Source organism: Sus scrofa, chromosome 1 (assembly GCF_000003025.6).
Source record: "Sus scrofa isolate TJ Tabasco breed Duroc chromosome 1, Sscrofa11.1, whole genome shotgun sequence".
Lineage (NCBI taxonomy): Eukaryota > Metazoa > Chordata > Mammalia > Artiodactyla > Suidae > Sus > Sus scrofa.
The window spans coordinates 61,780,189-61,852,277 of NC_010443.5; positions in this window are offsets into that span (position 1 = coordinate 61,780,189).

Consider the following 72,089-nt stretch of genomic DNA (forward strand, 5'->3'; position numbering starts at 1 on the left):
CTGTTCAGGAGGGGACTATGTAGACAGGTGTACATGCTATGGCATTTATTATCCCGTAAAGGTAAAAGATGTAGAATTTATATGTGGATTAATGTCTCATCATATTATTGATAAATTTATGAAGTGTGAATCCTAGTCTCAATAAAATCTTATTATAAATTGATCAAATTAATATCTATATTAGAGATCAAGGAAATGAGATGATTTTAATAAGTGCCCATTGTAGTGTATGTCTAAACATTATATTTTACAATTTTTTTGGCTAATTTGAATCATCAGAACAAAAATAAGTTAGACCTTTTTCAAAATAGTGAGTACATAATGTTATCAAAGAAAAGAAGGATTTTTTTGCAGCTTCTCATAGAATTTTAGCTTCTCTATCACTAGCCTAGAAAGTCATCAAAATATTTTTGAGATTTAATTTACTCATTTAGCTTCACTAATTATGTATATAGCTTATTTTTATTTTCATTTTGAATTATATGGGGATCTCTACAGCTGTTAGAGAAACATATCTATTTATAATCAGAACAATATTCAGAAATGAGGAATCATTTATTAACTACCTTCTATAACAGAGGTTGGCCAATTATGGTCCATTGGCTCAATCCAGACTGCAGCCTAAAGTCTGATTTTATAACAAAGTTTTACTGGGATACAGCCATGCTCATTTGTCTACATTTTGTCTGTGATTGCTTTCTCACAGTGGCAGAACTGAATCATTACAACAGAGACCATCTGGTCTGCAAAATCTAAAATATTCATCTATCTATTCCATTACAAGAAAGGTTTGCTGACCTCTGCTCTAAACCCATCTAAAGTACTATCAAGTAATAAAATATACCTCCCTATGAACTATTCTAAAACACTCTCTATGTATAAGAAAAAAATCTTAGATATAATAATATGGGTAATTGCAACATTTTTTTAGTGTGAAGCCCTATTCTAAGTCCCTACGCAAATTTGTGGTCCTTGAGGATTATAAAATTATTACCTATTTTGTTTTGTTCAGATCATGATTTTTTCTTTTCCCCTTATGCGTCTGCTGGAAAGAAAACTAAGTTTCAACTACTGTCACATTAAACAAGAGGAGAAGCATTTTTAAGTACAAAAGAATATGATTCAATAGGACCACTATAGATGTCACTCAGGAGAAGATGTATTTTTTTAGTGTTTCATTTGACAGAATAAGCCCAGTGATTGTAGTTTCAAATGGAATTTACTAGCTGAAACTTTGGCACTGAGATAACAGAAGTCCTTGACTCCAAAAGCTGCCTTGTTTTGGTTTGATGTATAATTTGTGCCAAGCTAGAAGGTGTACGGCAGAAAACAAATCTGTGTCTGGAAACTAAAATCTAGACTAACAGGAACCCCTTCTGGAGCCATATACTAATATTAGACCTTAGCACATGTCAGACATAGCATGGAATTAGTCCTAAATAATAGTTATTATAGTTGTACTACTTCCTCATGCCTTTGATTTCCTTATGTTTAAAAAGATAAGTCCAAACTAGGGCAGTTATTGGTAGTTCTGTTTATTAGAATTTTCCAGAAAGCTTTAAAATAACAATGATGTCCTGAACCCACTTGAAAATAGTTAAATAAGAAAATCTGAGTAGGTTTAATATGAGCTAGAGCTTATCAGGCTAAAGTATAGATAATGTCCACTTTTTCAGAAGTGATCCCACTATGTGATAACACTGCTTCTCTACTTTCTAGCTGGGATGCTGAGGGCAAACAATGGCAGGAGTTAGGTCATATGAAAAGTCTCAGACAGGGTCCACTGTCCTTTATCTTCGGTGTCAACATAAATAGGCAAGAAAGTAACACACACATTATGGTTACATCAGAACATTAGGACAGAGACTATATGGGCAATTTCACAGACATGTTTTTTTCAGCAGAGTGAGTGTGAATGGGTATTTTTTTTTTCTCAACATTTAAAATGATTTTACTTTCAAAAATCCAGATATTCAATTTCTCTTAACAAATCTACTAACACCAGATCTTAATTTCCACATGACAAGAGTTGTCAAGATCTGAATAGGGCTGCTTATTTTCAGAAGGGACATAAACTTTCCAAATCAACATAATTTCCATTATTGTTTTTCACCCTCATGACATTGCAGTGGCAGGTCAGTTGCCATTTATTATTGTACTCATTTTCCTGCTTTTATTATAGTTTATCAATAGTATCTGTACCTATGTCTCTGTCAAAAGAGGAAAGACAGAAGACAGACTGATAGACTGCAGATTTTAAGAAAAATTAGAATAAACATTTCTTACTTTTGTACATTACTTGCAAGTGTATGAGAAGCATTTGAATTTGTGACCCAGTCTAGGACAAAAAATGTATTCTTGTCCTTTATCTCATGCTGAGACATTTTCTAATATTTCTTTGCTCTGAGATTAATGGTGTTCCCTAATGAAAAATTAAGAGCAGTAATGCCCTCCAAATACTTAGGATGGCAAACTCCAAGTTTTCTAAAGACCATGTGTTGCACACACTTATTTGTGTGGTAAGCGTTTGAGAGAAGCCTTAGAAACCACTATGTCTTTACTAAATCATCTTACTCAACATTTATTTACTGTTTATTTACTATTGCGTTGCCCTTTTAATGATGTGGAAAATGAGGATCCAAAGAAAAGTAATTAGCTCAAGGTCATGCAGTTATTAACAGAGCTACTTTAGAGTAATTCTGTGGGTCATGCCACTTCACATTCTCTTAAACTCTGTTGTCCCTATAATTTGAGAGGCTAAGTTGTTTCATTAGGTTCAGATAGATAGAACAGTCTCAAAATTGATGTGCTCTATACGTTATATATTGTGATATATAATTTATATCAGTATGTTCAAATCAGTATGTTAAAATACTCCTTACTATAAATTTAAGCACCCATGTGTTTACTATTTTCCAAGTCAACAATTTTCTGGTTAACTTGAGGCCAGGATCACTTCAGAAGACTTGGGACTCATAGCCTGCCTTTGAACCTCAATGATAGTTTTCCTTTCCTTTTGAGACACTTAACTTATGGCATCACATTATCTTCATAATTACTTTGTCTCCTTTCACACTATTTTTTTTTTTTTTTTTTTTTTTTTTTTTGTGAGTGAGGCTTTACTGCTGATCAGGCAGGGCTGGGTGGGGACCACGCTGGGGAAGCAGGGCCTACACGCCGGGTCAGGGCTGGTCTTCAGGGCAGGGCTGGGCAGCTCAGGACTGAGCCCCACAGGCAAGGGCCAGGCTCCACACGTCAGGCCTGAGCCCTCCAGGTCAGGCTGCTCACAGCAGGAGCAAGCACAGAAAGGAAGGCGGGTCTGGTTGGCCTCAGAGCAGAAAGGATACCTTCAGCCGCTGACTTCACAGCAGAAGGGCGGGAGGCTGCAGAGCGCTCAAGATCCTGGTGAATGCTGCCTGGGAAAGGCTTAGGGGCCACGTGAGGCCTGATGGGAACAAGGAGGACAAGCAAGACGTCTGGTCGTGGGCTGCAGGGAGGGCCAGCTGTCCTCCAGGGTCTGCTCCTCACTCCATCTCCTGCTTCCAGGGCACTACTTGTTGCCCCACGTGGCCACCTTTGTATACACGGGGTGTGGCAGGAAGCGGCTGGACCTCATGTAGGCTGAGATCCTCTCCAGGCCCTGAGGGTGGGAAGAAGCTCAGACGTCAGGGTCAGCGGCCCCCCGGGACTCAAGAGGCTCCACTCCAGACTCCGAGTTGGAGACTTTCACACTATTTTAAGAGTAAGTTTCATGAGGATATATTTTTATTACTTTCATGCCTGCTGTGCTTTCATCATGTCTTAAAGAGTACTGAGTTTAATCAAATATTGGATCTGTTTAACAATAGTAGTTAAAGGAAGCATGTGGGTTCTCTGAAGGTTACTTAACAGAGTGAAAAGCCTTGTATATGAGCTGCTGTTGAGAGGACTCTCATTTATAAAGGCAGGAATTAAGTCTCCCCACCACGATTTGTTTGTTTGTTTGGACTATGCAAATCTTCCAGGGAGAAGATTCTAACCAATATTTGAGCTCAGTAGCAGAATGAGAAGAAAGTTCTGGTTATTGACATAGTTACCAATGGAGCTTACCATGTTTGCTTTACAAGCAAGCAATTAGCCACTGTGAATTTTAAAATTCAGTTATATATCATTTTTTGAGAGGTTTCAAAACACACTCCTCAGTCTGCAGTACAGTCTTTATATTTTCAGCATATTAGTTGGTTTTAGTCTTCAAACAGCAAGAAAACAAATGAATGCTTCCAGTTCAAGTCTTAAACGCCATACATAATAGCAAAAGAGCTAGTACATTTATCTCTTCATGAGGGATTTATCTTGCTCTGCACTTATAGAAACACCATCTAAATGCTGCTCAAAAGTTCCTTAGGAAAATCCTCCTTTGATGGAGGTCAGGTTGGAGAAGATACTATCTGAATTATCATCTCATCCCTAGATCATAACCAGACTTGAAATTTGGGCTGCAGAATACATATACAGCACAGCATTGTGCTATGATTTCTAGCAAGTTTTTTTGAACACCTGTAATCGGTCCATAAGAATCTTTTCCAGAGGCTCAGAATTAAGAACATCTCATAAAGGGAAATGGCTGATAGATAGTGTCACTCTTATTTGACTCACTTCTAAAAATTTGGAATTGTAGCCGATAGGAGTTTACCTTCTAGAGAGCATGCATTCAGGGTTTGCTTTTGTAGTCTCACTTTAGATCCCTCAGGCTCTCAGCGTGTTGGCAATCCCCTGTAAGATGGTATCAGTGGGGGACAAAATGAAGCAAAGAGGATTGTATCTGACAGAGCTCCTTAAATAAGTTGTTCAATTGATGGAAGAAGTAGAAAGCCTTCCCAGGCTGATTAATTTGAATGACCTAAACTAGTTGATGTGGACTTTTAAATGATTAACATTTGGTCAGAGAGTTAGAACAGATATTACTTTAGCTGGAGACCCAGAATATTGTCTGTTAAGGATCTTAGTGAAAAATGAAAAACTAGAGGTCACTGGTTGGAAGCTGCTTTAGAAAGTAGCCTTCAAAGAGCTATAAGGAAAATAACTAAAGTATTTGCCTGTGTCTCTATCCATGATTTGTTTTCAAGCAAGTAAAAGATTTTTCTTACTCACTCTAAAAGCTTGTACAGTAGAAAAAAAAAAACTGTACTGGGGAAATAACTATTTAAAAAATAATAATAAAAAAAGGTTATTTGTTAAAGTGCTCTCTCAACCACACTTTAGAAGGCATGTAAACTTATTTTTAATAACAGAAACTAATTTTTAAAAGCCTAAATCCAGTTAGACTTAGGTTTATATTGCAGATATGCACTTTAGTTTGTCCTTCCTAAATCTTGAATTTCTGATGCTAAGATTCTTAGATATTTGTAGTATCCTCACATAAAATAATTAATAAATTATAATACCCTGACATTTATTTTAATAAGGGGTGCCTTCTAAATCCTACTAATTTCTATAATGTGAATACTTTTAAAAATTGATTTTTATTAAATATATGCATTGTAATGATATCTCTATAAAATGGAGATATGTAGGGGAAACTACATAGTTCTTCACATCAAAAGAATGTTTTTAAATGTACTATCTTTATAATTTTTAAAAATTAAGACATAATGTTAAAGCAATAAACTATACAATTTAAATGTAAAAAAAAAATCTGGCCCACTGACTCTTTTTGTAAATAAAGTTTAATTTGAACACACACACACAAAAATAAATAAATCCTACCATATGTGCCATGGAGATTTCTAAGTTTTTTACATTATTTAAAATTTTGGATTCTGATGGCTAACATATTTCTCTCTTGACTCTACTGATACTATCTCTGTATCATTCCTTATAACTTTCCTTGGTTACCTGGTAATGCTTTGTCGGCTCTGTATTAAACATGGGGTCTTTATACTCCAAACTAATAACACTGCTCTAAGAAAACCCCACATTTCTATATATTCAATAATTATAGCTCTAATTCCAATGCTGAATGGTACAAAGAGAGTAATATATCCTCATATAATTTTAAAACAAAATTACAGTATTTTTTGAGAAAATAGTTTTAATGTTTTAAGAATTGGGATATCTATTTTTTTTCTTTTTTGCTAATGTTTGAATTGAAGTTTTAAAAATGTAAGATAAGTTAATGGTTATATAGGATTTATACATGTGTCAAACTCCATTTATTCCAATACACATTACTTGGGTATTACTAAAAAGAGATTCTTCATATTCCCTTAAAGTCTCTAATCAGTTTATTTTTCATGAGGAAAATTATTGTAGATAATCTGGTGGGCATGCCTTAATCAGCTGGAAGGCCTTGAAAGCAGGTCTGTGGCTTTTCCAAGAAAAAAGAAGTACTTATTCATGTGAATATCTTTGCTCTGTGATAGTGGAGAACTGTACTATTCATGATCTTTCCTCCTGACTTCCTGCTCTATTAATTTTGGATTTGCTTAGCCAGCCCCCATAATCATATAAGGCAATTCCTTACCATAAGTCTGTCACTATAAATATAAATAATAAATATATAAACAATAAATATGTGTATGTGCATATGTGTGCAGAGCAGTACTATTATCAGATTAGCTGAAAAAAGTTCTTAGCAAAATTTTATTAACATTAAACAATACAAAGTGGCTTTACATGGGAACAACAAGTCAAGGTCAATATCTATAAATAACCTTATTCTATATTTTTCAATTAATTTATTAATTTACACATCAAGTTTCTAATAATTCTAAGATCAACTCTTTATTCAGAATGCACATTTTTTTTTAGATTCAATAAGATTATAACTGAATGGAAAATTTAACTAACTGTTTATATATTCCTTTTGCCATAGAAAAATGGGGAAGTCCTAATGTATTCTACTGAAATGAGAGCAGCACCATTTATAGTAAGGGTAATCTATAAATATTAGTTTATGTTTCTGACTGAACCACAATTAATAACATTAAACCTCTAGGAGTTCCCATTATGGCGCAGCGGAAACAAATCCAACTAGGAACCATGAGGTTGTAGGTTCGATCCCTGGTCTCACACAGTGGGTTAAGGATCCAGCATTGCTATGGCTGTGGTGTAGGCCGGCAGCTGTAGCTCCGGTTGGATCCCTAGCCTGGGAATCTCCATATGCCACAGGTGTGCCGCTCCCCCCAAAAAATAAATAAAATAATAATAATAATAAATCTCTAAACATATAGCTTCCATATTGATATCATTCAGCAACCATCTTTAGGAAAAACATAAACTATTATGGTTAAAATTTTTTAAGGGATAAAAATCCTTACAAGGATCCTTGTACCTATAAGTATCTCAGCTATGGGGAATGACATGTTTTATGTAATTCATAATCTTGCTGATGGTATGGCATAACTACTGTTAATACTGTTTAACCTAAAGTAATTTACCAAGAAACATACTATTTCACTGATCAGAATAACTGCATTTTCTCTCCTATAACTTAAGAAATACTTTTACTGTAGAGATTCCAGATACCTGAAAAGTATCCTTATAAGATACATACAGCAATTTTTTATTGTTAAGGTCTTTCTTATTTTGCATATTTATATAGGGGTATAATTGCCAAACAATGTGCACATTAGAAAAAGGATAGAGTCTGTCATTGTGAATGATATTGTGCCTATTTTGAAATTTAAAAATCTACTTCTTAGTAATATCTAAAATGGTGATAATCATTTAACAACTGATGTGCCCATCGAAGTGCAGATTATCACAAGAGGAATCAAAGAATATGTTTTCCAACTGCAATGTGGCATACAAAATATTTTTATTACTATAACAATCATTGCAAATAAAAGTGTTGTGGCAATACAAGTTCAGCAAAAGGACCTTAATTTGTTGCCTGCTCTGTTGCTAGATAATAAAATTGCTCAGATTATTTACTTGCAGCACAATGTGGCACATGCTTGGTAGCTAAGACCTTTAACTGCATTGGAATAAATGCTTCATAACAAGTTAAAAACAGGTCAAATACTTATGGTTCCATAAAAGTAAGGAAGTGAAGGAAGTGTTTACACACACACACACGAGCACATGCACACACACACAAACAGCAATAAAAGTATAGGGAAATATGTAAACGATAAAGGAACCAAGAATCACCCTGAAAGAGCTCCCAATGGTCAAAGCTGGGAAACAAAGAGTATTTTATTATAACCCAAAAAATCAAGTAAGTACTCATGATTCCATACTGATATAAATATATTTAAATAAAAAAACAAGGGTGAAGTGACACATCTTTCTTACAGAAGAATTACAAATTATAAGTGCACACGGAATGAAGGGAATAGAATATACCATTAGAATTTCAAAGCACAGCAATAATTGCTGTAGACAAAAGTAACAGGGTAAGGTAAAGGTGTATATGTGAAGGGATGATAGAAACTTTACAGAAAGAAGCTTAGCAGATACTACCTTAACCAAATATTCACAGGCAACATAATCAGTAAGTGATGTTAATGGCATGTACCCTGTGGTATGCTATATGAAGAAGAACACTTTGCCTTTGTGAAAAATTTTGGGCAAATTCATAACCCTGGTTTAAGCATATGAAAACATTAGCTAGATCCCAATTGAAGGAGATTCTACAACCTGATTGTTCCTTTTAAATAGTGTCAAAGCCATGAAAAACAGAGACTCAGGAACTGTCAAAAATTGGAAGAGAACAAGGAATCATGACAACTAAAACAAATGTGGTATCTTGGTTTAGAATGGGGACTATAAAAATATATTAGTAGAAAACTTTGTGAAATCCAAACAAAGTCTGCAGTTCAGGTAATAATGTTGTATCAATATGCTGGATGTTAACATTAGGAGGAAAAAAAGAAAAATGGCCAAGGTTGGACAAGGAGAACCATGAGATTTAGTTTCATGGATTAGCTGGTTGAGAGATTTGCTCTACAAATATTAGTTATGTCGTTTCTTTGTTCATAATTATTGCTCTTGTCAACTTTATCAGTATTTAAAATGTTGATACACATTTAATATCCTATACATTTACACATTAGACAATCCTCTATCTAAAGAATATTGAAGCAACTCTAATCAAGACAATGGAATTGTGTGAGGCTAGCCCCCAACACCAAGTAATACAAACTGTAAACATAGCAATTTGGCTGTTTTTGCATCAGTCTTTTCATTAACAAGGACTGTGAAAGGACTTTCTACATGCAGCAGCTTGCCTAAGAGGTATCAATATTAGGTATTCTAGCTCAATAAAATTGGTTCTAACTGGCTAAAGTTTAATAACACCTATGAACTCGGAATGACTCAAATCTTAAGCTGATAATGATCATACGTCTGGAGTAACACTGATATGCCAGACTCACTGGACCTAACTAAAGACTCTTTACTGAGAGTTGACTTTTTTATAACCAATCACACATGAATGTACACATCTGTTTTGCCTTATCTATAGTACCTACATATTGGCATAATCACAATGTACTTTACCTTTTGAGCACAGGAAGAAGCCACTACTTTACACTACTACTTTTTCACTACTATGTCCTCTTGTCTAAGAAGCAAAAATTCAGAGCACATTTGGTTAATTATAATAGTATGAGTTGATAAATGTATTATTCTTCTTTAACAATATAGATTATAAGGTACAGTTATAAATAAATATATCCCAAATAATAATATTATAAACATTGATTTAGGAATTTGAGTGATTATTTTTCCTTTTCCCCCCAATCTACAGTTTCCTTTTCAAAAGTATTTCTAGTATTTTTTTTCTTTAAGATCTATTCTATTCTATTCTATTCTATTCTGCTTTTTAGGGCCACAGCTATGGCATATGGAAGTTCCAAGGCTAGGGGTTGAATCAGAGCTACAACTGTCAGTCTATGCCACAGCCACAGTATTGCCAGATCCATGTTGCATCTATAACCTACACCACAGCTCATGGCAATGCCAGATCCTTAATCCTCTAAGCAGGGACAGGGATCAAACCCATATCTTCATGGATACGAGTAAGGTTGTTTATGTTGAGCTACAATAGGAACTCCTAAGTTTTTATTTAAAAAAATGCTTTTAAATGGTTAAAATTTAATATCTTTTTTACTCCTTAATTAGCTTCATGACTTGTTCACAGTTTATACTGAGGTCCTTACAAATGATAGGAATTTGCCTCTTTTCTCATGCATGTTTATATTCATTTTCAAAGTCATATATACTAAGATTTTAGTGAAACGATGAATATGGTAGCATCTGTTCAAACTACCTGATGGGATATTATTTTTCTGTTGCCAACAAATTAATATAAACTATCAAATTAAAGATGAAACATGAAAGGAGAAATAGACAATTCAACAACTGTTAGAGATTTTTATTTTCTCTCTCTCAATGACTTAGAGAACTAGAAAAGAAAATCAGTAAAATTATAGGAGTCTGGAACAATACTATCAACCAAGTTGCCTCAAGTGAAATTTCAGAATACTTCACCTAATAGTAAAATATACATTCTTTTAAAAGCATATAAATTATTCTCCATGATGGACCATATGCCAAGATATAAAACAAGACTAAATATGGTTTAAGTGACTGAAAAAAATCAATAAAAAAACAAGATAATATCAATAAACCAAATTTTTTTTGAAAAGAGGAACAAAATTCATAAACAGATTATTCAAGAAAAAATAAGAAGGTACAAATTAAAACAGAAATGGAAGTATTATGACATTGCTATAGACAATGAACCAATTAAAATAATTAGGGACTAATACAAACAATGTTAAAATAACAAATTAGAACACCTTGTTCATTTTGTTCATGTTGTTTATTTAGAACACTAAATAAAATGGGCAGATATCTAGAAAGGTAAAATTACTATAACTGGCCAAAAAGAAAGAGAAACACATCAACAGATTGATAATAAGTAAAGAAATTGGATGAGCAATTAAAATGTTCCCACACACAAAAAAGCCCAGGCCCTGAGGTTTCATTAGTGATTTTTATTAAGTATTTTAAAAAGAAACACCAAATCTTGATAACTCTTATTGCAAAATATAGGAGGGAATACTTCTAAATTCATTGTATAAAATCAGTTTGATACTGATAATAAAGTCAGACAAATAGACAAGAGAATGATATCTCTAATAAAAAATACATAAAAATACTTAACTATATATTAGCAAACTGAATCTATAAATATTTAACATTGATTATACACTATTCACTAGTGAAATGTATAAAATAGGCATACAATTTGAATAGACATTTCATAATATAAGATGTATGGATGCCTAAAATAACATGAAAGATGCTCAATATCATTAACAATTATAAAAATGTAAGTTAAAATTACAATGAAATACCACTACACATCCTTTAGTATGATTATGTCATATAGCTGTCAGTACCAGGTGTTGTCAATGAGGTAGAGAAAGCAATACTTTTACACATTGCTGGTGGGAATGTTAAGTGGTACAGCCATTTTGTAAAATAAGATTCTTTTTTAAAGAATAAATATGTATTTATTATATGATACAGAAATCCACTCCTGCCTCAGATAAATGTATCTAAGAAAGCTGGAATTACATAACCACACAAAGACTTGTTTCTCTTCATAGGAACATTATTGAAAAGAGCTATAATCACAAACTATTAGAAAGAAAAATAACTGATGAATGATTAAACAGTTATGGTATATAGTGAAATACTTTTCAGAAATAAAAAGGAATAATATAACCTAGAACATTCATATAAAATCTAAAAATTTCTATATACTAACAATGAAAGATCAGAAAGAGAAATTAGGGAAACAATCCCATTTACCATCACATCCAAAAGAATAAAATACCTAGGAATAAACCTACCTAAAGAGACAAAAGACCTGTACTCTGAAAATTATAAGACACTCATGAAGGAAATTAAAGAGGATAGAAAGAGATGGAAAGACATACCATGCTCTTGGATTGGAAGAGTCAATATTATCAAAATAACCATACTGCCCAAGGCAATCTACAGATTCAATGCAATCCCTATCAAATTACCAAGGACATTTTTCACAGAACTTGACCAAAATATTTTAAAGTTTGCTTAGGAGCACAAAAGACCCAGAATAGCCAGAGACATGCTTAAAAAGAAACATGGAGCTGGAGGAATCAGGCTCCCTGACTTCAGATTATACTATAAAGCAACAGTCATCAAAACAATATGGTACTGGAACAAAGACAGAAATATAGATCACTGTAACAGGATAGAAAGTCCAGAATTAAACTCACACCCCTACAGTCAACTAATCTATGACAAAGGAGGCAAGAATATACAATGGAAAAAAGACAGCCCCTTCAATAAGTGGTGCTGGGAAAACTGGACAGCCACATGTAAAAGAATGAAATTAGAACACTCCCTAACACCATACACAAAAATAAACTCCAAATGGATTAAAGACCTAGATATAAGACCAGACACTATCAAACTCCTAGAGGAAAACATAGGCCAAACACTCTCTGACAGAAACGACAGCAACATCTTCTCAGATCCACCTATCAGAGTATTGACAACAAAAAGAAAAATAAACAAAGGGGACCTAATCAAACTTTATAGTTTCTGCACAGCAAAGGAAACCCCAAACAAAATGAAAGGACAACCCACAGAATGGGAGAAAATCTTTGCAAGTGAATAGACTGACAAGGGATTCATCTCCAAAATTGATAAACACCTTCTGCAGCTCCATACCAAAAAAACAAACACCCCCATCAAAAAATGGGTAGAAGATCTAAACAGAAAATTTTCCAAAGAATACATAAGGATGGCTCAAAAACACATGAAAAGATGTTCAACATCACTCATTATTAGAGAAATGCAAATCAAAACCACTATGATGTACCACCTCACACTGGCTATAATGGCCATCATCAAAAAGTCTACAAACAATAAGTCCTGGAGAGGGTGTGGAGAAAAAGGAACCCTAGCACACTGTTGGTGGGATTGTAAATTGGTGTAACCACAGTGGAAAACAGCATGGGGATTCCTTGAAAAACTAAAAATAGAACTACCATTTGACCCAGCAATCCCACCCCTGGGCATCTATCCAGAGAAAACCATGACTCGCAAAGACACATGTACTCCGATGTTCACTGCACCGCTATTTGCAATAGCCAAGACATGGAAACAACCTAAATGTCCATTGACAGAGGAGTGGATCAAGAAGATGTGGTACATATCCACAATGGACTATGACTCAGCCATTAAAAGGAACGAAATACCGGCATTTGTAGCAACAGGATGGACCTAGACATTACCATGCTAAGTGAAGTCAATCAGACAATGAGACAGCAACATCAAATGCTATCACTTATACATGGAATCTGAAAAAATGACAGAAATAACTTTTTTGCAGAACAGATACTGACTCACTGACTTTGAAAAATTTACGGTTTCCAATGGAGACAGGTTGCGGGGGGATGCACTGAGGGTTTGGGATAGAAATGCTATAAAATCTGGTTGTGATGATTGTTGTACACCTGTAAATGCTATAAAATTCATTAAGCAATAAGATAAAAAGGAATAATATACCCTAGAACATTCATATAATTAAAAAATATGCTAACTGAAAAAAGGTGGAGGAATAAAAGTATGTAATTTATGTAAGAAACTTCCAGACAAAGCAAAAACATTTGACATTAAGCAGAACTAGAGATAGGACCAGATTCTGGGACTGGAGATAGGAATAGCAATTGACTGCCACTGAGTTTGAGGGAACTATGGGGATTGATAAAAATGTGTGGAATTCTCTCCTGATGATTACTGCATTACTCCTTTTCACTGAACAGTACTGTGAAAATAGGTGAATTTTATGTTAGTATATCATGCTTCAATAAAGCTATTAAAATGCACAAAATTTAGAAAAAACATGTCATCAAAAATTATACACAAGGCAAACATTTAATATTTAGCATAATTCATCATTTGAACAAAATAAATTAGAAGCACAATAAGCAGGTTTATTCATAATTTCCCAAACTTGAAAACAACCAAAAAACCCTTTAGTATGTGAAGGAATACATTCTGGTACATCCAGAAAATGGAATATTATCAGTGCTTTAAGGAAAAAAAAAATAAAAGAGCTACCAAGCCATGAAAAGAAATGAGGAAACTTGGAAGTGGACAAAGGCAACCTAAAGAAGCTACATGTCAAAACTATGGGGAGAATAAAAAGAACAGTGATTTCTTGGAGCTTGGGAGTGGGATGAATAGGTAGAGTTGGGAGGAATTTTAGGGCAGCAAAAATATTTTACATAATAAACTATAAAATAAACACATTATATTCATTACATGCTTTTCTAAACCACAGAGAATACAATAGTAAGAGCAGACTGTAATACAGATTTTTAACTTTGGGTGATAATTATGTGTTAAAAAGTTAATCAATTTTTATGAATGTACTACTTTGTTGGGGAACATTCAAAATGGGGAAGGCTGTGGGGGAGGGAGGGAACTGTCTATACTTTATGACCAAATTTGCTGTGAATCCAAATCTGTTCCAAACAATAGTTATTAAAAAACACAATGTGACACTAGTACACATATATTACAGTGTCTATAGTTTAAAAGTCTGACTATTTGAAATATTGATGCATATATGGAGGAACTGGAATTCTAATATGCTATTGGCAGGAATGTTCAAGTGTACAAGTACTCTGAAAAATAATTTGACAGTTTCTTATGAACAACAACAAAAAAAGAGTTCCCTTTGTGACTCAGTGCTTAAGGAATCCGACTAGGAACCATGAGGATATGGGCTTGATACCTGGCCTCTCTCAGTAGGTTAATGATCTGGCATTGATGTGAGCTGTGGTGTAGGCTAGAGATGTGGCTCAGATCCTGTGTTCCTGTGGCTGTAGCTCTGATTTGACCCCTAGCCTAGGAACTTCCATATGCCATAAGTGTGGCCCTAAAAAGAAAAAAAAATTGACAGTTTCTTAAAAAATTGAACAAAAGCTTACCATTTGACCCAAATACTCCAATCCTAGATATTTAAGAGAAGTGAAAGCACATGCCCATACAAGGACTTGTACACAGCAGTCATAGTAGCCTTAATTTTCATGGCCAAAAATTAGGACCAACTTAAATGTTCATCATCAGATCTATGTAAATACAAATTGTGTTATACCTATTCAATGGAACACACTTCAGCAATAGAAAAGAATATTATTAGACATAATAGCATGGATGATGGTTAATGAAAAAAGCAAAAAAAAAAAGTATATACTGTACAATTCCTTTTATATAAAATTCTAGAAAAAGTAAACTATGACAAGAGTGTCATAAAAAATGCCATAAAGTGTGATCCATGGTTGCCTGGGATGGGGCTGGTCATAAAGGCGTCAGAAAGAGGTATTACAAAACACAAAGCGATGGGAGAGGGGTATTATGAAAAACACACTCCTAGAGGTTTGGAAATACTAACTATATTGCTTCTGACAATGGCATTATAATTTATACATACATGAAAACTTTTGAAATTGTATACTACAAATAAGTGTAGTTTATTGGTAAAAATCATACTTAAAGTTTAAAAAGCACTGAAATGATCAATTTTTATATAATTCAAGAAATTAATCCTTATTGTTTTTATTGTAAATAGCTATGTGATACTGATCTTCTAATGAAGTTTAGAAACTATTTTCCAACATCCAGGTCAGCAAATCAAGTACCTGAGAAGATAGTTGTGTGATTTCAGGTAAAATTATATATCAAGGCAAAATGACAGATTCTGCTATTTCTGTTCCAAACATTTTCAGGAACACCATCAAGCTGAAAAGCAAAAGCTCTCAATTATAGATGGCTGCTTCAGGGATTTTTACTCACATACGTATGCTGAATTCATTGTTTTATTCCATTTTTCCCAAAATTAGGCTTCAATAAAAACTTTTTTGCTACTTTTGTCAGTGATATGTGCTATTTACAGATCAGTTGGTTTCTATGGGCCTTAAAATATGTAGAGGACATTATGTTCAGAGAAAAATGGTATGGGTAATGCTTCCATTCTAGAGAGATATTCTGATAAAGCACAGCTTAAGGTTTGTGAGCTCTTTCGACCTTCTTAATAATAATAGCTAACATTTAGTGAACACTTAATATGTGCAATTTATTATCTTATTAAATCTTTCCTCCAACCTCCTGAAGTCTGTACTATAAATATCCTCACTTTACTGGGGCGGACACAGAAGTTTAAAGAGGTTAAGCAGCCTACTCAGGGAAGTAAGTAAGGCACACAACTCCCAACTCAAGTATGTTTAAGTGCAGAACCAAGCTCTATCTTGCTATACTCTTGTTGCCTTCTTAAGTGCAGGAAAACAAGCATTAAACATAGAGGTGAAAAGTAGTGAATTATTATTATTTTATAATTATAGATGTTTTATGTGAAGTTCTGGTCACATGGCTAATTTTATTCAATCACTTAGAATCCCTGTATACCTATAAGCAAGATGTGATTGTACAGGTTTATATTCTCTGATTCCATGTGATTTTGAAGATAAAAAAGCCATAGTCTAGGTCACTACAACCTACAGGATAACTTACCCCTGCTTCACTACCTTTTCAGTTCTATGACAAAGGAGTACATTTATAATTTGAGGATAAAAAATAAAATAGCTGTGGACAGAATCAGATGCCATTTTGTAAGGCAATTATTAGTATTATCTTCAGGGGGCACTACCTCTAAGTGAAAAGGGAAGCTTTCTTCATAAGAACTTGCTGTTTTATCTGCATGCATTTCCCTAACTTTTCTTCTTTTCTGTTCCTTTCTCTGTAATTATTTTTTCTTTTTTCTGTGACTCTACTTCTATGTTTCTCCTCCTCTGAGTCAACTAAGGCACCAATCTTTAAAACAGCTCTACTCCAAGCATTTTCCGGCCAGGAAAAATAAACTGAATCGCCTTGACTTTTTCTCTCAACTTCCCAGTTACTACCTAAATAATCAGCACCAGTACTAAGTGGGCCCCTGTCCACAACTCTTTTTTTTCTTTTTTTTTTTTCTTTTTTTTTTTTTTTTTTTGCAGGTCACACCCATGGCATATGGAAGTTTCCAGGCTAGGGGTCGAATTGGAGCTACAGCTGCTGGACTACATCACAGCCACAGCAATGCTAGAGCAGTGCCTGAGACCTACACCACAGCTCAAAGCAAAGCTGGGTCTTTAACATACTAAGTCAGGGCAGGGATAGAATCTGTATCCTCATGGATACTAGTAGGGTTGGTTTCCACTGAGCCACAATGGGAACTCCTGTCCACAATTCCTGATATATCCCACAGGTTTCCTCATAATGCTGGCCATCTCCACATCTGGTCTGACCACGGTAAACTGCACTTGGCTTCACCTTCTGTCCCAGCATTACCTCACAGATAGGACTCCTGGTCTATCTCCTGTTATCATTTCATTTTGCACAATATGAAGTTTTATTGTTAACCATGTATTTTTATCTTCCCTGCCTTTTAATTACTTCCCTTCTCTGTTTCTTCACCCTCTACCATATTTCTTGTTTTCTTACATTCCCACTTCACTTGATTCTAATATTTCATTAAAATTTAAAACTATGTATTTTTATTCAAATTTATTATATATTCCCTATTCTTTAAAATTATATGAATCAATTTTTTGTTCAAATCTGTTTTATATCCCTAATTATTTAAAGTTAGATGTTTATGAATTTGTGTGTTGTTTTTCTCTAACAGTAACAAACAACCTCTTATAGATTTATTTATGCAAATAGAAGATTTTTTTAATTTGTGTTGGTCATTGGTCATGAGTTGTAGAACTCTCTACCTCATACTATATATTGGAGTCAAAGTTTCTACATTTAATTTGTTAGAACTTATAATTCTTCCTGTAAAAAAATGCAATATTCTCATTCTAAACATATTGTGATTCTGAATTTTCATAGAGAATACATTTTTATAAGTACATCAAATATGTGAAAATATGTATTTAAAAAAAATTAGCCTGGAGTAGTATTTCTCAACCTGGGTGAATATGCGTTTGTATCTGTCTGTATGTGTGCTTTATTATTTTTCTTCCAGAAACCCACCACAGCATGTAGTAATAGTCATTAATATTATGCTAATCATGGAAAAGACTATATAGCCTGTGTCACAGATTATGTGATGATGTAATTCTAAAAGTGTATGTTTCATGAGTAATTATTTCTGGAGAATTTTCTTCTTTTTAGCTTCAGGGCCATCCTGATCTACACAAAATCCAAGATTTACCCCTCTAATAAGGATCTAAATCAATATAAACTACTTACTTTTAGATCAAATGAAATAAAAGGCTGACAGCTTTTAAAATCATCCTCTCCTCAGGGGTTATCAGTTGGTGTTGCCTTGGAGAAAGGTATGTGTAACCTCAATTCTATACTTCCAGGTTATATGGCTTTAAGCAAGACATTTACCTTCTGTTAACATTTATTTTTCTCATATTTAAAATGAGAGTGGTGACAACTGTGTTATAAAAGAACAATTCTCAGACTTTGTTGTGCAGAAAAAAAATCCAGTAAAAGCTTCTAAAGACAAAAATAAAAAACAAAGTAAAAAAGGAACATTCTCCTGGCCACTTCTTAAGTTCTCAAACATTTTGACTCAGCAGTCCTCACTGAAACACTGTGAGTGACTCTGAGATGTAACTTGGACTGTGATGAACACTTAACACACTTGTGAGGAGTTAATAAATAAAATGGTCTGACACATAATAGATATTTTCACAGGAATTACGCCACCAGGTTATAGCTATATAATTCATGGAAATATACTAAAATAATGAGTCAAGGGAATCTTGAAGGTCCAATTCACAATATTTGTTATGGGGGATTAGAAGAAAAAGTATATCTCACCATTTTAGAGATGCAGTTACATGGAACAGATGGAATTATTAAGTAATAATAAAAATAATCTTAACTTTCTTCCTTAGTGAGCTAACAGATCTTAATCACAGAAATCATGTGAGGATATAAAACATAGAAAAGAGTAGTTGGTTGATATTTTAGTTCAGTTGATATTTTCTGTTAAAAGTGTTAGACCCTGAGATATAACCAATTGAAAAAATAATAATTATAAACACTTAACAACGTTCATCATAGTTTTGCTATGACAAAACGTTGGGACTTCATACTTGGCTGTAAAGGTAACACAACTTCAGGAAGAGGATTAATCGAATCTTAGAAAGTATGATAACTGTTACACATTATGACATACCAGAGTCTCTAAATTTTCATTTATAATATGTGATGTGGTTTTACTTATAATAGCACATAACTGTTTAGCAAAACAAAATGATCCAGTTATTGGTATTTAAACATGAGAAATTGTTCTATTTTGCTGCCATACATTTTACCTAAAAAAAAGCTCTGGGTTGAATTAAGTATTTCTAGAACAAAATCTTCTACAAGTCTATCAATAAATGTTTTCCTTCTACAACTTTAACATTCTTTCTTGTTCTCAATATTAAAAAATATGGTGCAAGAAACAGAAATTACCAAAGCAAGAGAAAAGATCTATCTCCATGTACCTCTATAAATTTCTGTCTATAAATTTTTCCTTTTAGGGATAGTGGAACTTTTCAAACGGCCGCAATTCTGTTAGTACTGGATAGATGCTGATGTAAAAACTGGGGAGCAAGAGCTACAGTAACAAATTTCCAAAGGCAATCTATGATATGATTCCCATCATATGACACTAAAATCATTAGTGATAGCAAATAAACTCAATAATATTACTGATGCCAAGGCACAAACTACTCATATTTTCCATTTCAGTTCTCAAAGGAGGCTACTTTAAGCTTCAATAAGTAGTGATAAGCAGGCATCAAAATGGGATGCCTCTTCTGTCATTGAGTACATAACTGCATCTTCGTATAGTGAAGGATTTGTAAGGGAAAACTTTATTAGGTCGCTTTTACCTAAACCACTAAACCAGTTTACCTAAGTTCTCAGTGACAACTGTTATATTTAAATACCTAAACAAGGAAAAAAAAATGGTATCTGCCCTGTTACCCCAGTAATAATTGAGATCTTCTGATAGAGTTTTTTCACCTTTAGGAATGTTATGACTTTGAGGCAGAGTAGGAATTAGTAACAGAAAAGATTTATGTTTTGTAGCTAAAACAGAATATGAAAATATTCAGTCTTGATGTGCTTGCTAAGGTCTCTAAAGGAAAAATATAGTGGGGAAAATCACTGAAGTCCTTTCATATTATTATTGATCTCTGATGCTTTTTATTTATTTATTTATTTATTTTTTGTCATTTTAGGGCTGCATCCATGGCATATGGAGGTTCCCAGGCTAGGGGTCAAACTTGAGCTATAGCTCCTGGCCTACACCACAGTGATGGCAATGTGGGATCTGAGCCACGTCTGTGACCTACACAACAGCTCACAGCAAAGCTGGATCCTTAACCAGGAATTGAATCTGCATCCTCATGGACACTAGTCCGATTCATAGCCACTGAACCACAAGGAGAATTCCTGATCTCTGATGCTTTTTGATGAAGACTCTTAGTTCTGGTTTTAACTAAAAATGAATCATGTTGAACTAGGGGCAGTGTATTAGAGAATAGAGTCTTCTAAGAGTGCATTTTAAAATATCTGTTTAATAAGCACAAATGAAAAAGTCAAAATAGAAAACCTTATGAAATAACGAACAGGTGATCTTATTCAAGTAAGGAGGTAGAAGTCTGGAGATGGATGTGGTGCACCACATCATGAATGGATGGAAGACTGGGCAGTAACTGGAAAATGAGAGCATAAATGAACGAAGGCTAAATATCATAGTTGGGTGCAATGTGGGAAATCTTATGTATTTGAAGGACAAAAGTCAAATTTTGAAAGGAATACCTAAGGTAACATTTAAAACTGAACTACTATAGATAATTTTATAAATTTTTCACTAGTATCCCTCTAAAATTTTCAGAGGTATTGCTTATAGATTCTGTGGGGAGGAGGGGATTTTCTAATACAAATGTTCTAATTTGGCAAGAGCAAAAAGATTTCTTTGGGAATAGTCTAGGAATGACATGAAAAGGCTTTTTTATATTCTCTTTTAGTACTTGGATCTGAGAACAGAGACTGTGGTTGATATTCTTTGATAGCACTGCAGTCTGTAATTGATAACTCTCACAGATTGTTTTGCATGTTTAGCGATGGGATGGGTCAGGGGATGGCAAACATTTTAAAGCCTTGGAGAGTCCAAATGAAAGTAAATGCCTTCCTCTCTTAAAGACTGTTGTATGGAAATTCAATATTTTATATCAATAAAGATAAATAAGAATGCAACATGGTCAAGATTTATGAGTTTTAATTTAAGGTAAAAGCCCCTGTTGCAGTATATAATAATGTGAGAGAATTATATCTGATTCAAATAATAATATATATGTATATGCACATAAATCTATTATTATCTAAATAAGAGTACATTATTTTGCAGACACCCTTGGCCATGGTTGGGCATGCATCTTTCCTGTTGTAATCTCAATTTTTTTAGGATAAAGATATGTTATATAAAAAGGAGAAAGAGCAATTTTTTATGCATGTAGTCCCATATCAGGTTGTATATAATTTATGACATTCATTCAGCGAAGTTTTTTTTTTTTTTTTTTTTTTTTTTTTGATGTGTTGTCAAGGGAAGCTGTTAAGATTAAAAAAAAAAAAGGCTTTATTTACCAGGAAGATTTTATCTCACCAGAAATGTGGATGGATTCTAAAGGTTAAATATAAAAAGTATCTTAGACTACACACCATTACCAATATATATAGTCTGGAAAAATTAGAAAGAGCCCTAGAAGTCATGTTGAAATATTCCTATCAGAAATTATTTGCTAAAGGACAAAATTGGTTGCTCTTTCTGTTTGAACTATTGTCACTTGGCCAGTGGTTTTCAAGCAATAGTGTGTATAGGGGACATCTAGAAAAACTTTAAATTGTAGTTGCTCAACTTTTACCAAAAAGTTGATAATTTAATTATCCTAGAGTAAGAAGGCAGGTGGTAGTCAGATGCAAAGGGAAATACTAGTCTAGATTTCTGAAGTGATTCCAAACATGCCATTTCTCATCCAAATTAAAGAACTTGATTCAATCTCTGGGCTTTAAGCAATAGTCCTCAGAGAGAAGAAGGAGCTAACTGATTCTTAAATCGAAACTAAAAGACAGTAACAGTTTGAAATTGAAGTGCTAAAAAAAGGCTTTTATTATTATTATTATTACTATTATTATTATTATTTTAATAGTTATTTCCCTCCAAATTTTTTTCTACTGTAGAGCTTGGTGACCTGGTTACACATATATGTACTCATTCTATTTTCTCACATTATCATGCTCCATCATAAGTGACTAGACATAGTTCCCAGTACTACATAGCAGGATGTCACTGTTAATCCATTCCAAAGGCAATAGTCTGCATCAATTAACCCAAGCTCCCAATCCACCTAACTCCCTCCCTTCCCCACTTGGCAACCACAAGTCTATTCTCCAAGTCCATGATTTTCTTTTCTGTGGAAAGTTTCATTTGGGCCTTCTATTAGATTCCATATATAAGAGACATCATATGGTATTTGTCTTTCTCTTTTTGACTTACTTCACTCAGTATGAGAGTCTCTAGTTCCATCCATGTTACTGCAAATGGCATTATTTCATTCCTTTTTATGCCTAAGTAGTATTCCATTGTGCATATATACGACATCTTCTTAATCCATTCGTCTGTTGATGGACATTTGGGTGGTTCCCATGTCTTGACTATTGTGAATAGAACTGCAATGAACATGCCGGTGCATGTGTCTTTTTCAAGGAAAGTTTTGTCCAGATATATGCCCAGGAGTGGTATTGCTGGGTCATATGATAGTTCTATGTATAGCATTCTAAGGTACCTTCATACTGTTCTCCATAGTGGTTGTACCAGCTTACATTCCCACCAACAGTGTAGGAGAGTTCCCTTTCCTCCACACCTCTTCTAGCTCTTGTTATTTGTGGGCTTATTAAGGATGGCCATTCTGACTGGTGTGAGGTGGTATCTCATGGTAGTTTTGATTTGAATTTCTCTAATAATCAGGGATGTTGAGCATTTTTTCATGTGCTTGTCGGCCATCTGTACATCTTCCTTGGAAAAATGTCTATTCAGGTCCTTTGCCCATTTTTCATTTGGGTTGTTAGCTTTTTTGCTGTTGAGTTGTGTACGTTGCTTGTATATTCTAGAGATTAAGCTCTTGTCAGTTGCACCATTTGAAACTATTTTCTCCCATTCTGTAGGTTGTCTTTTTGTTTTCTTTTTGGTTTCCTTTGCTGTGCCAAAGCTTGTCAGTTTGATTAGGTCCAATTGGTTTATTTTTGCTTTTATTTCTGTTGCTTTGGAAGACTGACCTGAGAAAATATTTGTAAGGTTGATGTCAGGGAATGTTCTGCCTATGTTCTCTTCCAGGAGTTTGATAGCGTCTTGTCTTATATTTAGGTCTTGAAGCCATTTCAGTTTAGTTTTGTGCATGGTGTGAGGGTTGTGTTCCAGTTTCAATGATTTGCTGTTCAGGTTTCCCAGCAATCCTTGCTGAAAAGATTTTTTCCCATTCTATGTTCTTGCCTCCTTTGTCAAAGATTGATTGACTATAGGTGTCTCGGTTTATTTCTGGGTTCTCTATTCTGTTCCATTGGTGCGTATGTCTGTTTTGGTACCAGTACCACACTGTCTTGATGAATGTGGCTTTGTAATATTGCCTGAAGTATGGGAGAGTTTTGCCTCGTGCTTGGTTTTTGTTCCTCAGGATTTCTGTGGCAATTCTGGGTCTTTTGTGGTTCCATATAAATTTTTGAATTGTTTGTTCTAGCTCTGTGAAAAATGTCATGGGTAATTTGATAGGGATTGCATTGAATCTGTATATTGTTTTGGGTAATATAGCCATTTTTACAATATTATTTTTTCCAACACGGGAGCATGGAATATCTCTCCATTTCTTTACATCTTCTTTAATTTCCTTGATTAATGTTTTACAGTTCTCAGCCTGTAAATCCTATACCTCCTTGGTCAGGTGTATTCCCAGGTATTTGATTTTGGGGGTGCAATTTTAAAAAGATATTGTATTTTTGTATTCCTTTTCTAATATTTCACTGTTAGTATACAGAAATGTGACTGATTCCTGAATGTTAATCTTATATCCTGCTACTTTGCTGAATTTGTTGATCAGTTCAAGTAGTTTTTGGGTTGAGTCCTTAGGGTTTTCTATATATGGTTTCACATCTTCTAAATACAATTTTACTCTTTTCTTCTTATTTGGATGCCTTTCATTTATTTTATATGTCTGATTGCTGTGGCTAGGACCTCAAAGACATTCTATGATGCCACCATCACCCTAATTCCAAAGCCAGACAAAGACACCACCAAAAAAGAAAACTATAGGCCAGTATCTTTGATGAATATACACACAAAAATTCTCAACAAAATATTTAGCCAACTGTATCCAACAACATATAAAAAGGATCATACACCACGACCAAGTGGGATTCATCCCAGGTGCACAAGGATGGTTCAATGTATGCAAATCAATCAATGTCATACACCACATTAACAAAAGAAAAGTCAAAAACCACATGATCATCTCAGTAGATGCAGAAAAGCATTTGACAAAGTCCGACATCCATTCATGATAAAAACTCTTACCAAAATGGGTATAGAAGGAACATATCTTAACATAATCAAAGCCATTTATGAAAAACCCACAGCAAATATAATACTCAATGGAGAAAAGCTGAAAGCTTTTCCACTAAAATCAGGAACAAGACAAGGATGTCCACTCTCACCACTGTTATTCAACATAGTAAAGAAAGAATTTTTAAAAGACACTTAACCACATAGAATATTGAATTTTAAATGCTTCTTTGAAGTAAGATATAACTAAGATCATGCTTTGGAGCTGGAAGAATAAAGCACATTGATTTTTTTCCCCTCCTCCCTGTTCATTATCTACATGGGAGCATTAAATATCTCACATTCTAAAATCTATTTGTTTTCCAGTTTTTTTGCTAGCTGCCCCATTTATGAAATTACAGAGTGGGCAAAAAAGAAGCAACCTTTTTTCCCAAAAATATAAATTTTCATGGCTTCCTATGTTACATCAAATACCAGGATGTTTCTGTCCCAAAGATTTTCACCACATGGTACAATGTAAAATTTTTAATCCTTAGTCAGACTATTCTTAGTGCTCTTTAACACCACCTTCATTGTGTCATCTGATCTCAATATGTAACAATTATTATCTTTTCACAGGAGAAGCAATGGGTTGTATAGAAAAGAGCATATGATATAAAAAAAAAGTGAAGGAGTTCCCGTCGTGGTGCAGTGGTTAACGAATCCGACTAGGAACCATGAGGTTGCGGGTTCGGTCCCTGCCCTTGCTCAGTGGGTTAACGATCCGGCGTTGCCGTGAGCTGTGGTGTAGGTTGCAGACGCGGCTTGGATCCCACGTTGCTGTGGCTCTGGCGTAGGCCGGTGGCTACAGCTCCGATTCGACCCCTAGCCTGGGAACCTCCATATGCCGCGGGAGCAGCCCAAGAAATAGCAACAACAACAACAACAACAACAACAAAAAGACAAAAGACAAAAGACAAAAAAAAAAAAAAAAGTCAAGTGTTTAGTCCCATCCATGTGTGTTTTCCTTCATGCGTTTGATAAATATGGTCAACAGCTTTGAGCTGTATATTTCTCACTTATGAAATGTAACTAAAATATACTCCCCACCTACTGGTGGATTATGACGAGCTCCAAAACAACATGATATATAAAATAAGTAGAATATATATATGTGTGTGTGTATGTGTGTGTATATATATTTTGGAGTTTATAAAATATTTTAATGCAAATTATGAAAAAAGTTAAATGTATTTATTAAACTGTAAAATATTAATTACTTTAAATTCCAGTAATTTTTAAGAATTATTAATATCCCTTCCATGATTATTTTCCATAAAAAGGAACTATCAAATTGTCACTCTTCTCTAAATGCTAAGTTAAATGAAATTTTTCATCTCTATCCTATGCCCCCATAGTATTGAATTGTTCCAGAGGACATATTTATAAGATGCTTCCTAGGCCAATAGCACCAATTAAAATTATTGTTTATGGCTTCATTCTTTATGTGTTTCACTTATATTTCTGCATTGATTTTTCATAGTGATCTATGAAATAGGTACAATCCATGATTTCTCCATTTTGCACATGGAGAACCCAAGGTCTAGAAAGGTTGAGTGAGCACATGACTAGTGATCAAAAAAATTAGAGATTTGTTGAATCAAGTGTTTTTTTTTTTTTTCCCTAAATTTAATTTGGAACAAATTTAAATTTTTTTCTATTTTGACACAGAGTGCCCCATATTTATATGCTCTCACTCCAGGAATCAGATTCTTTGAAACCTCTGTAAATACCCCAAAGTTATTAATTAGTATAACATAATATCATATTGTATCAAAATAAATAAGATTTACACAGAGCTTTGGCTTTCAAAAAACTTCTACATGCATATTAGTTTGTATTCACCATCACACAAATTATCCTATAATCTTAAGACAAAATCATCTAAGAAAGCCACCTCCATATATGCCAATTTTGTATGTTATATATGAAGATTCACATCTTGAGATGTATGTTAGAATTTCACTTAGAAAACCTTAGTACCACTTGGCAATATCAGTGGCCTTTTAAAATCCTTCATCAATTTCCTTACAGTGAGGTTAACTTGGCCCAACAAACAATGCTCAATTGCCCTGGGAGATTTAGACTCATGCTATGATCACTTATTCATTCATATATAACATTTCAAGTACCTATTATGGTCTAGCTATAAGGATAACTCCCTGAGATAAAATAGTGGAAAAGACAGAGTTCACATTCCAAAACACATAATAGATACAGACAAATGAACAGACAATATAATGCAAAGGAATAAGTGCTCTAATTATCAAAATTATCAAAGTAAAGGGTACCTAAGGGAACACACAGAACAAACACTGCTAAGGCAGTCTTTCAGAGGCAGAGAAGTCTTCCCCAAAAGAAAAGATGTTTTGAGCTGAGATCTAGAAAATAAATAGGATAAAGTGGAAGAAAGAAAAATATTTCCATTACAATTCAATTTTATAAGATTCTCATTGTACAACTATAAATGTAATAAATTCATTGAGTAATAAAAAAAAAAGAAAAATATTTACAGAAGCTCAAACATGAGGTATAATAGTACAAAGAGAGAGAGAGGGAGGGAAAGCATAACTTGTTTTTGGAAACTGCACATGAGTTGTTGACATGAGACCAGATGAGTCACAAGGTAAGAATGTCAACTGCCAAAGTGCTACAAGGCCAGGCTGTGAGATGACTGGCAAAGTGAGAAGTTCAGATTTCACTTTCTAAATTAAAAAAAAAAAAAAACAAAAAAACAGAAGTAACATTGAAGAATACTATCATGGACTGAATTGTGTTCCCCAAAGTTCATACAGTGATGCCCTAATCCCTAACATGACCGTTGTTAGACTTTCAACCTATAAATTTCATAGGGAACAAAATTCAACCCACAACAGATTAACACGGTCATTTAGAACCCTCTCTGCTGAAATATTTTTTATTGAGTAACCTAGGTTTACATTTCTGAGTAAACCAATTGCTAAAAGCCTCTTGTGTACCATTGGGATCTGCAAAATTCATAGTATGACCTTACAGATTTCTCTTTCACTGGGTAGTTTTTACTTGACAGTTTATTTGCTTTCTGTGCTTCAATTTTCTCTGCAAAAGTCTGCATAACTCTTCACTTCACTAAATCTATTATGTACTTCCTATTAGAGAACTTTAATATAGATAGTGGTAATCCTATGATGTAAGTCAAGTGTTCTGTGACTATTCAATTCAATGTTTATAATGACCTTTTATTCATCTATTGACTGTCCTTTTTATAATCACTGGAGAAGGGCTCTTATGAGACCTGGCCAGTGAAGCACAAAGGAAATTTCCTCATTTTTTTCTGGGAATAATCAATTTTCAAACTTTTAGTAATTGTTATTTTCTGACTATAAAGTTCCTAAAACTAAATCTATTTCAGCGGGAAAATGTAGACTAAACAAAGAAAATTGCTCAGTTACTTATAATCTCTACCCAAAATAAACACTAAGACAAACACAGTTATTTACTTCATCTTTTTCTAATCCTTCAAAATCTCTTTCTCCTTCTTATCCTCTTTTTTCCTTTTTATTATATACTTCTCACATAACTAGCATAATAATAATTATAACCTTTTCCCCCTGCATTCATTCGTCATGAGCATTTCCTGATGGCAAAATGAGCTGTTGAAATTAGGATTTAGTTGAGAGTAACAATAGCAACATCAACAAAAATTCTGTGCTGCTAAAATCCAATGTTTTCCTAACTCGAAGAAGTTAGTTATAAGCAGTATATGGTGCTTTCTGGTGACAGGAACCAGGCTCCTCTCCTTTCTTGATCTCTATAGAGAGCTTCCAAACCTACAGTCATTCCACAGTTCTAGATAGCTCCTGGATCTCTAACAAGTATATATAAGGGTTGTCCTCTTTAACAACATGCGAAATTTTACTCACTCACCTCACTTTAGAAGTGAACAGCCATTCTCACTTAAAACTCTTGCCTAAATGCTTGCCATTTGTCAGTATTTTTTTACTTAATTTATAAACAACTATATCTACACAGTCTGACACCACCCAACATTGGATGCCATTAACAACTGTAGGAAGATTCTTCCCATAGTGATTTTATGCTAGTAACTATGAAAGAAATATTTTAAAAGTTTCCATGTTTAGGATATATGCTTTCTAAGAATCAGAGTTTGGACACCACAATCTATATCCATCTAAAACATATTTTCACTGAAATATGATGGACAATTTTATAAAGCACACTTTTTGAAAAACAACAGCAGAATAGATAACTATTAAAGCAATGGGCTTTAAATTGGTTTGATACAAAGGTTGCCAAAATTTTACTTTCACGGTGTTGAAAAAAACAGCTTACTAAAGTAGAAACTTTAATGATTGCTGAAATAGCTAAAAATCTCTAGCAACTTCATTTCTCAAGGAAAAACAATAGCTCAAACTAAACATTTCATTTGCTATGAACAATGTATAATCCATTGCCATTCACACAACTAGCACCCACAGAGCAATATGGGAAAAAGTAAGATGAATTGATGTCCAAAAAAATTGCTTTAAAAGTGGATATTATACATTTAAGTGTTTTTCTTTCAAGTGTATTTCTAGTGCTAATTCATGTGCTTAAAAAATTAACCACTGTAATAGCATAGCACTACTATTTTCTGACAAGATAAATTGTGTAATCTTTTTTCATAGCACAAAGCGAGGCAGAGAGTCATGTGATGATTACCTGTGAATCAAATCAATTTAGGTAACTTTTGATTATTATCACAGAGAATCAAGGAACCAAAATGCTCTATTATCCATAACAATGTCAACCACAAAACAAAGTTAAGGCCTCCCAACTTTCTTAGAACAGTAGGGTCCATTGCTTGGTCAAGTAGGATTCCACTGACTCTACAATTCCTCAGGCGCCTCTCTTCTGACATGGTTCATCACTACATTGGGTAGTTCTTTGTGCCTATTCCTACCTACTCCTGCAGTTATCATCACTTTTTTTTCTTCCTTTCTGTAGTACATCCTAGTTGGCAAAGTTTAAAAATATCAGTGTTATTAAATGCTATGTGTATACCCAATACCTAGAGCTGTATCTGCCACATTCTAGGCACCAAAAATATATTCTACTCACTTTGTAGACTTATCTTTAGAACATGCACTACATGCACTACAGGTACTTCTTTATGACTGGGTTTCGAAGTCTTTAAATAGTATGAAATTTATGTTTCATTTGTTTTAGTTGGGAAAAATAATAATAGGTCTTCCCTCAAACAACAAATATAAAACCCACTATGTCACAAACAAAAGTCATATAGAAAATTAAAATGTTGAAAAATATGTTGAGGCTATTCTATTGTTTTGATAGTTACATGGCATTTTAACTTACTAAAGTGTTCAGCAGTCCTGCACTTAAGACATAGTTTTGTCATGTCTAAACCCAATTTTTAAGTGTACCTATTTAAAAAAAGATTATTATAGTTAATGTACAATGTTCTGTAAACTTCTGCTGTACAGCAAAGTAACCCAGTTATACATAAATATATATATATACACACATATATACACATACATATATACACACACACACATATATATACACACACGCAAATCCTTTTTCTCACATTATCCTCCATCATGTTCCATCACAAGTGACTGGACACAGTTCCCTGTGCTATACAGTAGGACCACATTGCTTATCCACTCCAAATGCAATAGTCTGCATCTACTAACACCAAACTCCCAGTCCATCCCACTCTCTTCCCCTCTCCCTTAGCAACCACAAGTCTATTCTCCACATCTGTGAGTCTGTTTCTGTTCCGTAGATAGGTTCATTTTTGCCATATATTAGATTCCACATATAAATGATATCATATGGTGTTTGTATTTCTCTTTCTTACTTAGCTTAGTATGAAAATCTTTTGTTCCATCCATGTTGCTGCAAATGGCACTATTTTGTTCTTTTATATAGCTGAGTAGTATTCCCTTGTGTATATGTACCACATCTCCTTAATCCATTCATTTATCAATAGACATTTAGGTTGTTTCCATGTCCTAGCTATTGTGAATAGTGCTGCAATGAATATAGGGGTGCATGTATCTTTTTCAATGAAAGCTTTATCCAAATATATGCCCAGGAGTGGAATTGCTGGGTCCTATGGTAGTTCTATGTTTAGTTTTCTGAGGTACCTCTATACAGTTTTGTGGTTGTACCAATTTATATTCCCAGCAACAGTGTAGGAGTGTTCCATTCTCTCCACACTCTCTACAGCGTTTGTTATTTGTAGACCAAATGTTTGTATTTATTTGCTTATTAAAACAAACTTCTTTCACACAGAGCCATCTTGTTTCACAAGACATCATTTTGAAAATACTGTCTTAGTTGAATCATAATGTAAAATCCTAGTTCTACTGCCACAAAATACATGCACTTGTGAACATCAGCTTCAGTGTAGCAGGTTTTTTTTTTTTTAACCTATAGAATAAGGATAATAATGCATATGTAAAAGGGTTGCAGAAAGGAAGAAAATAAACACAAAAACAGTTTTTGTCTTTATACAAAGGTACTGTGGCTGGCATCTAGTATATGCCAAATAAAATTTAGTTTCAATAAACATTTTTGAAGCAATTTTCTCTCAATTATTCGATAATAGATTATTATTTTGAAAAAGGCCTCACCACAACTTCCTGGATAGTAGCCTCAAAGTATCTACTTTGCACACTGCAATTCCTAAAGAGGGAATTTGGATACTGCCACTTCTATACCCAGTATTATCACAAAAGGCTCAAAAAGGGTGGTCTCTCTTTTGGCTAAAACATACACACAAACTTCTTTGCAGTGAGAGGACAATTTATTCTATGTTGGATTAAACAGGTTTGGAGTTTTTATTTACTTAGAGTACCTGCTAATTTTGTATTTGCTTTGAAGTTATATTTAGCCCAAATTACTTATAACATAGTAATATGATTTTTAAAAATTCAGTTTTAATATTTTTAGAGAACTATTAGGTTCCAGAAAAATTGAGAAGAGAGTACGTAGATAATCCACATGTCCTCTGCCCCAACACATGCCCAGCTTTCAAATCTTCTACATCCTCCACCATAGTAGGTAATTTGTTAAAACTGATGAAGCTACATTGATACATCATAATTAAATTCGCATTCACTCGAATGAATCCTATGCATTCACTCTGTACATTCTATGAGTTTGGACAAATGTATTATGATATATAGTTATCATTGTACTATCTATTTTTTATTTTAATTTTATATTTTTGTTTTTTGTCTTTTTAGGGCCACACCCATGGCATATGGTGGTTCCCAGGCTAGGGGCTACAATCAGAGCTGTTGCTGCTGCTCTAGGCCACAGCCACAGCAATGCTAGATCCGAGACGCATATGCGACCCTACACCACAGCTCATGGCAATGCCAGATCCTTAACCCACTGAGCAAGGCCAGGGATCGAACCTGTAACCTCATGGATCCTAGTCGGAATATTAGTTTCTGCTGTGCCACAACGGGAACTCCATCACTGTAATATCATTTTACATTTTCAGTGCCCTAAAATAAAATCTGTGTGCTCCACCTATTTATCACTCTCCCCAACCCTCAACCCCTGTTAACCAGTGATCTTTTTACTAGCTCATAGTTTTACATTTTCCAGAACATCACGAAGTTGGAATCATACCATATGTAGCCTTTTCAAGTTGGCTTCTGTCACCAAGTAAATATGCATTTGTTTCCTCCATGTATTCATGACATCCACCTACATTTTTTTCCCCTTTTAGGACTGCATCCACAGCATATGGAGGTTCCCAGGCTAGGGGTCAAATCAGAGCTACAGCTGCTGGCCTACACCATGATCCGAGCAGCGTCTGTAGCCTATACCACAGCTCATGGCAATGCCAGATCCTTAAGCCACTGAGCGAAGCCACAGTTTGAACCCGCAGCCTCATGGTTCCTAGTCAGATTCGTGTCTGCTGCTCCAAGACGGGAACTCCACATCCATCTACTTTTAATCTAGATGTATCTTTGCATTTCAACTGAGTTTCATAAAGATTACATATAGTTTTTGATTTATTCTCACAATCTCTGTTTTTTAATCGGTACATCTAACAACTGATATTCAAAGTAGTTATTGACATGGTTGTATTAATATCTTCTACATTTGCTACTGTTTTCTATTTGTTGCCCTTATTCTTTGTTCCTATTTTTTCCACTTTTTCTGCCTTTTGTTGTTTTAACTGAGTATCTTTTATGATTCAATTGCTATCCTTTTTGAGCATATCAATTATACTTTTTTTTTTTACTTTTTTTTCTTGTGAGGCCTAGGATTTAAAATATACATTTAGACTTAATTCAAGTCCATTTTCAAATTACCCTATACCATTTCACAGTTATTATAAGTGCCTTATTTAACAAAATAATCCTGATTCCTCTCTCCCTTCCCTTGTATCACTACTAACACTCATATCACTATATACATATAAGCATAGATAAGCATGTATACAAATAAGATATATACATACACATAATAATAAACATTGCTGATATTATTTTGAGCAGTTATTTGTTAGATCATTTAAGAATAAAAAATTAAGTTTTTATTTTCCCTCAATTATTTTTCCACTGCTTTCCTTATGTTATGAAGATCTGAGTTTCTGATTTATATTCTAGTCTGCCTCCCTAAGGAAATTCTTTTGACATTCTTTTTAAGGCAGGTCTAATGGCAACAAATCCCCTCAATGTTTGTTTGTCTGAAAGTCTTTAATTCTCCTTCACTTTTGAAGGAGAATGTTAGTGGGTACACAATTTCAGGTTGTCTCTCTCTTTCAACAGTTTAAATATTTCACTCTGTTCTCTTCTTGCTTGCATGGTTTCTAAGGAGAAGTCAGATATAATTTTTATCTTCGTTCTTCCATAGGTAAGGTGTTTTCTCCTTCTGGCTTCTCTGAATTTCTATATTTTGAAAAAAAACACGCTTAGGTACAGTGACTGGTTTTTTGTTGCTTTAGTTTTTTTGTTGTTTTTTATCCTACTTTGTGTCTGTCCTTCCTGGATATGTGGCTTGGTGTCTGATACAGGTTTGGGAAATTTTCAGTTATTATTGCTTCAAATATTTCTTCCATTCTTTTTTCTATTTCTGTTTTTTTTCTTATTTTCCCATTACAGATACATTATACCTTTTGTAGTTGTCTCACATTTCTGGAATATTCTATTTTGTATTTTTTATTCTTTGTTCTATTTGCTTTTTAGTGATCATAGTTGTTTTAAATCCCCAGTCTGATAATTCCAACATCTCAGCCATGTCTGGTTCTGACGCTTGCTCTATCTTTTCATAGTGTTATTTTGCCATTTGGTATGGCTTGTCTTTTTTTTTTTTTTTTTTTTTTTTTTGATAGCCAGATATAATGTACTATACAAAAAAAAAAAATGCTGTAAATAGGCTGTAACATTGTAGTGGTAAGATATGGGAGGAGGGGAAGTTTTCTATAGTCCCATGATTAATTAGGTCTCAGTCTTTTAGTAATCTTGTGCCTCTGGACTGTGAACTCCAGGTCTTTCTTCCCCTTAGAATTTTTTTCATAATTCCCCTTAGGTTAGATGGAATGGCTAGTTTGGGATGGTGTTGGTATTTTCCCTTCCCCCTATTCTGTTAGAGTCTGATATACTTCAGCTGGTGAGTTGTGATTAACCAGTTTCCCTGAGGGGCAGGCCTTATTAAGAAAAACAAAACACTCTCCTGTATTTCAGAATAGTTCCTTTTCACCTCTCCCATGCCAGAAGCCAGAGGGTTTTCTTCCTCTGGCAGAACTCCTGGAGATAAACCTGACATATGGGGGGCGGGGGGCAGTGGTGGGGGCAGGGCAGTTCCTATGACTAGAGTTCTTAACTCTCAGAGTTGTCTGCATTGAGCCTACCACAACTCATCAACTATAGTTCAGGTTTTCCTACCTCCATATTAGTTCCTAGTTATTAGTCTTTTCTGCTCCCGAGTCTCTTCTCTGGTAAGCACAACTCCCTGTATTTGCCTATCTGACTCCTCAGCCTTGGAAGCACTTGTTTTCCCTGTGTCCTTCCTTCTTTTATGTTCCCAAGATTTGTAGATTTATAAGTCTGTTTTGTTTTTTACTGTTAGGATGGAGTGGCAACTTCCAAGTGCAAGATTGGAAACCAGAATCCCTTTAATACGCTTTTTATTCTGGAATAGGTACTTATTTTGTCCAGAGTTCGAAAAGAGTTTATAAACACTCATTTATATGAATCTATCTTAAGGACTTTATATGAAACATAGAATTAAAAAGAATAAAATAGCTATTAATTTATTGATCCATCCTTTCATCCAAGTTTTAAGTTCTGACTATAATTCAGACACAGGTCTAAGTTCTCAGATGCAAAGACAAATGAAGTAAAACTTCTATTCATCATGATCTCACCAATAAGAATAATAGGCAGGTTTTCCACTCTAATTATGTTTCTTCAGGGAAAAACAATAACTCTTCACAAAATCAAGCTGCCTATAGTGGCTCACCTCTGCCAACAGGAACTCTCCCTTAAATTTTCTAGACCTTTCGCTCTGGCTCTCTACTTTCCTAATTCTAAACTCCTCACTGAGTATCAAAGAGCAATTTGTGGGAGCTGCTTGGCATCTATTTTCTTTTCTTTTGACAATGAACCCCAATTTTTTTTTCTGGGGAACTACCAGACACTCTTTGACCACAATCAGGTTGGAATATTAACCTAGGTTCTGTGCTTGAGCATGATGTTAGAAATGACCTAGTTAATACAGATGGTTTGCTCCTTCTCCTTGGAATGTAAATCTTGAACATAGGAGTTCCATCATGGCTCAGTGGTTAATGAACCCGACTAATATCCATGAGAAGGTGGGTTCCATCCCTCGCCTCACTAAGGGGGTTAAGGATCCAGCATTGCCATGAACTGTGGTTTGGATCACAGACATGGTTCAGATCCTGTGTTGCTGTGGTTGTGGTGTAGGCCAGCAGCTGTAGCTCCGATTTGACCCCTAGCCTGGGAACCTCCATATGCTGTGGGTGTAGCCCTAAAAAGACAAAAGACAAAAAACGAAAACAAAAAAAATAAATCTTGAACAGAGAATGCTAAGCCAGTAACAGTGATGGGATGAAACTTAAAAATAGTTGTTACTGTGTTTTTTTAACCTGGATATTGCACAGCTATGACTACTGATCTTTGCCCATTTGGTTTTTCTAGATTTTGTGTTAATTTCTGTGAGGCCTACTAAGTCTTTTTTCCATTGATTCCCTTCTGGTGTGAGTTTTACTCAGAATAGATTTCTACTGCCTGAAAAGAAAATTTTTAATCAATATGTTCTTATTTGGTGTCTACCCTGCCCTTTTACTCACTCTTGAGAGCTCTATTTTTATTTTATTTTGGGTTATCTTCTACATAAACCATCACTGCTATCCCAGAGAGATTTAATTTCAAGTCTCCTTCTGACTCTGGCTAAGAGCTCTTTTCTAGCCATTTACACAACTCCTGGCATAGCATACCTAGACCATACCCTAATTAGGGGAATTTGTACCTAATTAGGGTTCCTTGTTGGAGATTTGGTATTAAATGTATACTAAAACTTTATAACAATATGATAAAGCTATTCACAAAAGATAAGTATTCTCCAAAAAAGCTAAAATGAATTTCAGTATTATCTTCTGCCCCTTCACATAGCATTCTGGCCATGCCAACCATTATTCCTGAGCAAACTGTTTCATTAATGACTACTCCATGAATTTACAGTACCATTCAGAATATCATTTTAATCTCTTTCCCAATCTCTGCCATTAAAGTCCACATCATATGCACATCACAAGTGATATGTATGCAGCTATTTATGCAATTCTTTAGTATATTTAAGGCACTGGGTTAGCCCTACATGGTTTATTACATTTTAGCCTCATAAAAATACTACTACAGTGGGTACTATAAAGCCTACTTTATAGATGTGAAACTGGCTTTGTAATACCATGCAGTAGAGAAGCACCAGAAGTTGGATTTTGAGTCAAAGAAGATGTAGCCTATAGATCACATTCCTAATAACTACAGTAAACACCTTTTCATGTTGTTAGTGGTTACTTAAGTGTCTATACTTTTAAAATTGTAATTATATGTAATTATATATATATATCCTATTTTTGTTATAGAATTTTGATTAGCTAAGTACCTCTTCAAGCAAACCTTATCTGATCTCATTAATATTTTTAATCATTTTATCATTAGCAAAACAACTGTACCACACCTTGCTTAATTCTTGTTTCATCCTATTATACTTAGCTCTTTAAAAGAGATCTGCCTTTGGAGTTCCCATTGTGGCACAGTGGATAACGAATCTGACTAGGAACCATGAAGTTGAGGGTTAATTCCCTGGCCTTGCTCAGTGGGTTAACGATCCGGCTCTGCCATGAGCTGTGGTGTGGGTCGCAGATGCGGCTCTGATCTGGCATTGCTATGGCTCTGGCGTAAGCCAGTGGCTACAGCTCCGATTAGACCCCTAGCCTGGGAACCTCCATATGCTGCGGGAGCAGCTCAAGAAAAGGCAAAAAGACAAAAAAAAAAAAAAAAAAAAAAAAAAAAAAAAAAAAAAGAGAGAGAGAGATCTGAGATCTGCCTTTTACATCAATCTTTAAGCTTCTTAAAAATAGAGAATTATTTATTTCAGGGAAGTGTGAAATACCTCGTAAAAGGCATAAACCTTCAAGCCACGTAGGTCTGCACATAACCCCTAGATTTCTACCTACTGCTAGTGTAACCTAATAAAAAGTCTTCTAAGACTTAGTTTTCCTATCTATAAAATGAGGGTTAAAGTACTTACATTACAGAATATTAAGGAATGCCTTACCGATAGCAGACTGAGTAATTACTTACTGAATCAATGCTATTTAATGATTCAATATAAGCTACTAGTCCATTTTAACTTCCATTTATATCTTATCTCTTTGAGATCTTACAGAATGTTTTCACTTATCTCTTTAGGATATTGTAGAATATAGCATTATTGTATCCTGCATTATGCAAAATATGATAACACAGTATATCTAAACTTTAAATATATAAATTTCATAAATATGATGACAGCACAATATGTAAAATGTTCAAATGACTACATTTGAATGAATTAAAAAGAATGAACTAATCCTCAGTACAAATATATATTTTATATATATATATATATATACATACCCACAGACACACAGAATTTCAAAAATCATTCTCATTATACTTAAGAATATTTTGGCCCTTTGGCCTGTGGACCATAGCTTTATATTTTTTACTGGATAGTTGTAAGAAAAATTTTTATATTTTTGCACTACACTTCTACACATTTCTACCTACTTTCCCCTCTTCCAGATATAACACTGCTGCATCATCTTGTGTGGTTAAAGTGTGACCAAATGTAATTTAGTAAGGGGGGAGGTGAAGTGACATGGAGCATGAAATTTAAAAATGAATGTCACACCACTTTTCATACTGAATACTTAGCATTAATTCACATTGCAAGCAACTGGATGCAAATATTTTGTTGCAAAATAGAGGAAAGCAAGAGACTTTCCCATTTTCACTGCAGCTGTGGGGAAATTTGAAAAAAAAAATGCCTTCAAAAATCAGACACAGGCACTTAGCTATGTACTGAGATTCAACTTGTGGCAATTTGAATATATATTCCTCACCCAATTATACTCATGCTATCAAGTTAGGGCACTGACAGGTATCTGACACCACATGGATGTAATTCAGGCTAATTTCTGATGGTATCTTGTAAGGCTTGGAGTTCTGCCTTATCTTTGCATACTTCCTTTCCCAGGACAATGTCTTTACTTACATATAGGAGGAATATATATATGTGTACATATATTTTTCATTCTGTGAGGGAGAGGAGTCAATTTTAGCTGACTGAAAGCAAAAAAATAGGAAAGAAAGAGAATATATTTCCAATCTCCTGATCAGACTGGCAAGAGATTTGTGAAGATATTTTTCAAAACATACATTTACAAAACTGTTTTTCAACAATTAACAGATATTGTCATGTGAGTTTAGTAGGGCAAAATATAGGCTCACTGTTCCAATCTCTGTTGCTATGTCTATTTATGGATTATCTCCATATAAAGTATGAATATTTTGGATGCTTAATCACAATTCAGGAGCTACATGAGTTATAACTTCATGTAGCTTGAGATAACAAAAAGTTTGTGGGATACACGAATGATAGATCAAAGACCAATTCTAATAAAGCCATATCAATGAAAAACTTAGACTAGGAAGAACTGGCCACATAATCTAGGCATAACCATTTAATCTAGGAGTTCAACATGCACATCAGGTGCCAAGGGTACATCTTTGAAAGAACACATGAGATTGGATGTTTAAATTTTTCTTTGCTTGTTAACACCTAATCTGAATTCCTCAAAGTCATAAATCAAGTCCTCAAATGTCCTTCAAAATGTTGGATGAAAGGAATAAAGGCAATACTTTAGTTCCCACTGCAATCCACAGTTAGACAGTAAAATGTTGGATTTGTGGCCAGGCCAACTTTTGATTTTGTGGATTTCAGATCAAACTCAGTGCTTTCTGCTTTTGTTTGGTACCATTCAAACCAAAGCTTTGAGGATACTAGACCTTGTAAAGCACCACGTAAAGTACAAATGATTAAAAACAACAACAAAAAAAAATCAGTGCAAATCAGCTTGGTACAGTCATTTTATAGGCATATACACCTACATAACATCAAGGCATAATGTGAAGCAGCTTGTTTCAGACTATCAGTGAAAGCAAAATAATTTTCTTTCAAAAATAATATTTAATAATTGTTTGCTAAGATCTATGTTGGAACAAAAGAATTTACAACAGAAAAATTAAAGTTGATCAGCTACTGTAAAAAGCAGTGACCATAAACTGACTTAAAAAAATTATCTTTCATACTCTATGCACCTAATGAAGTTTTTTCTTAGATTTGAATATTTATAAAGTTGATATTAAAATTATATTTCAAAATTGTATAAATTACAACCAGGGCTTTGTTTAGATTTTTGCATTTAACTCAAACGTATTCATTGCCAGGCCCACGCACTACAGAAATGTGAATTTTTGAATAAATTACATTAAAATACTATGAATTGGGCTCTTTAAAAAGATACTATTTTATTGTGTTCCAATAGGTAATCAGATTCAACTTATTTTACTTCCAAATGACTACCTTCTCTAGAAAGTATGCCCATACAAGTACAGCTTTCATTTACTTTTCTACTGGATAGCAAAATATTTTAATCTAACCTCTCTAGACAAAGTATCTAGAGAAATCATTTCATTGCAGTTTACACTATCTTATACTAGCTCTAAAACAAAATTTTCATACAAAAATAGAAAACAACAATATTCACTTCAGAAGTTTAAGTTTTGCAGAATAGTTCCATAGTTTTGAGAAAATAACTGTAATAAATGACAAATAATTATTTTAAATAAAATAAATTATATTTAATCACATAACTTTGTTATATATCTGCATTGACAGTATTTCTCTATTAAGCAATTTTGTTTAGTACAAGCATAAAATATATATGTAGCATGCACTTTCTCAATTTTCCAGATGTGTAATATATATTCTATTTGTTTCTCTGAGTGTTGGACATATACAGACAAAAGGAAAAGCCATATATTAACAATTCTGTAGAATGTGGAAGAACACACTAGCCTCCTCGGTCAGAGGCCAACTATTTTATTATTTAGGGCCAAAGCAGTAGCTAGAAAGTAGTCAGTATGATATTTACCCTCTTCCCGAATGTTCCCACAAGTTCCACAAAGGTGACACAGTGCCTATGGCGGATACTTGTTTACATGGTTTGTCATGTTAATGGAGAACTTGCTAGATTCATCACTTTCATAGTAAATAAAAGAATGCCTGCTTTTTGTCTGGAGAGATATTCTCTTATCCCTCATGGTTGCCCATTGCAAATAAAACACTAATAAATGATCCAAATAAAAAGCATTCAGAGACTTCAATTTTCAGAATGCCCAGAATTTTAAAGGGCCATGGTAGATTACCATTCCAACAGTCTACTTAAGAAAGAGTATATACGTTTGAAAATTTCATATGGAAACAAAAAAAAAAAATAACTTTTAAGCAGAGAAGCTTTACAAACCAACCAAATTAAACTCATAGAAATGAAAAATACCATAAAGAAGAATTAAATGGATAGATAAAACAGCAGAATAGCCAAATGGAGAAATAATAAATTGGAAGATCAGAAGACTCTATCCACAATAAGCACAAAAACAAAGACAGACATTCTAGAAAGAAATGATAAGAGAAATAGAATAGTCAATAAGACCAAACATTTAATAGAGCCCTAGAAATGGGCAAGAGAAATTTAGGTAGAGGAAGTATTTAAGAGATAATGGCTGAGAATTTTCCAAATTAAACAAAAGACACCTTACCCATATTTTTCAAAATCCCCAAGAATCTTTACAAGCTAAATAATCTGCAACCTACATGTAGACTCAACATATTGAAAGTATTAAAAGACAAAGCCAAAGGTAGGGTATTAAAATAGGCCAAAGAGATGGGAAAGAAAAACATTTCTTACAAATAAGTTACATTAGGTTGATATTTGACTTCCTAGAATTAATTTTGACCATCTAACAGTCAATAAAACAAGTAATCCACTCAATTCATGATATTTGTTGTTGTATGGACTTGTGCAGAATACAGTGATGCTCTCCCATGGAGGGATTCCTATCATCCACTGCACAACCTTCTTGCCATCTGCTTTCTCAGTTGGCTCTTCCTTTTCTCTCCCTCTTGCTCTTTAAAATTACCTATTTCTCACAACCCAGAAACTCTAGGCTTTGAAATAGTCACTGCCAGAGTAAGCTCCTTCTCCTTTAACATTCTGGCTTTCATGTAACCTGGGTAATCAAAGATATCTAATCAAACAGAATGATATCCCTGAAATAAAGTGTTTTGGAAATAAATTCTATACATTGAGCTCTTTAAAATGATACTATTATTAAAATATTGTTATTAATATTTTTCATCTCACAACACACAAATATTTACAGCTCAATTTTTCAGCCAACACACAGTTCCTTCGAAGTTTTATCACTGAGAAAATATGGATTCTACCAGTGTAAGTAGAGAGATTGAAGTGAGACTCATAGCCTCATTATTTCATCATGCCCAATCTTTTTTTCTGATTTCTTATTGCTAAAGAAATATTTTTCCTTTATAGCCACTAGTTAAAAGATGAGTAACTTGAAGATTTTTATACAATCCCTTCCTCCTCACTTTTTACATGTAATCACCAACTATGTCTAGATAATTCCATCTTCTAATGGTTTTCTTAACAAACATATATTCTTTCTTATACTATTTCACCATAAACTCTCAGCTGCAATATACCAATAGTCGACCTTTATAACACCTGCCTTCAAGATAAGTTCAAGCCGTCTTCCATATCATTGCTAAATGAATCATTCTAAAATCTAAATACATTTCTTTACTTGGAATATTCACTCCATAAATGATGTATCTCCTAAATCACCACCAAGTAACCATGAAAAAAAAATCTACAAAAAGCAACTCGAGCATTAACTTAGAGAACAGTGGCCATAGCCTTCAACCATTGATTTGGTGCCATATCTCTGCAGTCCCATAGGAACAGGTACTTATCTTTCAGAAGCATATGAAAGTGTATACCTTTTCCAAATCTTATTGTATCATATTGTGAGCAGTGGTTTAATCTTCTACATCTCTCACTAGGTAAGGATTTTTCTAATGGCATGTGTAATGTACATTTATTCAGTGATTAGTAATTCCAGGGAGTATGATAAAAAACTATGCATGGATTACCACATAGATTACAGAAGCAGAGTAAGAAGTTAGCTAAATGGTAATGAAGACAAAATTCAAACTTAGACAAGGCAGCTGAAGAGAAGGTTTTCTTAACAATTGCACTTTTTTCTTTAGAGTTCCAGAACCATTTTTCTGTTTCTCTATCTTGTACTATAGTAAAATACCAGAGCGGTAATAGACATTTTGTAAATATTCACTGGATTATAACATGAATGAATGATATGTAGATAAACAGTGAATATATTAATAGAGTGCTTTTCACTTTGATATAACATATTTGCATTAAAAGTAAGATTTGGCCAGAGCTTGCAAGCAAGAGTCTACGCTTAAAATACTAACAAAACTATGTTTGAATCGAACCTTCATAAAAGGAAAAAATACATTTTTAAATTTGGGAGTACTCTCTTATAGATTCTAAAAGATTTAAATGATTACTATGTTTTGAATAAATATGTAGACTCTGCTTTGTGCTTGGATAGATTCAAAATATGGCCATATTTTGAATACACAAAATGAGTCTGAAAAATTCTCTTTACTTCCCTCTGCTCCACATATTTAGCAATTTTAGAGGTGGTGATCATATGCATCCTAACAAAATACATCATCAGATACCTCATCGTAACATGAGGTCCCTTCTAGTTCCATCATTTATAATCTTCTGATTTAATTTATATCATATGTTTTACTAGTGCACATCATGTTTTCTTTTAGTTCCTGACAAATTTATTTTTTTCTCTCTAAGTCTGTAAACCAGTGCTAATTGTCATGCCTAATCTATAGGCCAATTTGTAAAGAAAAAAAAAAATCCACTGAGGAAATTGCAAAGAATCCACAATTTGAGAAGAGTAGAGTGGGAGACCTGCTGTGCCTGGATTGAAACAGCTGTTTCATGAACCTTAAGCATCTGGGGAAGTCATCCAGAGAAAGGCCATCCACTGTGCTTTGATCTCTCCACTGAAGCACTGCCTGCCCATATGCTTGGTGAAAGCCCAGCCTGTTAGGCCCATGCCTAGGGCTAGTTTTCCTCTTGTTTCTGCCCAGGAAATGGCACCAGAGTGTTTCTAAAGTATAAGTGAAATAAAATTTCATTATGGTTGCGATCTGGATAAAACTGAGGTTACATGATATTACATTAATTGGGCTGAGTATGCTTTATAAGTGAAAGAAGGGGAAATTAAAAAAAAAAAAGAAGAAAAGGGTAATGTTTAGAAACATGTGTGCAGAACTGGATGGCTTTTTTAAATGCTTCTCAACTATTTTCACTTTAATCCCCACAAAAGCCCTATGAGTATACCATAATTGCTTCCATTTTATAGATGAAAAAACTGATTCTCAGATAGTTGCTAAGGAACACATAATTAGTAAATTTGGGTCTGGACTCAAATCTAAATTCCCTGTTACAAATTCCTTACCCCTTTCATCACTGGCATCAACCCAATAGGGAAAATATACTTGGCATATTTAATTTCCTAGAATAAATTTGATACATATTTTAATGGAAAATTTTTACAGAATTAGAAATAATTTGCATGGGTTGTTATGTAGGACACAATTTTCTATAGCTTGTTTCCATAAGAACAAAAACTATTTTCATACAACATTCAATTTTTCACCTTATTCTCTATCAGTGAAAACAGTTAATTAAGAATATAATTGAGCATTGACGATGTATTCTAATCAAACATCAATTGATTCATACAAAAATAACATATAAAGTGTTCTTAAATACTTAAATAAAATCTTCCTGAACCATGAATTTCAAGGACATCGTTCTGTCAGGACCAACTGATTTTTGATACCTACCTTTGTCAGAAACCACCACTTTTTTACCTCATCTCGTCTCCTCCTGTTTACTAAAAGTACCTCAAAAAACTAAAAAAAAAAAAAAAAATAGCATTTCTGAGACTTTCTGTGAAAAGTCCATATGACCTATAAGTTGCTAATAATAGCTGGATGACTCCAAAGGAATTTCTTAAAGTTTGAAAAATTCATTGGGATGCACATTTTGCTCTTTGCTCTTTCTCTTCTTCCTGAATGGAAGGTGCACATGTTGCTATATAAGCAGCTGTCAACTTGGGACTATGAAGAGATGAGAATGAAATGCACTGTCTGCTAAGGATAGCTGAGAAAAGAAAGAAGGAACTTATTATTGTAATGGATTGTGGAGCTAGTGAACCAGTCCCAGCCTGCCTGGTATGATAGAAATAAACTGATATTTAGTTGTATCACTATTATTTGGGTTCTTAGTTACATGCAGCTTAACATAATAACTGATATATTTACCCTGAACCAACCACATATTGGGAGAAGGATGGGAACTGATTGTCTTATGACTGGTCTAAGGCCTCCCACCTCACTAATTTCTACCTCATTAGACATAATTTAAATCAGGCCAATAAGGGCCTACATCACAAAAACCATACAGATGCTATAGAATGGGGAAAATCCAAGACTTATTAAGAAGGGGGAGAAGAAATAATAAATGATAGTCCCTCTCACAATGTCCACTATAATATTAATGAACCATAATTGATTTCAGTATTCAGACAATTTCTTTCTTTTTTTTTAGACTGTTTCTATATAGTTATTGTAAGCAATGATTTGTTAAACTCCTTTGTAGATAAACCACTCTAAGAGTTTCTGTGTGTGTGCATGTATGTATGTGTTCAGATAGAGAATTACTGGCACAGATATTAAATTTTCTTATAACCTTTAATATATTTTGCCAAACTGATTTTCACGATATTTGTTTCAACTTAAATTTATTTCCAAGTGTATGAGAATGCCCAAAGTATAGTTACCACCATCATCATTTATTTCTATCACCATATGTATATATTTAACTTAGTTCCATATGCAAAAATTATCTTACATATTGATTTTAATTTGTTTCAAACATTTCTAGTTTTAGTTTTTTAAGTGTGCATTTTTATTTGTAAATATCAAAGTAATTAATAAAAATTTCAATAAGTATAAAGTGTAATTTTAAATAAATGTCCATTAAAATCTCTCTGGCTGTGGTTCTCAAAATTATATGTATATATCAGAATCACCTGGAGGGCTTTACCCCCCAGATTTATTGAGGTAGAACAAATAAAAGGACATATATTTAAGGTGTACAACCTTATGATGCTATTGTATGTATACATTTTTAAATGATTGCCACAGTCAAGTTAATTAACATATTATTATCTCACATAGGTACTGTTTTGTGTGTGATGAGAACACTTTTAAGATTTACCCACTTTGCAAATGTCAAGTATACAATATTGTACCATTAACTGTAGCTGCCATGCTGTACATTAGATCTCCAGAACTTATTTATCTCATAACTGAACATTTGTACCCTTTAACCATCATGTCTCAAACCCCACCTCACACACCCCAACAACCACCATTCTGCTATATGATTCTATGAGTTCAGCATTTTAGATTTCACATATTAGTGAGGTCCTGCAGTATTTGTCTTTCTCTGCCTAGCTTATTTAGCATAATGCCTTTCAGATTCATCCATGTTGTCACAAATGGCAGGATTTCCTTATTTTTTATTGCTGAATAATGTTCCTGTGTGTATCAGTTTTTTTTATCAATTCATCTGAACACGTAAGTTGTTTCCATATGTTGGATAATGTGAATAATTATACACTGAACATGGTACTGCAGATATTTCTTTGAGATACAGATTTAATTTCCTTCAGATTTATACCCAGGAGCAGGACTGCTGAATCATATGATAATTTTATTTTTATTTTTAACTTTAACTGCATTTTCCTCTTATGAACAGGTTATGCTTTTAATTAATTTTTCTAAGAATTATATTGTCTTTGGCTAAAGATTTTTTTTGGTTTTTTCATATGCGCCAATTATTTTTCCAGCTCCTTAACTGTATTTAACACTTCTCTTTTAATAATTTTAATTACAAGATTTCAAGCTTGTGATGTATCTTTTGTGATTTCCCACATTGCTTTTATATCTAATTATATATTAGTTAATTACTCATTTATATTTTCTTATACAAAGATATTTCTACTATTTTTAACAGCTTTCCATTTTGTTGAAAATCTCTATGGGTAGTTTAATCTTTGCTTAATTTCTTTTTTAAAATTTTCATCAGTTTTTCCCACAGTTCCTGTGCGTTGATGATATTTTTCCAGCATGTTTAAGAATATGCTCACTAATGTTTAATATTTCCTATATTCTAAAACAAATTTAAGAATATAAATTTCCCTTCAAGTTCTCATTCAGCGCCATTAAACTTCACATATCATGCTGCTATTCAATCATAATTAGTTTATAGTAGTTAATAAAGTATTTTACTCATTTACTATTAATAAATTTATTTTTATGTTCCAGAGCTATAGGTTTGAGGACATATGTTTATTACTGAATTATTCATGTTGTAGTGTAATCAAAGAACGTTTCTTTATGTGGAGTTATTTCATAATTTGATGAAACTTTCTTTGCAACCAAGAAGCAATAACTTTTTGTAAATGTTGTACATATATATATATATTTGAAAAAAGTGGGAGCAACATCCACAAGAAGGCAGAATAGGAGGCTCCTAACTCTCCCTTCTCTCCAAAGCAGATGCACAGTCCTAAACAACTACACATGCATCAATTCCTCCTGAGAAAAATCCAGAAACCATGAGAGTCCCCTACGCACCAAGCAAGTGAGAATACATCCACGTTGAAACAGGTAGGAAAAGCGGGGGCTCTTGCCTCATAAACCTGCCACAGCGCCATATAATCTGGACACAACCACCAACTCCCGTTTTCATTGAGAAGTTAAGAGTCTGGACCACACATCAAATGCACCAACTTCTGCAGTTTCCACCTGAGAGGCTGACAACCAATTTTCTGGGAACTGACAGGGCCAGAAATTTCACCCTCCAGGGGCCACAGAGAACAAAGAGGCTTTTTGAAACCTACACAGAGCACTCCCAGGGGCTGACCCCTGCCCTTCGACTACAAGAGGTCAGACGGAAAGGCCCAGCTTTCAGCCTCTCTCTATAAAGAGCTAGACTGCGTATGGAGCTTCCAAACACTTGTGAACACTCTATGCCCCTGGAGAGTCTAGTTTAGAACTTGCTTACCTTTTTTGCTGACGGTGTCCTCTGGGAACCTGGCCCTGTTCTGCCTGGTGAGACCTGAGTCAACTCAGTAAGGCTTCCACCCGCAGCCATATTTTTTGTCGTAGCGGCTCCACTGGGGTAGCAGGTGTAGACCACTGAGAGTGGAAATGAGGGAGGCCAGAGGGTGCTTCCCGTGGTTCCGCCCTCTGCCCCACCCCACATCGGGGAAATAAAGTCCCGCCTCCAGCTCCGGATGGGAAGGAATTGGGCTGTAGTATAGCGCCCTGGCTTTTCCAGCGGCTGAGGGACTGGCTTCTAATTTGTGTGTGCCTGGAAACTGCTGGGGTCTGGTATTTGCTAGTCCCTCTGGGTCTACGGAAAATATGAGGGTAGTTTTGGTGGTTTTGTACAACTCTCAGAAGGGCCTCTCCCTGCCTCACTGCCGCACCAATGTCCAACTCCTAGCTTCTCCGTGTAAAGGGAGAGACTGCACACCCAGTGTCTCAGCTTTCCAGTTGCTTCCTGAGGGCGTAGCTTCCAAAAGGCCTGCGTTTGGGAATCTGGGACCGGCAATCGCTAGTCTCCGGGGAGTTTAAAATGGTGGGCGGGCACTTCTGCAGCTGCCGCCACTCCTACTCCAGGTGGGACCAAGCCTCTGGCTAACCCATCTGTCTCTGAGAGCCGAAGCCCTCCCCAGCCCCAACCCGCATTCGATTGTATGGAAGAGGGAGTGGAGGGGACGAAGAGCAAAGCAGTGGTGGGAAGAAGACTGTGGTCTGGGCTTTGTGCAGTCTTTGCCAGAGCTCCTCACCTCAGCTTTGTGGAGAGCAAGTAGGCGAGAAAAACTCCAGCTCCCAGAAAGAAGAAATTGGATCACAAATCTAGCACCTCAGCTTTTCCGGCTTCTGCCTTGCCTATTTTGGGGGACTAAAGTGACTGGACAAAAGGCTAATCTGGAAAAAAACAAACAAACAAAAACAGGTAACTTTGTGAAGGGGTACCGGGACTTTTACATAATTAGCTTGACTGTAGTAATCATTTCATTAACTACTATATCTAGTGTTTTCCAGCATTTAAAATGTGTCTTATGACGGTAGATGTTTTTAACTAATAGTCTTTTACTATCATGGATATGATATTATATATATGTGTATAATATATGAATATATATAATATAAGTGGTCTAATCTTTTTTAAACGGTATTTGTGTAACATCTATTAGTAACATTTATTAACATTTCATGCTAGTTATAATTAACTAAAACCCTCATCAATAGTATTGAAGCCTTCAGTTCTCAGAAATTGACTTCTGAGTCCCTCTCAAGAGGAGGTTGTTCGTTTTGTAGAGAATTTGCTTATTGATATCAGGAATAGCAAAATGTATTTTAATATAGTGTATGGCTTATGTAAACTTGATTATAAAAGCATATCCTCATGAACAAATATACATAAAATGTAATGTTGATTTAACATTTTATAAGCCCAATGATTTATCTTAGATATATCTCAAGTACCTATTATAAAATAAGGGATTTTTTTTACTTGGTTCCTGTAATTTTCAAATCAAGTATATATTTATTTTAATCAGTCAGACTCATGGGCTGATTCCCAATGACAAACACATGGAAGACTTAGATTTAAGCCAACAGGCAATTTATTACTTTTACTATGAGGATGATGCCGTTGCTTTTTGTGGGACTAGAACACTGATGTTTATCATTTTTGGCATCCCAACGTGACATAAATGTGAATAGTACTGCATTGTAATCAGAAAGTTTCCTGAGGGATAACATACAGTGATTAGGTTATAACTTCTTCCTGTTTAATGATTACTTTTCCCCTGTAGTAATCTTGATTGGATTTGGTGATATCCTACATATTTACAGATTGTCCCTTAGGATAAGATACTTCTAAGATGGCAGCTCTCAAATGTTACCTCTTCATTTTTTCATCTTTTCCTTTCAGTAGCTAATCTATTATTGAAATTAAAATACACATCTTTAAAACTCATTCTCAGAATTCTTATTTCAAGTCTTCTTCCTGTCCTTTTGCTGCTAAAAGTAATTAGAACCATTTGTAATGTTTTTTTGAACTACAATTGTCCTTTGAAATAGACAGATGTTGCACTAAAATATATGCTTTGGTATGGGTTTTTGGCTTCTATATTAAGGCACTAATGATTTGTTAAGAGTAAAAAATAATATATTTTATAAACATATTTTCAATTTTAAATGATAAAATGATGATTTCTTTGTGTCACATAATTTTACATCCCAACATTCTATGATTCTGTGTTTGTGATTGTATAATTAAAGAATTCTAAATAAGAGCCCTGTAAATCTTCAAGATGTTTTGTTTTATGCATACTAACTCATTTTCTTCTCATACTATTTTACAGATGGAAAATGAGTCACAGCAAAGTCAAATACTGTCCTAGTGCACAAAACTAGCAGGGGTGGAGCAAGTATTCAAATCTTAGCAGCCTTGTCCAGGGTCCTCTGGGCTTTTTGGAGCCTTTGGCTACATATGATAAATGGCAATACATCAAACTACATCTATTACCCAAAAAGAGAATGGGAAATTTCTTATATGGATATAGGAATCCAAGAAGAAAATATATAGCATTGTCTTGGAAGTAGAATGTCAGCATACTGGGATGAGATATTATTTTTGACAAGGTAAGTGTTAAATTCAAATGTAAAATTTCCATTTTTTCCACTTATTAGTGTAGCATAATCTTTTGTTAACCAAAAATATTGTAAATCTGTTTATAAGAATGCTATAATTGTTCTTTTTTTAAAACTGTGGATATATCTATCTTTTATTTTCATTTTTGCCTCATGTATTTTTTTGTTTGTTTGTTTGTTTGTTGTCTTTTCTAGGGCTGTACCTGCGGTACATGAAGGTTCCCAGGCTAGGGGTCTAATGGGAGATGTAGCCGCCGGCCTTTGCCAGAGCCACAGCAACATGGGATCCCAGCTGCGTCTGCGACCTACACCACAGCTCAGGGCAACGCTGGATCTTTAACCCACTCAGCAAGGCCAGAGATCGAATCCACAACCCCGTGGTTCCTAGTCGGATTTATTAACCACTGTGCCACAACGGGAACTCCCATAATTGTTCTTATCATTACATAATCTTTTTTTCTGGATGTTTTAGGCAATAATCAAGAAAACACTAACAAGAGAAAGAGATATTTGAGAGAGATTATCATTAATATTTGCAGAGTGATTATATTCTTAAAAATACATCCCAAGGAATTCAATTAAAACATTGTTGAAATTGAAAAATTCACCTCATGTGAAAATAAAATGGAAATAGTTCCATATGGCAACATAAAATATAAAATGTCTAATAATATGAAATAAAATATACAGATCTTTAAATATGTATTACAAATGTTTCTTGGAAGGAAAATGAAGAAGACAAATAATTGGACATATACATAATAATAAATGGTATTGTCTCTGTTAATTCACTGATCACCTATTTATTGGGTTATCAGTGTATGGCATATTCTCCATGGATAAAATGTATGAGCCAAATGAGCCAAAACACTGCCTTTACAGAGCTTACTATAGAGTTGTAGAGATAGATTAGTCATATGGCACTGTAAAAATAATTATATAACAGAAGACTGTAACCTAGTCAGGGAGTTCATAAAATTACTCTCGGAAAGAGACAGTATACTTAACATCTAGTATAAATAGAAGAGTCTCCTTGGTGCAGAGGATGTAAATGGGTAGCCTCTACAAGGCAGAGGGAACTTATAGTAAAGAGCCTGGTTGGAGCAGAAACATAGAAGTATTATGGGAATACTCTGGAGTTAAAGTATAGTGAGCAAAAGGAAGTACATTACAAGGTAAAACTAATATTGGGTACATATCAGGTGATACTAGTCCTGCTCAGACAGGTTAATAATGTATTCTGAAGAACAGAAGGAGACCATTTTAACATTTTTAATGAGAGGGAAACATGATTCTACTTGTGTTTTGTAAAAATTTCCCTGGCTGCAATGAGAACAAATTTAAAATGGGATAAGAATTCAGGGAATCCAGAAAGACAAAAAGGGAAAGCATAGAGGGTGAAGACAAAACAGAGTCATTTGATGAGACTGAAATACTAAAAGAACAAAATATTTCTGGAAATTAAAAAAGTAGAACAAGTAACTAAAAATATTGCCTGAATATCTATCTATCTGGCTTCACTACAATTTAGATTGTCATAAAAAGTGATTTTATATGTGGAGAGAAACATTTAGTGAGTAGTGTCAGGACAAATAACTGTGGGAATTTTTTAATTAGAACATAATTTCAAAACTTTTATCAAAATAAATTTAAAATATTAAATATTTAAATGATATTTAAAACTTTAAAATTTAATAAGAAAATTACCTAACTAAAATATAAGTTAAATATTTTGGGACTAGGGAATATTCTGATTATTAAACAATTAATCTCAGGTTCGAATTGACCCTCTATACTCTGCTTTGTGAGAGTGGGGCTGGAACTTTGCAAACCACATATCTCTTTTTATGGCTAGTTCCTACTTTTTTATTTTTTCAGTAGAAGTAAATAGAGTAAAGTTGTAGGAGGAAGAAGGACATGCTACTTCTTTCTGTTTCCTACTCCTGTGCCTATTACAAAGCAACTCCTTTCAGCAACAGAGCTGATTTCTATGGCGGCATCTGATGTCAGTTTTCAATGTTTCCATGCTATGGAAAAGCATGCTTTTCATGTTGTGTCATCTCTTAGGTAGCCCAAACTTGGCATTACCCCTTCCTCAGAGGTGTAAGTTCTACATTCACAAAACTCTTCCTCTAATGTTTTAAATGTTAGCAATTTCAACCTTATTTCTTTGTCCTCTTGCCATGGTTGTGGTATCTGCTCCCTCTGCTATGATTTTTTCTTTTCTCTCTTTTTTTTTTTTTTCCGTCTTTTGTTTTGTTTTCCTTTTTTTTTTTTTTAGGGCTGCACCTGCGGCATATTGAGGTTCCCAGGTTGGGGGCGAATCTGAGCTATAACTACTGACCGATGCCAGAGCCACAGTAATGCCAGATCAGAGCCACATCTGCAACCCACACCACATCCCATGGCAATGCCAGATCCCTAACCCACTGAGCGAGGCCAGGGATGGAACCCACCACCTCATGGTTCCTAGCCAGATTCATTTCCACTGTGCCATGATGGTAATTCCTGTTATGTCTTAATATATCCTTTTTTACCTATCTAGTTGTCTAAGACCTGGTTTATTATTCTTTATACCAAAATTCTATTAAACTATCTGATGAAGTGTCTATATTTAGACTAGACTAGCTGATAGGGAACTGTTATTTAAGTATGATATCCATTAAAGAAACTTTAAAAGAAAAGAATCACAGATGCATCAATGTTTGTTAGAAAACTGACCAGTATTCCCTGAGAACCTCCTATGTGTTAAGCACTTCTCTAGGTGGAACACTGGAGTAAAGACAGACTGAATCCTTGACATTAAGAAGCTTACATGGGAGTTCCCGTCGTGGCGCAGTGGTTAACGAATCCGACTAGGAACCATGAGGTTGTGGGTTCGATCCCTGCCCTTGCTCAGTGGGTTAACGATCCGGCGTTGCCGTGAGCTGTGGTGTAGGTTGCAGACGCGGCTCGGATCCCGCGTTGCTGTGGCTCTGGTGTAGGCCGGTGGCTACAGCTCCGATTCAACCCTAGCCTGGGAACCTCCATATGCCGCGGGAGCGGCCCAAGAAATAGCAACAACAACAACAACACCAAAAAAAAAAAAAAAAAAAAAAAAACTTACATGATCTTGGGGGTTAGATTATAAGGCAAGAAAAGTTCAAGTGTTGATAATTTCCTTGATGAAGATAAACAATAATTAATATGCTAGTGTTGTAACAGTCTTTAAGGAAGGGAATGAGATGGAAATTTTATTTGAGACCTAAAAGACAGTAGTAGGCAAATGGGCAATGAAAATATCCGAAGCTTCCAAAGCACAAGAATAAGCATGTACAGTCCTGAGAGTGAAATGATCTGTCATTCTTTCTTCTCTTGAAAGAAGGGGAAAAAAGTCTCTTATCCTGCAAGAAAAATAGATAGATAGATAGATAGATAGATAGATAGATAGATAATAAAGAAAAGGAGAGTGAAAAAAGAGAGATAAGCTAAAATCAGATAATGTAGGTATTTTAGGTCATGGAAAGATGTTTATATCTTATTCTGGTTAAACTGAGAGCATGTTGAAGGGGTTTAACTCATAAATGATAGTATCTGATTTATGCCTTTAAAAGATCACTCTGGCTGCAGAGTGTTGTATGACTTGTAATGTCTAGCAGCAGTAAGACAGGTTTAGAGCAAGGAGTAAAGGCAGAGGGAGTAGATGGGTTGTTGCTTGCAGTTACACAGGCAAAGAGATAGTGGCATTAATTAAGAGGGAGTAAAAAATTCTTTTGTTGAAAATGTGTGTACAAATTAAACATAAAAAGATGTTGGAGTTCCCATTGTGGCTCAGTGATTAACGAATCCGACTAGGAACTATGAGGTTGTGGGTTTAGTCCCAGGCCTTGCTCAGTGGGTTAAGGATCCGATGTTGCCTTGAGCCCGTGAGCTATGGTGTAGGTTGCAGACAGGGCTCAGATCTGGCGTTGGTGTGGCTGTGGCGTAGGCCAGCAGCTATAGCTCCAATTAGACCCCTAGCCTGGGAACCTCCATGTACCACTGGTGCAGCCCAAAAAAAAGATGTACAGGAATTTTCATGGAAGTATATTTTACATCGAAAGGGGTATCTTGGTATCTGAAAATAGAACACCTGTGAAAATGAAATTATGATACAATAGTAAATAATATACAACTATTAAGTTAATTTATATCAATTTTATTTATGGAAAATATATCTATGATCTACATGAAACTATAAATTACCATAATATGTCTTTATATGTATATAGTCATAGAAAATGGATTGGTGCTATCAGGAGTTTGTATGACTTTGAGATTTGTTTTTCTCTTTTTTGGATATTTTTTATTGTTTAAAAATGAGGCAGGTTTTTTTTTTTCTTTATGGTCAAAAAATAAAAATTAAGAAAAAGTGAAAATGTTTAAAAATCATATCCTATCAATAGAAGCAAAAAATGTATTTACCAAAGTCTAACACCTGTAAATAACAAAACCCTCAGTGAACTAAGACTAGAGGGACGCATGATAAAAACTTGATAAAGAGTGTACAAAAAAATCCGTAACTAACATCATACTTAATAGCAAAATCTCAAGATTTTCCCACTAAGACCCCATACAAGACAAGGATGTCCCCTCCTACCAGTTTTTCAACATAGTGGATGTTCTACAAACATTGCTGAGATAAATTAAAGAAAATATAAATAAAAAGAAAGATATACTAAAAAAAAGAAACAAAAAGAAAAACATCTACAAATAAGAAATGTTGGAGAAAAGGGATCTGGAGAAAGAGAACCCTTTTACACTGTTGGTGCAAATGTAAACTGTTGCGGCGACTATTGAATACAGTAAGGAGTTTCCTCAAAAAAAAAAAAAAAAAAAAAAACAAAAAAAAAAAAAAAAAACTATGATATAATGCACTGATTTTACTCCTGGGTGTACATCTGAAGAAAATGAAAACACTAGTTCAGAAAGATTGATGCACCCAAATGTTCATAGCAGCATTATTTACAATTACCAAGATGTGGAAGCAACCTAAGTATCCATCAACTGATTAATGGATAAACATATATAAATACAAAGAAATATTACTGAACCATAAAAAAGAATGAAACTTCACCATTTGCAACAATGTGGATGAATCTAGAAGGTATATGCTTAATGAATTAAGTCAGAGAAAGGAAAATACTCTATGTTGTCAGTTACTTTCAGTTTGAACTGCTGATTCAATTGATCTCAATTAAAATCACTGAAAGTTTTCTTGTAGATATCAATAAACTGATTCTAATATTTATATGGAGAGGCCAAAAGCCCAGAATAGCACACACAATCTTGAAAGAAGAAGAAGATTGAAACTGCTCTACTTCAAAACTTGTTGTAAAATTAATAATAATCAAGAAACTGAGGTTTGTGATAAAATAGACAAATAGATACTGGAACTAAATAGAGACCTCTGAAATGGACCCTCGTAGTGTAATCAGCAGATCTTTGCAAAGGGAGCAAGGTCAACACAGTGGAGAAAATACAGTCCCTTCAGTAAATGGCTGGAGTAATTGGGCCTCAGTAATATATACCCTTTACAGAAGTTAACTCAAAATGGACAGAAGACCAAATGTAGCATTCAAAACTATAAAAATCTGTAAAACAGGATTAAACTTTGATGTCCATGAATAGGCCTATGCCTTTTTATATATAACACCAAAGACATAATTCATGAAACAAATACTTGATAAACTGTATTTCATTAAAATTTAAGAACTCCTTTTTGACAGACACTGTCAAGAGGATGAGAAGTCGTTTTCTACCGAGTAGATGAAAATGTTTGCAAACGGCAGTGATAAAGGACTGTTACACAAAATAGACAAAAACCTCTTTGAAGTCAATAGTAAGAATACAGCACAATTAAAAAAATGGCCAAAGATCTTAGCAGACTGCTCAGCAAATAAGATATACAGATAGCAAATAAGCATATGGGACGACGTTCCTTGTCATATGTCATCAAGGAAATGCAAATTAAAATAATACTGTGATACCATCACACACCCATTAGAATGGCCAAAATACAAAACACTGAAAACATGAAATGCTTACAAGGATTTGCAGCAACCAAAATTCACTTATGGCTGGTGGAAATGCAAAATGTTGCAGCCGTTTTGGAAGACAGTTTGGCAATTACTTACAAAACTAAACATATTTTTACCGTAAGATCCAGCAATTACACTGCTTGATATTTACCCAAAGGAGTGAAAACTATGTCCATACCGAAACCTGAACATGGATATTTATAGCTACTTGATTCATAATTGCTAAAACTTAGAAGATGGGAATTAATATTGTTAAATTGTCATAAAAAATCTATTAATAATAAATGCTAGAGAGAGTGTGGATAAAAGGAAACCATCCTAAACTGTTGATGAGACTAAGCAGGTACCACCACTATGGAGAATATTCTGTAGGTTCCTTAAAAAACTAAATATAGAACTACCGTATGATCCAGCAATCCCACTCCTAGGCATATATCTGGACAAAACTATAATTCAAAAAGATATATGCACCCATATGTTCACTGCAGCTCTATTCACAATAGCCAAGACATGGAAACAACCTGAAAGTCCATCAACAGATGAATAGATTAAGATGTGGTACATATACACAATGGAATACTACTCATCCATAAAAAGGAGCACAATAGTGCCATTGCAGCAACATGGACAGAACTAGATGCTCTCATACTAAGTGAAGTAAGTCAGAAAGAGACAAATACCATATGATAACTCTTTTATGTGCAATCTAAAATTTGGCACAAATTGGAGTTCCCATCGTGGCGCAGTGGTTAACGGATCCGACTAGGAACCATGGGGTTGCGGGTTCGATCCCTGGCCTTGCTCAGTGGGCCTATGATCCGGGGTTTCCGTGAGCTATGGTGTAGGTTGCAGACGCGGCTCGGATCTGGCGTTGCTGTGGCTGTGGCGTAGGCTGGCGGCCACAGCTCCGATTGGACCCCTAGCCTGGGAACCTCTAAAAAAAATAAAATAAAAATAAAATATTGCACAAATGAACGTATCTACAGAACAGAAACAGTCTCACAGATGTGGAGAACAGACTTGTGGTTGCCAAGTGGGAGAGGAAGGGAGTGGAATGGACTGGAAATTTGGTGTTGGTAGATGCAAACTATTATATTTAGAATGGATAAGCAATGAGGTCCTACTGTATAACACAGGGAACTATGTCCAGTCTATTGTGGTAGAACATGATGGAAGATAATATGAGAAAATGCATATGTATAAATATATATGTATAACTGGTCACTTTGCTATACAGCAGAAATTGACACACCATTGTAAATCAACTATACATTAATAAAAAAATTAAAAAGTAAAACTTAGAAGCAATGAAGAGGTTCTTCATTAGGTTAATAAACTGATGCATTCAGATAGTGAAATATTATTCACAGATAAAAATAAATGAACTATCAAGTCATGAAAAGATGTGGAAGCACCTCCAATGCATATTTCCAAGTGAATGAAGTCAGTCTGAAAAGGCTACCTACTGTATAACTTCAACTATGTAACATTGTAGAATGGCAAAACTGTGGAAAAAATTAAAAGATCAGTGGTTTCCAGGAGTTGAAGGCAGCGAAAAGGATGAATAGACAAAATAGAGAGGATTTAAGGGGCAGTAAAATTATCTGTATGATACCATAACAATGGATAAATGTCATACATTTGTCCAAACTCATAAAATATACAACCCCAGGCATGAATCAGAATGTAAACTGCAGATTTGGGATATTTATGATGTATTGATGCAGGTTTGTCAGTTGTAATAGATATGTCGCTCCAGTGGAAAATGTTAATTATGGGGAAAGCTATGTTTGTGTAGGTACAGGGGATACATGGAGAATTTTATACTTTTCCCTCAATTTTTCTGTAAACTTTAAACTGCTCAAAAAAATAAAGCCTTTATTGAAAAAATGAGAGGAAGAAAGAAAAGAAGTTTCTTCCTTACCTCAGCAATATTCTTAGGCCTCAACTAATTTGGGGCTTATAACTCCAAATAATATATTTGCTTTTATGCTTTCCTTTGCTATTTCTACACAATATGCATTCTTAATTTAGATGTATCTTTCTGTATATATGAGTTAATTGGAAAACTTCTCGATTAGTGATATGTTCATACCTTTTTAAAATTATGTTGTTAATGTGTTTCAAGAATTTGTATTTTTTTACTCTTTTATGGCTTTATTATAACTGATATACAAGAATATTTAAATGGTTTGATTTTGTAAGCATATAACCTATGAAATCATCTTCATAATCATGATAATGATTTATCCATCGCCATAAAAGTACCTACATCATGCTGTTAACCATCCCCCAAAACTCCACCCCACTTTTATGCCTAGGCAACCACCAATCCATTTTTGTTATTATAGACTGAAATTTGAATTTTCCAGAATTATATGTGTATGTGTGTATAATGTTATAGTATGCACTCTTTTATTTGGCTCCTATGCTTAGTATAACTATTTTGAAATTCATCTGTGTTGTCACATGTCAATAGTTTGTTCATTTTTATTGATGCTTAATATTACATATTATTAATGTACTATACCACAATTAGTTTATTCATTCATCTATTGATGGATATTTGGGTTGTTTCCAGGTTTTGGCTAGTACATATAAAGCTATCATGAATATTTTTGTATAACTCTTTGCATAAACATGTGCTTAAATTTATCTAGTCAAAAACCTAGTAGTGGAATAGCTGGAGCACATGCTAAGATTTATCTTTAATTTTTCAGTAACTGTCAAACTATTTTCCAAAGCTGTTATATTGTTTAATATTCCCACTGGCAGTATATAAAAGTTTCACTTCTACTAGGTCCTTTCCAATACTTGGTATGATCAGGCTTTTTAATGCTAGCCATTCGAGTAGGTATATAGTACTGTCTCATTGTGATTTTAATTTTGCATTGCCCTAATTTCAAATGATGTTGAGTATCATATTGAAAATGAATTTATCCAGTTTGGAAAATGGCTAAAAATTTAAACAGATACTAGATTTTTGTTTGGAGTTATCCATTCAGCTTGTATTATTTCATTTATTTATTTATTTACTTTTTAGAGCTACACCTGTGACATACAGAACTTCCAAATCAGAGGGTCGAATCAGAGTTGTAGCTGTCAGCTTACACCACAGGCGCAGCAATGTGGGGTCTAAGCTGTGACTGTGACAGACCACAACTCATGGCAGTGCTGGATACTTAACCCACTTAGCGAGGCCAGGGATCAAACTCACATCCTTATGGGTACTAGTTGGGCTTGTTACCACTGAGCCACAATGAGAACTTCCTAATTTATAATCATAGGCCATGATTGTATGGTTATGTTTTATCTCAAAATTTCAAAGTGACTTTCCTTAATTCTAAATGTCTGTCGGATTTTTATAGGTCTTCACAGACTTTTTTATTATTTACTCCAAATACAATTTCTCCATTGACACAGCAGTGTCTACCACTTTTCTTTACATATCACTCATAAATTAATAAAATAGCTTACCTGCATAACTATCTCTATGGCTCTCTCAATTTTACAAGGTTAATATGTATATTTTAACATAAAGAAGAGAACTGATGAGCAAGCATTTTTTTCCCCCCAAGATCACACAGTTATTAAATGATAAGGCTAAGGTTCAAAATACATCTACCTTATTCCAGAGCCTACAAGCATGCTTTCTAATTCATGTTCATTGTTCTCAGGGTTAACACCAGTTTTCTTTCACTTATGGTTTGAAAAGAAGGTACTGAAGAGAAAGGCTTAGTAAATTTGAAGTCACAATTTTGCCCAAAGTTTTTCAAAGCAACATCTCTCAATTGTATAAAGAAAATGGGCAATCATAGCACTGGATTAGTGGAACTCAATAGTAAGAAACAAGATTATACTTTTCACAGCTATTCTTTATGCATTTCAAAAATATTAAGTCCAATTTAAGACCCAACTGATATATGTCTCATGTAAAGATTTTTGGAATTTTTCATCTTTTCTCTAGAGCACTCTTTCATAAATGTAAGTTTAATCAATATCAATATATAAATATTGTAGAGATATGATATGAAGATACGAAGCTTTAAGAGATAGAAAGCTTCCAAATATACTGTATCCTCTGTTCATGTATGGCACAAAGAATAATTATGAATGAACAAACATTTTCATAATCATTTTTCCATTTTTCCTTCAAATTTTAGTAATTCCTTCAAACACTCTTTCAGAAGTGTATATTGAATGCCTGCTCTACACCTTGCATTGACAATTTCCTTGTCACCATGGTAAGAAACTAGCACCTTCATTATCTTAAAATCACTTGACTGGTATTTTCATGTTTAAACCCCTGTGAGGATTTTTTCTTTAATTAGTACCTATCCAAGGACTTGAAATTTCCTGGACAAGGTAACACCAGGAATTTCTTTAGCAACCCGTACACTTTAGAAGAAATTAGCTTAATTTAATTAAAAAAAAAACATCTTCTAGAAAGATGAAATTCACTGCACTAACATATATCCTCATATAACACAGCCTTGCTCAGAAAACTCTGAATTACCAAGTGTAATTCCAAACATCCCAAATTACAAAGGATTCAATTTCTGGCCAACTTCCAATTCTATATCCTATTTCCTATTCGGATACCCTAATTTTATAATATTTCAACCTAAATACTACCCCTAATTTATTAACCCCATGTTATTTTCTGGCTGAGAGGTCTATCATTTTTCCTTTCTCAGTTTACAACCTGGTTTAGCACTGTAATCAATACCATGAGTACAACCTCTACTCTAATATTCTTTCCCCCCCCACACACCTGTGGTACTTAGCTGACAAAACCTGAATTCTCCACCTACTTCTGCAGTATACCCAGATTGCGAATGTGGGAGCTGGAAAAGGATAGATAACCTCACAGACTAGTCTTTCTTTGAATTTTTGGCCACAAACCTCAAGTAAGCCTTGAGCCCTTTCATAAATCCAACTGTGTTTCTATCAGACATTTTCTCTTTGCTCTCCAGAAATATTCTTTACACTTTTTAAAACTACTCTTTCTTGGGAAACTGATCTTTAAGGATAGGAACTTCAGATTTTGCAATATTTCAGCCTTTACTGGGAGAAGTCACTTATCATATTTCAATTAAGATCATCCAAAATTTTTGGTGTTTCCATTGCCAGCCCTCCCCATTAACAAAAACTTGGGCTCAAGAATACCCATATTTCTCAGGAATTCACTACAGCATTCAACTTCTCTTCATTATATCTCTGACTCCCTCCCTTCCTGGGGCAAAGGCTATTTATCTTGTCTTCAGGGAATAGAAGTCTCACTCACACTTTTCAATTGCATGTCTAACATTATTGCTATGACATGCAAGTTTTTATACCTACTCCTAAAAGCCAAGTTTTTAAACTTCCTATCAGGACTTTTTGTTATGTTGTGTTCTACCCTATCATACCAGTGCGACAGGTCAAGCTTTATGAATGGGAGGAAGCACTGGAATAGATTGAAATATTACAGAATACTGAGGAATAGGGTCATATTTCACACATATTCAAATATCAGTCTGTTTCATACACACTCAAATATTTTATATTTGAAGTTTTCTAGATTCACTGAAGTTTTCTAAATTAGCCCCAAGAACACATTAACTATAAATTAAAGAGACTTCTTCAGCTGTTAATGAGCTTCCATTACTGGAGTATTAAACTGAATTAGAGCTATCATCTCTCTGGTATATTGTCCAGTAAATGAATGCATCATAAGGAGATTGAAGAAGATAGCTTTCCAGAAAAAGATGAATTTTGTGACTCACTCAAAATCTAAAGTTTTATGCTTTTAATGATGAGGTTTGAGATATAATGAAGTTTTTAGTCAAGATCATTTTCCTCTGATACATATATCCCTGATGTACTACCATATAACCATTACAAACTCAGGCATGCTCTGAGTTATTTTAGGTATCTACAGTGCATTAAAGTTTATTGTGATATTCTGGTAAACATTTTACCATCCTCACCAATTCCTTATGTTGTTTGTAGCCCTTATATGACCTTAATATTTTAGAAGATGATTGTTCAGGAGAGTGTTAGGTGTCCTGTGGATTTCAGAAAAGAGCTGTTTCTTTTGTAAATACTCACATAAGGGCAAAATGACCAGTATTATATAACTATTGGCAAAACTCTTTTGTGGAAAGAACAATGGATTAGACAAAGGAATGTGTAGATGACATCACCTCAAGAAGCTTCAATATATTCAAATATATATAATCATAAGAAAAATATGATTCAATAGAAAAACTAGGCAGAAAAAAAAGTGCTCTAGTAGAGGTGGACATGTCTTCAATGATAATTAGAAAGGCAGCAAGTGAAAAGTAGCATGATAAGGATAATTTAAAAAGATAGATGAGAAGACAATTGAAAAGATTAGGCACAAAATGAAGTGTGGGAGGAGTGAAGAGTTCTTTGTTCTATAATTGTGACACTGGATGGAATTAAAATTTCAACATGAACAGGATCTATTATTTTGAGGTGAAATTAGGGTAATACTAGCAGCTGGCAGTGTCCTTTCCAGTGAATGAAGGTTTCTGCTGATTCTCTCCAGTCCTTTGGAGCCTACAACACCAGTTTTTTTAAAGAAATCTTTTTTTTTTTTTTCTTGGCTTTTTAGGGCCACACTGTCAGCAGCATATGCAAGGTCCCAATCTAGCGGTGGAATTGGAGCTGTAGCCACTAACCTACACTACAGCAACAGCAACGCCAAATCCGAGCCGTGTCTGCGACCTACACCACAGCTCAAGGCAATGCAGTATCCTTAACCTACTGAGTGAGGTCAGGGAATGAACCTGCATCCTCATGGTTCATTTCCTGCATCAAATTCATTTCTGTTGACCCACAATGGGAACTCCCAGTGTTTTTATCTTAAAGCTATTGCTTCTCATTTAAATTTTGTTTTGTTTTGAAATTTTAATTACATCAAAGTCACGGAATCCTATGCAGAAACTCTCTATCTAGTTTTTTTTTTTTTTTTTAGTGTCCTTTGACTTCTTTTTTCTTTTATTAAAATTACATTGATTTACAATGTTGTGCCAAATTCTGCTGTACAGCAGAGTGATCCAGATTCTTTTGCTCATATTATCTTCCATTATGTTCTATCCCAAGAGACTGGATATAGTTCCCTGTATTATACACTATGAGGGTCTCTTTCTTATCCATTTTTTTTTTTGTGTGTGTGTGTGTGTGTGTGTATCTTTTTGTCTGTCTTTTTAGAGCCTTAACTGTGGCATGTGGAGGTTCCCAGGCTAGTGGTCAAATTGGACCTACAGCTGCCAGCCTATACCATAGCCACAGCAACGCCAGATCCGAGCTGCTTCTGCAGCCTACACCACAGCTCACCACAATGCCACATCCCCAATCCAGTGGGCCGTGGATCAAACCCACAACCTCATGATTCCTAGTCAGATTTGTTTCCGCTGTGCCACAATGGGAACTCCTGCTTATCCATTCTATATAACGATTTTTATTTTTTTCATTATAACTGGTTTACAGTGTTCTGTCAATTTTCTACTATACAGCATGGTGATCAGTTACACATACATGTATACATTCTTTTTTCTCACATTATCATGCTCCATCATAAGTGACTAGACACAGTTCCCAGTGCTGCACAGCAGGTTCTCATTGCTAATCCATTCCAAAGGCAATAGTCTGCATCTGTTAACCTCAAGTTCTCAGTTCACCCCACTCTCTCCCCATCCCCCTTGGCAACCACAAGTCAGTTCTCCAAGTCCATGATTTTCTTTTCTGTGGAAAGGTTCATTTGTGTTGTATATTAAATATAAGATATAAGTGATATCATATGGTATTTTTCTTTCTCCTTCTAACTTACTTCGCTCAGTATGAGAGTCTCTAGTTCCACCCATGTTGCTGCAAATGGCATTATTTTGTTCTTTTTTGTGCCTGAGTAGTATTCCATTGTGTGTTTTGTGTGTATATATATATATATATTTACAACATCTTCCTAATCCAATTATCTGTCAATGGACTTTGGGTTATTTCTATGTCTTGGCTCTTGTGAATAATGCTGCCATGAATATGCAGGTGCATGTGTCTTTTTTAAGGAAAGTTTTGCATGGATATATGCCCAAGAGTGGTAGTTCTATGTATAGTTTTCTAAGGTACCTCCATACTGTTCTCCATAGTGGTTGTGCCAACTTACATTCCCACCAACAGTGCAGGAGGGTTCCCTTTTCTCTATACCTGCTCCACCACTTATTTATGGACTTATTAATGATGGCCATCCTGACTGGTGTGAAGTGGTATCTCATGGTAGTTTTGATTTGCATTTCCCTAATAATCAGGGATGTTGAGCATTTTTTCATGTGCTTGTTGGCCATCTGTACATCTTCCTTGGAAAAATGTCTATTCAGGTCTTTTGCCCATTTTTCCATTGGGTTATTGGCTTTTTTGCTGTATGAGTTGTATAAGTTGCTTGTATATTCTAGAGATTAAACCCTTGTCAATTATATCATTTGAAACTATTTTCTCCCATTCTGTAAGCTGTCTTTTGTTTTCTTTTTGGTATCCTTTGCTGTGCAAAAGCTTGTTAGTTTGATTAGGTCCCATTGGTTTATTTTTTCTTTTATTTCTGTCTGGATATATTTTCTGGGTTCTCTATTCTGTTCCACTGGTTTGCATGTCTGTTTTTGTACCAGTACCACACTGTCTTGATGACTGTGGCTTTGTAATATTGCCTGAAGTCTGGGAGAGTTATGTCTCCTGCTTGGTTTTTGTTCCTCAGGATTGCTTGGGCAATTCCGGGTCTTTTGTCATTCCATATAAATTTTTGGATTGTTTGTTCTAGTTCAGTGAAAAATGTCATGGGTAATTTGATAGGGATTGCATTGAATCTGTAGATTGCTTTGGGTAGTGTGGCCATTTTTACAATACTAATTTTTCCAACCCAGGAGCATGGAATATCTTTCCATTTCTTTACGTCTTCTTTAATTACCTTGATTAATGTTTTCTAATTCTCAGCATTCACCTCCTTGGTCAGGTGTATTCCCAGGTATTTGATTTTTGGGGTGTAATTTTAAAAGGTATTGTATTTTTGTATTCTTTTTCTAATATTTCATTGTTAGTATACAGAAATGTGTCTGGTTTCTGAATGTTAATCTTATATCCTGCTACTTTCCTGAATGTGTTGATCAGTTCCAGTAGATTTTGGATTGAGTCCTTAGTGTTTTCTATATATGGTATCATGTCTTCTGCATATATTGACAGTTTTACCTCTTCTCTTCCTATTTGAATGCCTTTTATTTTTTTGTTTGTCTGATTTCTGTGCCTAGGATTTCCAATACTATGTTGAATAACTGTGGTGAGAGTGTACATCCTTGTCTTGTTCCAGATTTTGGTGGGAAGGCTTTCAGCTTTTTCCCACTGGCTCAGGAGCTCTGTATGTGTGAGGCAATCAAGAAAAAAAAAAGAGCCATAAACATGAAAATAAACTACTGAGGCTAAATTATCAATCATGGAATGCTGTGTCAGTCACAGAGGTATAGATGAGACTCCTCTAACTACCCTAAAACTGATAAGATATTGAAAAAACATACACCAAATATAACTAATGAATCAGTATTAATAAAACATTTAATATTATAGAATTTCCTTGAACACTTACTATAAATTAGTAAATGTCTCATTGACACAGGGTTACAAATGATTGTTTAATCTCAAATTTTGGGGAATTTATCACAGTGTTTGAGAAGCACTTGTTTAAATTCACAGTAACAAAATTTAAGTTTCCTGTGATATACTTTTAAAAAGTAATAATTAGAATATATGTCCAGGCTGAAACACATATGTAAAAGGACTTTATGAAATAGTTTGGGAAAGTGAATCTGCAGCAAATCACAACTTCCTGTGTATAAACTTAATGTTACACTTCAATAACTTTTAGCAATTACCAAAATGAGAGCATTTAAAGGGTCATAGCATGTATTTCAGTAGTTACTATTAAAGATAATTTTTTCAAAATATTAAATCATATATTGTATTATTGAATGCTGATATTTAATTTTATCTGGAATTGTTAAAATTATGGAACATTTTCAAGTGCAGTATTAGTTATAACTACTCTAGTGTAGATATCATGGAAATAAAATATTAATAAAACTTGTAGATATTATACTTTACTCGAATATAACATATCAAATATCAAATATACACTAGTGAAACATGATTTAAAAATCTTCTAAGGACATAAATATAAATATTTGGTATATTGAGAGATTGTTAATTTTGTTCTTTAACTTTAATCCCCTGAGAAGGGTAAAAATAATTCACAAAAATTTCTTGTGCAGACAAAAAATGTCGTTAGTTGGACATGATAGAATTTGCAGCTATTTTAAGTCAAAATGAGTTGTTTAATCCTCTATCTGGTGCAGGTAGAATTAATTCATTACTAACTTCACAACAAATTTCAGGGAAACTAGGTCTGCTGTAACTGTTAAATTGTTGTAGAAATTTGGAAATGTTGAAACGGTCTCATCAAGAAACTGTGCATAATGTCATTTAGTGCATTAACAGAGTCTCCCAAATCTTGTTCAAAAGTGTCTTTCTATCTTTGTTTCACCATTGCGTGGCTCATTTGAAACAGCTAGCATGTCTGAAGTAGTTTATAACTGTGGTTAAAGAAACTATTCAACACAGCTCGTTAACTAGCAATTTTACTTCAAGACCATCTAGAGTATTTGATTCTTCCTGGTTTATTCCTTTGAAAAGAGAAGAAAAATACTACAACTTATAAATATACTTGTTGAGTGTGGGTGGTTTCTTGATGAGTTAACTGATAATATTAATTCAGTTTGTTGGCTAACTGTTTTTTTTTGTGTGCATATCTTTGTATGGATTGCTGAGGGTAGCAATAATTCTGTACACATGCTTAATGTTCTAACATCATTGGTAATTACTTTCCTCTTCCCCTGGAGTCTCATAAGGTGAAGATGGTCAAGTAATTTGAGTTCTAGTCCCTGCTGTGTAGTTGGCTTTCTCTACCTGAGTAAACACCCAAACAATACTGATTGTAAGCATTCATTTCACTTGGTTGAAATAAGGACTCTTTTGATAGTTCTCCCTCGCACTTGCTCTCTCTCTTTCTACCTCTTGTCTTTTACCCTAATTCTTTCTATATCATCACCTTTATATTTTCAATCTTAATAAAATTTGTGTTTATTCCTGAAAGAATATAGATTTTCTGTGAAATATATAAATAATAAAAACTAATATAGTGTTCAATACATTATGGCTTAAATTTTGATCAACTTCCTTAAACCTCTAACTGTGGAGAACTTTCCATGTCTTTGCCATGTTGCCTATGGAGACTGAGAGGAGCTAAGTCTATAAACTTTTGGTTAACTGACTGAAGCAGCTCCTATGGTAGGAAAAGCAAGGCAAGTTGCTTCAGTTTGCCTGAAAATTGTTATGTAAATAATGAATTTAGGCCTAGAATTATTACGGGTAGCCAGTGTATATGGTATTGTGTTTCCACAACAGGTCTATTCTCAGTATTAGAAGATTTACTTGGATGGATTGAGTGTGTGGGAAGGTCTTCCTGACTAGCAGTACTCACTTTCAGGTATAATGAAGAAAAAAAGAGATTGACATTCTGAGATATTCTAATACAGAAATAAAAAGAGCTTCACTTTTGGAAGCTGTATCAGATGCCCTGCTCCTTCCCAGCCTTACTGATTTTTTAGATCAGATAGTAGAAATACCTTTGGACAGGGAAAGATAACCAATAAATCAATTTGTTGTGTTGTAGTTTGGAAGGGCCAAATATGTAGGAGATTTTCTCACTTTTGTGAATTCATCTTTTGATTAATTTATCCTAATTATTTTCTCACAACTTAGTATCACATTAACCACCAAACTGGAAGCTTTGTTATCATTCTCTACTCTGATGAACATATTCTGGTCTGTGTCTTTCTCCACTCTTGCTCGTTTTTTAATAAAATACCATGTTATTGTGAAAAATCAATTGTTGCCCTCTAATTCTCAGAACTGTAATAGATTTATGTTATTGTGGTTTTTAAAAGTTATTGTAACTGTGTTAAGTTACAATATCAAATTGTAAGTTCTAAATAAGTGCTTCAAATTATTGGTACTTATTTGGCTGGTGCAATCTGAAGTTCATGTAAATGTGACTGAATTGGTGATGTGAGGCGTCAAATGCCCTTAAAAGTACAGCTTCTCTTTACTCCGCCTAATCCCCACCTCTTCTTCCCCTTTTTCCCATTTCTTTTCTTCCATTTTCCTTTCTGATAAAATTTGGATAGAGAAATGTCTAATTTCACAATCTCCAATTTCTCTCTCAATCTTACTCGAGATAGCTCTAAGCTATCTCACACACTTCTGAAGCTATTCTAAGAACATAAAGACCTCCATAGTACTAAATTCAGCAGTTATTCAGGCACTTGTATTACCTGACTTATTGTCAATATTTGGCCCACCTGATAACTTAGTCTTGTTCAAAGCATTGTTTTTCTACTTCTCTTGAGATATTTCCTAACTCAGATATAACTAAAAGAAATTAAGGAGTCTGTGTCCATTTTTTCATATTTGACTGCTGATATCTTTTCAGCCTCACCCCTCCGTTTTCCCCATTAGCCCCAGATCTACACAAACTGGTACAAAAGCCTGGGTGCTCCCTCCTTTGGGTACAGGAGGAGTTTTAAACTACATAAGCCCCTGGTTTTACACATTGACCCTCCCCACCCTCCACCCCCGCCCCTAAACTTCAAGCCTGTAACATACTTCCTTTTCTTCTCAAGTCATTTTGAGCCAGCTTGGGAAGACTTTCCTGCTGTCCTAATCTCTTCTTAATAGAACTCAGTAAGAAAATCTATTTTTTTTTTTATTTTAGTGAACCCTCACTCCTGAAGTGATTCCATACAGTTTCAGAAATTATCTATATGCTGAAAATTCCAAGTCTGTTATTTATATCAGCCTCTCCTTTGGATTCTCAACATCTATGTAAATTAACTGGTAGGTGTCTCTACTTAGATATCTAATAGATATCTCAAACTGAACATTCAATACTTATAATCTCCCCTAACTCTTTTCCACCACAGTTTTCCCATCTATTTAGTTACTTGATCTAAAAATCTTAAAATAATTCTTTACTTCTTTCCTTCACAAATATGTATGCAAATCTTATCTGCTCCACAATAGAAATATATGCAAACTCTACCTTCTTACACTGCTACTACTACCAAAACTAGCTACTATCATTTCCAAATCAGGATGTATGAAACAACCTATAAACTCTTATTTCTTCTTCAGCCATTGTCCCAAACTCTTCAGGCTCAAACACAGCAGGTTAAGTGATCTTATTAAAATATATAAGACCATTTCATTCCTTTGCTCAGTCCCATCCAGTGGCTTCTTGGCTCACTAAGAGTGAAAAATAAATTTCTTAAAATTGTGTATAAATCAGGATAAGCTGCCACCCATAATTCTCTGACTTTATCTCCTGTTATTTTCCCAGTAACTTGTTCTACACCAGCTTCAGTGGCTACCTTTCTACCCGTTAAACACAGCAGACATATTTCTCTCATAGGCCTTTGCTTGTGCTGCTTCCTATGTCTGAAATAAAATCCCTCTATGTATCTTCACTTCTCCCTCACTCATGTGCTGTACAGTCATTGTTCAACTCTCACTGTCTCAGTAAAGTGTTCTCATCAACACTTTGTCTTCTTTACTGCACTTATGAAATCAACAGTTACTACATTGTTTTATATTTTGTTTAAATTTTGTTTCATAGTTTATTTCCCATTATTAGAAAATAAGATTCATGATAGCACAGATTTTTCTGTTTATTCCATTGCTAGAACTTATTTAACACAATATGTGTTGAACCATTATTTGTTGAAATATTAATTAAAATAATAATTAGGTTTACATAATATAGTCTTGATAAGTTATTTCTACTACAGTCTATGTTTGTTATTCAATCAACAGACCTTAGCTAATTTACTTGTTTTGTCTATATCAGTGATGAGGATAATAATAAAACATGTTATCAGGCTGGATGCTGAGAAATAACCTGTATGGGAGATCCTGTCATAGCACAGTGGAAACGAATCCAACTGGAAACCATGAGGTTGTGGGTTCGATCTCTGGCCTCTCAGTGGGTTAAGGATCCGAGGTTGCTGTGCGCTGTTGTAGAGGTTGCAGACATGGCTCAGATCTAGCATGGCTGTGGAAATGGCATAGGCCAGCAGCTGTAGCTCTGATTCAACCCCTAGCCTGAGAACTTTCATATGGCATGGGTGGGTCCCTAGAAAGCCAAAAATAAATAAATAAATAAAATAAAAATAACCTGTATAACTTATCTAACCTGTAGTGGAATATACAAGTTATGTTTCAGCCAATGTCTAGAACAGCTGTGTATGTAAAATATTGTGCCTTTCTCTTAATTTTGCTACTATTTAAAAATATTTCCTTTAGATCAAAGATCAATAAGTGAACAATAGTTATTAAAGTACCCATTGTGCATAATTCTATCTGACTCCCTATCCTGGAGGCTGAGCAGAAGACTAACTTGGGCTTGGTTATATCAGGCTCAGAGCCTGAGAGAGAAAACTTAACCACACAGATTTTAAAAGGTGTAAAGAGGGTAACTTGCATTAATAGAATCAAGAGCTAAGTATGCAATTGAAGTCCAATGAGCAAAATAGTGATGGTACCTCAGAAAGATGCCCTCGAATAGAAATTAAACCGAATATAGATAAGATGAATCATTAGACACAGATAAGCAGACACAAAGCAACTTTAGCCAGTTAAAGAGAGTTGATGAACCAGAACAATTTCCAGGAATAAAATTTGTTGCCTACAGGTTGACTTTTTGTGTTTGTTACGGGGTGGGGCAAATACACAATCTGACCTCAAGGAGATTTCAATCTAATGAAAAAGGACTGAGACCAAAATATATAACATACTAACAATACTCAACACAAACATAGTTTTAAAATTAAATTACACAGAATTTTAAGTCCTGAGAGTTGTAAAGTAAAAGCACATATAAAATAAAAATTTCAAAATCTAAATGAACATAAGAAACAACTAAATTTCATTAAAATATTTAAAAATACGTAGTGCAGTTGTGTCTTTAGACCACCTTGGGTCAATACTATGTCTATTTTTAAATTGAAAAAAATTGAAGTTTTGTTTTAGTTCTGTCTCTATACTAGAAAGCTAACTAATTATGAATAATTTTTTTTAACCAAGGAATATTATTACAAAAATGTTGTTTAAGCTTGGATGGTCTACGCAGATTTTATGGTATTAATATTGTCATATTGAAATTGGAACATGCAAAATAAACGATTTGTCTAATTTAGAAAAATCTGGTTTGATACTAATGGATTATGTAGTTTAAAAATAATCTCTTGGAAAGAGACACTTAATTTACATTTTAAAGCATCAGTCTGCTCTATCCAATGTGGTTAAACCTCTTTTGAGAAAACCAGGTTAAGTGTATTAATGTTTGGGCTGTTGAACATATCATTTAATATTGTGCACTAACATTTATTGATTCTTGAAAGAGACTTGCTAGTAAAGCTTCATTCCTGTCCTGCTTAGATTAGGCTTATCCTGTATTAATTCTTTAGTTTGATCATTTAAATGTCTCCCAAGTTCGAGTTTTACATTTTAATTTATTCTTAGGCCTATGACAATGCAACTAAAACTTCAAGACTTTGCTCAGTGAAATGATTTAG